Genomic DNA, 72,089 nt, shown 5'->3' on the forward strand with positions numbered 1-72,089 from the left:
TTACAATGATTTGGGGATAAGGGGAAAATAAAAGAGAAAAGGAACAAATCCAAAAATAGGTGCATTGACAAAAGGCCAATTGGGGGCAGTCCCCTTTGGCACAAGAGTGTACATTCAAAACAAAAGTATTCAACCCTCCCAAAGTTCAAAATCACCATATCTCAAAGTTCACTCTGGATCTTCTGGTACAGTGCGTGGTCTCTGCAGGTATCTTCACGGCACCTTCTAGATTCTGGGAGGTAGCCTCTTGTTCTAAATTTGGCTCAAATTCAAGTCAACATTCACAACAATAACATAGTCCCTCCTGAGAAAATAATAATACATTTCCTACCCCTGAGGAGGATACAGGGATACATGTATCAATTACACAGGGATACATGGTCGAGTCATAAGACATATGAATCAAGTATCAAAACACATCAAGGAATCAAAGAAATTAAAATTTAAAAAAATTTCTGAGATAAAAAATATAAAAAGAAAACTTAAGGAAAAAATTCTGGGAAAAAGAAAAAAAAGAAAAATAAAGGAAAAAATTTTCACAACTCACAACAGGTGCTTGTAGTGATCCATATCTCATAAGTATACAACAACAATTACTACTAACCCAATTTAGCAGTCTGGACTACAGTAAGTTGTCACATCATGAGAGAAATAGAAAAAGAGACTAGATCTTGAGACGAATGGGAAATAGAATTTCCTGGTTCAACCCTTTTCTTTGTTTTTTGGGGATAATGGATCCAGAGCAATCAATGCTATATGCTTGATATAGAGTGTGGTACAAGGAACTCCTGCATTTAACACGTTAAACAGTCACAACCTTGAGTCTCACACATAATCAAGTCATTGTGTTTTTTGTGTAGAATGTCATCAATCCCTATAGGATTAGTTTGGTTTCTTTCACCTTTTTTGTGCTTGTTTGGCACTTTGCAAATCAAGTTCTGTGCTCCTTTGTAGTCCATTTGTCCTTGGATTAGACATAGTCATTGAGCAAAAGTCTCATAATAGTTAAATAACTAGTGGCTGGTTGTCATAGTCCAAAGCTTTTTGGGTATGTTTTGGTTTTTTTTAATATGTTAGGTAAATGGGCATCTTAGGTTATGCTATTGCAAAAAGTAAAAATAGTTAAAAATTTTTTTTCAACACTAGTGATGTGTGTCAAAGGCAAAAAAAGAGAAAAGAAGGAAAAAATTAAATACTGTATGACACATGTAGGAAGAAAACAAAATGTTAAATTGTGGATATTTCACAATTACAGAGGTAAAGTATAGGGACTAGTTTTTAAAAAATAAGATTAATTTCCTCTTTGACTTATCATGATAGACAGTGTGAGTGCAAATAAGGCAGATAAAACAATGTGAGTGCAAATGAGGAAGAAAAAGCAATAAAACATTCAAGAGAATACAAAAAAATTAGTAAAGGCACAAAATGTTACAAAAGGCATATCAGGTCAATATAGGTCAGTAATACAGATTTTCTTCTTTGAGGTAGGTCATTTAAAAATATTTTTAAACATTATTTTATTTGGTCATTTTCACACATTATTCATTGGAAACAAAGATAATTTTCTTTTCCTCCCACCCTCCCACCATCCCTCCTGTAGCTGACGCATGATTCCACTGGGTATCACGTGTCCTTGATTCGACCCCATTTCCATGTTGTTGATATTTGCATTAGGGTATTTATTTAGAGTCTCTCCTCAGTCATGTCCCCTCAACCCCTGTAGTCAACCAGTTGCTTTTCCTTGGTGTTTTTATTCCCACAATTTGTCCTCTGCTTGTGGCTAGTATTTTTTCTTCTAGATCCCTGCAGAATGTTCAGGGACATTGTATTGACACTAATGGAGAAGTCCATTACGTTCTATTGTACCACAGAGTTTCAGTCTCTGTGTACAATGTTTTCCTGGTTCTGCTCCTTTTGCTCTGCATCACTTCCTGGAGGTTATTCCAGTCTCCATGGAATTCCTCCACTTTATTAATATATTATATTTAATATATTATATTTAATTCCTCCACTTCCTCCACTACAAGGCAATTTGCGCAACTACAAGGATCAATCAAATAAAGTGCAACAAAATAGTACAAATCCAGCAATAAGGAAGTTTAATCATAATCAATAGTTAAATACAATCAGTGCATGCAATTATTCACCATCAACAGAAGGTAGTGGTAGTCTCTCAGTGACCGAGAATGACAATTGTCTTTGTGCATTATCATCTATTGATGTACCCTCATGTGGCTTTGAAGTCCAAAGGCTGAGGCGCAAAGTTTGTGGCACATGGGGCATGGGACTCCAGTTGTTACAGGAGGTGCGGTTGTGGCCTGGTGTTGGCGTATACGCCCAGCAGCAAGACGTCTACTTGTTTATCTTCAAAGGTGGTGGTGGCATGGTTAATGTGGGTTCGCCAGCTGCTTCTGTCAGAGGCAGCAAGTTCTAGTTGCTTTGGTGTATTGCCAGCCCACTTCAAGTTGGACTTTAGCTGATCCTTGAATCTTTTCTTTGGTCGGCCTTGTTTCCTGAGTCCAGCTGACAGTTCACCGTAGAATACCTGTCTTGGTATTCGCTGTGGGTCCATGCGGATGACGTGTCCAGACCATCGTAGCTGGGTTTTGAGGACCATTACTTCGATGCTGGTGGAGTTGGCTCTGTCGAGGACTTCCTGATTGGTGATACAGTCCTGCCATCGGATCCTCATGATTGACCGGAGAGAGCGTTGGTGGAATTGCTCCAGCTGTTTCATGTGCTTCCGGTACAGTGTCCATGTCTCACAACCGTACAGGAGCGAGCTGAGGACCACTGCGTTATACACTTTGAGCTTCGTTGCAGTGCTTACACCTCTGTGTTGGAGGACTTTGGAGCACAGCCTCCCAAGTGCCTGGCTGGCCTTTTGGATCCTGGCATTAATCTCATGGTCTAGGGACCCGTCGTTGGCAATGGTGCTGCCCAGGTACTTGAAAGTGTTGACATTAGAAAGCTGAGTGCTGTCGATTTTAATGCACGGCTGATTAGTTGGCCTCCCTGGTGCAGGTTGGAACAGCACCTCTGTTTTGCTGAGGCTGATAGTCAGGCCAAACAGTTTTGTTGCTGTAGAGAACCTGTCCACAATGGTTTGGAGATGATTTTCTTGGTGGGCCATGAGAGCACAGTCATCTGCAAAGAGAGCTTCCAGGGTGAGTCTCTCTGTTGTCTTTGTTTTTGCAGTCAGGCGGCGAAGGTCGAATAGTGAGCCATCCAGTCGGTATTTGATATAGACGCCCAGGTCTAGATCCATCACAGCATGTTGTAATACTTGGGTGAAGAATAGATTGAATAGTACTCGTTTTACATGAGTACAATAAATCCATGAGTCCCTCTCTCCAATTTTTATGGCTGTTGGTGTAGATAATAGGATCTGGAATGGTCCGTCATAAGCAGGTTCAGTCAACCCTGTACTTTTGAAATTCTTTATGTACACACTATCACCTGGGTTTAAATCATGAAGCGAGAAATCAATGGGGCCTGCTTGAACAGAAGCTCCAGAGTCATGGAGTTCTTTCAATTTTGTTTGTAATTGTCTGATATATGTAGCAATAGTTGTATCCCCTCCTAACAGTGAGGTATAGCCAGGGGCAAATGGTTGTGCCTGAATAGGTGGATGTCCAAATAGCATCTCAAATGGGGAGATGTGTAAATCACCTCTAGGTCTGCTTCTGAGATAAAATAGGGTCAGAGGTAGAATTTCAGGCCACTTTAAATGAGTCTCCATCTATAATTTGCTAATCATGGTTTTAAGTTCTTTATTCATTTGTTCAACTTGGCCAGAGCTATGGGGTTGATATGGTGTATGAAATTTAGGAGTTATCCCCAGACATGAATAAATTTGATATAACACTAAATCAGTAAAATGAGTTCTTTTATCCAAAGCAATGTGTACTGGCAGGCCAAAACGAGTAATACTTTCTTTCAAAAGGATTTTAGCAATAAAAGCTGCTGTGGCATGAGCAGTAGGAAATGCTTCAGGCCACCTGGTCAATTGATAGACTATGATCAGACAAAATTTATACTGCCCAGATTTTGGCATAGAGATAAAGTCAATTTGTAGGTGCTCAAATTGTGTGTAAGCAAGAGGATGTTCACTAAAGGCTTTTCCTCGAAAGGTGTGTTGATTAAAGGTCTGGTAGGTAGGACAAGCTATACATACTTTGGAGGCAATTGTAGTTATTCCAGGTGCTATCCATACTCTTTTAACAGAGTCTACAATTCATTGGATGCCAAAATGACCATGTTTAAAATCTGGTTATAGAAAGCTCTAGGGAGTAAGGATTTGCAATCTGATGATACCCATACTCCATTTATCTGTTTTGCTTTAAATTTCTGCTTCCATTTTTCCACTTCCTTTTCATTATAAGACAGGGATAGATCCAAACAGGAAAAGGAAAAGGGGATTGTGGGAAATGTAGTCTTTAGGGTTCAAGAATCTAAATCAATACAATTCAAAAGGAAAGACATGACTGATTAATAACCCTGACTCTTACCTGAAATCAGTGTTTAATCCTTTCCCTGCTTTTTCCTTTCAAAGCAAATTGTTATAATCAAAGTAAAGTGAAATAATAATTGAAGCCCCAGAAATTTGAAAGTGTATAGTAATCAAATATGTTCCACTATCTACTTAGGAGAATATACCCCACCCCAAGTTTTTGTTTCAGTTGGAGTTACAATGAATCTCTTGTAAATTAATTAAATTGGATAATCCTTGAACATGAATTAGAAAAAAAAACTATCTACAAAAAAAAGGGTGGAGGAATCATTACATAACCCAAACCTATCAAATTTTTACAGAATTAAAATATAGGGGTTGAGGACTCTCCTCTAACAGAGGTTCTGGGGGGCCCCAGAGAGAAGGAGCCAGTTTTGTGGGAAATGTTGGGGAAGTCCAGAGGAGTGCCTCCTACTCTCACCCTTGTTGTCTGCTATGCCCTTAGATTGTTCTTGGACTCCTAATGAAACCCATATAAAGTCAGCCCCCATGACATGCTGCAACAGAAAAAAGCCAAAAAGTCACTCTCTCCAGCCCAAGAACCCACGTGGGCGGAAACGGAAACTCAAAATTCCATCCATGTAAGGAGATGCCCAAACAGGAAAAGGAAAAAGGGATTATGGGAAATGTAGTCTCTAGGATTCAAGATTCTAAATCAATACATTATATAGCTGTATTCAACAGCATGACATGCTGCAGATACTGATTATTCTAGGTCTCTTGGAAATAGCTATTTCCATGTTTTAGCACTCAAAAAATATAAAACATAACTCAGTATAAGAAATAAGGAAACCTGTCCTCAGCAGCCTCAATAAACAACATCCCTTTTATTTATCTGCCCGTATATTAGTTTAGCATTTCATCCATGCAAGGAACTCCTGGTGTGGAACCTCCCTCCACCCCTGCAATGGAGTAGAGACTCTCATGAACTTCTAGCACTCCAACAACAGCTGATGAGAAGAGTGAGTTGCTTCTACAGGAAGAAGACTTAGACTTAGCAACTTCCTGATTCTTTGGTCACTTTGAGCTGATTTCTGCTGCCAGAAGCATCTGAGGTGCAAATTCACTCAGCCATTCCCTCTAAACTGAGAGTTAGATTTTTTTTTCTTTTCTAAACATGCATCAGTTACATTTTTGGTGAGCTTTGAGTGTATGTGGGAAAGGTGCCTTCTGAAAGAAAGTTCCTCTGACACAAGGAGCTCAAGGGACCTTCATTTTCACCCATGCCATGGAACAAACCTGACTTTGGTAGTCCTTCATTTGAATGCCACAAAGGTTGGGCATCAGCCAGCAGCTGGTAAGCCTCTGTAAAAGATAATCTCTTGAGTATACCAGGAAATATAGTTCTCATGTCACTGACTCTTTATTCTAGGTTGACAGTTGATGGATCTTCCAGGCAATAAAAAATTAATAAGAGTTTGTTGGTGGTGGAGATGGCCAACATTGCTATTATAAATTACATTCTCAGCTGGATGACTAGATATCTTTATCAAAATTGGTCATAAGACAAAATATCATTCTAGTCAGCCTTTAGCTTTTAAAATCTTTCCATTTTGGCAGCATTTGAAATTTCCCTGAGGCTGAACATAGGACTGACTTAAATACTTTGCTTAGAAAAATAAGAGAAAAACTTGTCATATTCTGAGTCCTTTTTGCTTATTGATTCTGCTCAAAATTTCATTTTGCCTACATGACTTTACTCTTATAATCATCTCTGGATAGCCCATGGGGGAAAAAAAATCTGAAGATTTAAGACAAGTATCTGAGTTGTTGTTAACTTATTTTTTTTTACACCCTGATCTTCTTTCTTAGAATCAATACTGTATTATTAGTTCCAAAGCAGAAGAGCAGTAAGGGCTAGACAACGGGGCCTAAATGACTTGCCCAGGTCACAGAGATAGGAAGTGTCTGTGACCACATTTGAACCCAGGATCTCCCGTTTCTTGGACTGCCTCTCAAACCACTGAGTCACCAAACTGTTAATTTATTTTACTTAGTTTAGCAACCATGTTAATTTAATTTGTACTCCCTGAAAGGCAAACCAACCTTTGAAAAACTAAAACAAGAAATAAAGAATGCAGATTTAGATGGGTACTTTCTAGCTTTGTGGAACTGAGACTACTATTTGTCCGGTCCTTAAAATGAAAAATGTTCTTACATTATCTGTATATATAAATAAACAGAAATACAAGAAGAGAGAGAGAGAGAGAGAGAGAGAGAGAGAGAGAGAGAGAGAGAGAGAGAGAGAGAGAGAGAGAGAAAGAAAGAAAGAAAGAAAGAAAGAAAGAAAGAAAGAAAGAAAGAAAGAAAGAAAGAAAGAAAGAAAGAAAGAAAGAAAGAAAGAACCCTAAAAAAAAATCCAAGCTCCAAATGAACGCCAAAGAACGGACCCGTAGGAAGACCGTCCGTGGACACGGGTCTTGGCTTGAGACCTCCAGGCGGCAAAAGAGATCTTTGCCCTGCCACACCTACATACACCCCCACGCCCCGCGTAACTAGCCCCCAGAGTTTTCCGTTTCCTTTCTCCGTCCTGCGTGTTCGTCCCCTCCCCAACGTGCTCTCCCTCTCCGGATGGTCTCCCAAGTGGCAAACCTCGGCTTTCGTGTTCCTCCTCCCACTGCCTCTCTCGCTCCTGTCCCCCGCCCCACGGGCCGCCTCCCTACCTCCTTGTGCTTTCCCTCCCCGAGTCCGCGACCTCAGCTTTCTCCCACGTGACTTCTCCCCCGCGTAATGCCACTGCTGCTGCTTCCCGGCCGGCTTCCCCAGCTAGTTCACTGCGGGGAGGCGACAGCTGTCACCGCCTGCCTGTAGGGTCTCTTTGAAGAGGGGCGTAGAGCTGGAAAGAGCTGGGGGTGGTGGGTGGCCGCTTGAGCCGGGACAGGGCACCTGTCAGGGGATTCGGAATTGGAGACGAAGACTGAACAGTGGATTTCGGACCCATTTCGTTGTGCTTGTCTGCGTCGCTTGTGTCTCCCTTCAAATGCGACTGTGATCCCCGGGACATCGTCTCTACGTATTGTTGAGGCTCCACAACCTTCCCTGGCTAGCTCTGACTTCTCTTTTCCCTCCCTTGTTTGTTCATGAAAGTCTTCTCTCTGTCTCTCTGTCTGTCTCTCTCTATTTGTAGAGGAGAATGCAATGCTGAGTATCTAAAAGCAACATTCAGCCTCTCCCAACATGCTCAGGAGACTGGCTAGCCTCCTACTTTCTCCCATGAGGACACTTGGTGTCCATATAATGGTTGTCGGGTCTCAGCCAAGTTTAGCCTCAACGTTTCTCTTTGGGGCTTTCCCATAACACTACAAGTCCTTTGTGGTCCTGGAGGGCAATCTGGAAACGACTCCAACCTACCTCAAACTGAAGAGGATGAAGTGACCTCAGCTTAGATTTATGACAAAGACCTGCCTAGACCTTCTGTCATTTAGTGATCTTACTAATCTATGTAGTACAATACTAAGAGCATATTATGTGCTGCCAGGAATTTATTTCAAGATATGTAAAAGAAAGAAGAAACAATATCTTTAGTGAGAGTGGTGATGCGTAGCCTCCATTGTTGAACATCTCTGCTTGACAAAGGAGCGGTCCATGGATTGGAGAATTAAGGAAATTATATGAAAAATAAAATAAGGACATATTACTGGGTGGTTTCAAATGAAAAAAAAAACAATATGGATAATCATGTCTCCAGCCTTGTAAAGGAAAAGGAATATACAATTGCTAACTGAGGAACTTGAAAATACTCAATGGGATGAAGAAAAATGAATATAATAATAAGTAACATACTTAAATATATAAGGAAATAATGAAAATATCGTAAAACTAATTATTCTTATATAAAGAAATGCCAAAAAAAAAGTATAATATAAATGGAAGAAGAGAATCTTGGGGAATTGTGAGCAATTTTAGATTGGATTTCTGGACCTGACCTTTGCTTTGAGCTTTCAGATTCTATTTTATCAGAAGCATTTTAACAGGAAAAGGCTGTCTACAGCTAATTTTTTTTTTGTTTTCAGTTTTTCTATTGAACATCGGGCACTAAAGTATCAATAAAGTGCTTGTTTTATTCATTGGGTGTGAAGTTTTTTATCTTTGTAAAATAATTTCAAAATCATTTTTTTGAAAAGTACTTGCTAGGTGCCACATATTACACTAAGGGTTGGGAATCCAAAGAGAAGCATGGAGTCCCTATGGTCAAGCAGGTTCCATTCTCCTGGGAAGATAGCACTAAAAGGCATCTTTAGTGGAGGAGGTGGGGAAATGAAGGAGCAGTCCAGGAGACAGCAGTCTGGTGGCAAAGGGAGACATGGATGGCAATGAGTTGGGGTGAGGACTCTGCTTAAATAGAGGCTTTAGGGGACTCCAAGGGGGGGGAGCCAATTTTGTGAGGCATGGTGGGGGTGTCCAGAGGAGTGCCTCCCACTTTCACCCTTGTTGCCTCTTGTACCCTTAGATTGTCCTTGGAGTCCTGGTGAAATCCATATAAAGCCAGCCCCCATGACATCCTGCAGCCCCTGGATACTCTGGGTTCTTGGCAAGTGGCCACTTCCGCGTTTTAGCACTCACAAAATGCATAGCATAACACGGTATAAGAAATCAGCAAGCCTGTCTTGAGTAGCCTGAATAAATCTCATGCCTTTTATACATGGGCTTGAGGTTCCATCAGTGCCAGGAACTCTTTGTGTAGGACCTCCCTCCACCTCTCTGAAGTGGAGAAGAGACTCCCATGAGCCTGTAGCAGTCTAACAAGAGCTGGGGAGAAGACTGAGGTGCTTCTACAAGAAGAAGACTTAAGCTTAGCAACTCCCTAATCTCTTTGGCTACTTTGAGGTGTTTTTTGCTCTCAGAAACACTGACTCACTCAGCTGGGAGTTAGATATATTTTTTTTCTCTTTTAAACATGTGTCAGTTTTACATTTTTGGTGAGCATCGAGTGTGTGTGGGAAGAGTGCCTTCTGAAAGGAAGTTCCTCTGACACAAGGAGTTCCTAAGGGACCTTTATTTTCACCCATTTACATGGAGTAAACCTGACTTTGGCAATCCTTCATTTGAATGCCACCAAGATTCGCCATCCTCCAACAGCTGGTAAGGCTCTGTGAACAATAATCTCTCTAGTGTGCCAGGAAATGTGGTGGATGGTTGGTGGGGCAAGTTTAGGTTGTGTCTGAGGTAATACACAAATAATCAGAGGTTGGTGGTGGTGGCTGAACTAAATTAGAACAAGTTCTCAGCAGGATGCACAGATCATGTTGGCAGAGCTGTTTATCAGAAAAGACATTAACCGTCCCTTGGCTTTTTAAGGCTTTCTGTTTTGGTGTACACCAACAGTATATGGTATTGATTCTAAGATGGAAGGTAAGGGTTTTAAAAAATAAAATAAAATAAAGTCCTGCCTTGGCCTCCTGTTATATAGTCATCTTACTAATGTATGTGCTGCTACACTAAGACATATTGTGGCTGTTATGCATTATAAGAAATGAAAAAGAAAGAAGAAATAATGCCTTCTTTGATAGCAACATGCCTGCAAATACACCCATTATCTTATAAATTCTTGGTTTCCAAAGGAGTGGTCCATCAAATGGGGAACAGTTATATATTTTCATCCCAAACATCTAGGCATACTACTGTATTGTTTCAAATGAATGAGACAATATTGATATTTATGTCTCCAACCTTGTAAAAGAAATGAAACCTAAAGCTGCAAACTGAGGAACTTGGAAATGCTCATTGGAATGAATAAAAAATGACGAGCCAGGTAAACAATGTATACAAGACCACACATAGATAGAAGGGAACATTCAAACCACGACTGTGAGAAATGTCAGAGAAGAAGCTTTAGATTGGATTTCTGCACCCGACTTTTCTTTCCCGTTTTCACTTTACATTTTACCCATAGCACTTACCTTGAAAAGCCTACTGTGGTTATATTTTTCTTTTGTTTTCTACTTGGTTGTTGGACATCTGGCCCTCAATTATTAATAAAATGCTTAATTTCATTCATTGCATATAAGTTTTTTATTTCCCTAAAATAATTATTTTTTTAAAAAACTACTTGATAGATTCCAGACATTACACTGAATGTTGGGTATACAAATAGAAGCATGGAGTCGCTATTGTCAAAGATATTCCATTCTACTAGGGAAGAGAACACTGGTAGTTTTGGTGGAGAAGATAGGGAATGATTTGGAGCAGTCCAGGAGATAGCAGCCTGGTAAGAAAGGAAGACATGAATGTCGGTTTAGGGTGAAGACTCTCTTTTTTTTATTTTTTATTTTATTATGAAGATATTTTATTTTATCAGTTACATGTAATAACATATTTCACAAAAGTTTTTTCAAGTTATATGATCCAATTTGTTTCTCTTCTCCTCCCTTCTCTTGCCCAGAAATTATAAGCAATTTGATCTGGGTTATTCATGTATTATCATGCAAAACATCTTTCTATAATGTTCATTTTTGTAAGAGAATAATCCTATGAAACTAAAATCTCAAAATAAAAACCCAAATAAACTAAAATGAAAATTATATGCTTTGATTTATATTGCATCTCTAAAAGTTCTTTCTCTGGAGGTGGATTGAATTTTTTTATCATTAAGTCCTTCAGAATTGTCCTGGATCACTGTATTGCTCAGAGTAGTTAAGTCTTTCACAGTTGATCATTCCACAATATTAGTATTACTGCATAGTGTTCTGGTTCTGCTCACTTCCCTGTGAATCAGTTCACGTAGGTCACTCCAGCTCTATCTGAAATCGTCCTGTTCATCATTCCTTACAGCATAATGGTATTCCATCACCATCATATACTACATACCATTCCACCACCATCATATACCCAATTGATGGACATCCCTTCAATGTCCAATTCTTTGCCACCACAAAAAGAGCTGCTATAAATATGTTTGTGCAAGTATTGAGGACTTCCTTAAAAGAGAGGTTCTGGGAGACCAGAGGGAAGGAACTAGGTTTGTGAAGAATTGTGCACAAGTCCAGAAGAGTACCTCCCACTCTCACTTCTGTTGCCTGTTGTGCCCTTGACTCCTAGTGAAACCCATATAACCCCCATGACATCCTGGAGCTACTGGATCCTCTGGGACCCTTGGAAGTTGCTAGATCCATGTTTTAGCACTCACAAAATCTATAGCATGACTCAGTATAAGAAATCAGCAAGCCTGCCTTGAGTAGCCTGAATAAATCTCATGCCTTTTATACATGGGTTTGAGGTTTCATCAGTGCCAGGAACTCTTTGTGTAGGACCTCCCTCCACCCCTGAAGTGGAGAAGAGACTCCCATGAGCCTGTAGCAGTCTAACAAGAGTTGGGGAGAAGACTGAGGTGCTTCTACAGGAAGCAGATTTAAGCTTAGCAACTTCCTGATATCTTTGGTCACTTTGAGCTGGTTTCTGCTGCCAGAAGGATCTGAGGCTCAAACTCACTCAGCCGTTTTAGAGTGGATCCTCTATTAAGACAAAGTTGATATTTATATATTTTTTTCCTTTTTTAAACATGCATCAGTTACATTTTTGGTGAGCATCGAGTGTGTGTGGGAAGGGTGTTTTCTGGAAAAAAGTTCCTCTGACACAAGGAGCTCTAGGAACATTCATTTTCATCCATGACTTTGGTAGTCCTGCATTTTAATGCCACAAAGAATCTGAATCCTCCAGCAGCTGGTAAGCCTCTTTAAACAGTAATTTCTTGAGTGTGCCAGGAAATGTGGTTCTCATGTCACTGACTCTTTATTCCAGGATGACAGTTTTGATGGGTCAACTTGAGTTGGTCCCTGAGGCAATAGAGATTGTTGCAGGTGGAGATGGCCAACATTGCTATTATAAATTAGAAAACATTCTCAACTGGATGTGTAGATATCTTTAATATAATTGGTTTTAAGACAAAATATTACTCTAGTCAGCATTTAGCTTTTTAAATCTTTCTGTTTTGGCAGCATTTGAAATTCTCCTGAGGCTGAATATAGGACTGGCTTAAATACTTTGCTTAGAAAAATAAGAGGAAAATTTGTCATATTCTAAGTCCCTTTTGCTGTCATTTATTTATTCTGGTCAAAGTTTTTTTTTTTTTCCTAAATGACTTTACTCTTATAATTATCTCTGGATAACACATAGGAAAAAAATCTGAAGATTTAAGACAAGTATCTGAGTTACTTTTAGCTTAATTAAAAAAAAACTATTATCTACTTTCTTAGAATCAATACTCTGTATTAGTTCCAAAGCTGAAGAGCCATAAGGGCTAGACAATGGGGGCTAAATGACTTACCCAGGTCAGAGAGATAGGAAACGTCTAAGGCCACATTTAAACCCAGGATCTCCCATTTCTTGGACTGCTTCTTAATCCACTGAGCCATCTAACTTTTAGTTTAGTTTACTTACTTAGTTTAGCCACCATGTTAGTTTAATTTGTACTCCCAGAAAGGCAAACCTGCTTTTGAAAAACTAAAACAAGAAATAAAGAATGCAGATTTAGATGGGTACTTTCTAGCTTTGTGGAGTTGAGACTACTATTCATAGTGAAATTGTGAAGCTCTCACTGTCCTCTCCCTAAAATGTAAAATGTTTTTACATTATCTATCTATCTATCTATCTATCTATCTATCTATCTATCTATCTATCTATCTATCTATCTTTCTTTCTTTCTTTCTTTCTTTCTTTCTTTCTTTATCTATCTATCTATCTATCTATCTATCTATCTATCTATCTATCTATCTATCTATCTAACTATCTGAACAGAAATATGTATTGTAACTCATTATTTATGAGATGATTCTTAAAATTTTATGACACCCATATGCAGTATTTGGAGGAACTCTGGTTTATTATAAAACAGGTTTAGAAAATGGCAGATTTGGATGTTTTGAAATTAAAATTTACCCTCAAAAGAGTCAAGTCTTCAATAGAAGTTTGTTAATCTCATTTTATTAGTCATTAAATTGGTTTACTAGTTATTCACAATAATCAGATCCAGTTCTAATAAAATTCAGTTTTAAGATGTATTTCATAGTAAACTTGAAAAATGTTTTTATATTTTATAAGGTTCATTAAGATTAATTCCTGAGATTTTCAGTGCTCAATGAAAGTTAACTATTATTATAAATTTTTTAATATTTATACCACACGTTGCCACTTCCAACTCACACATTGACAAAATTTGTGGCAGGACTCCGTATAACAAATAAACAAACATATTTTCTGTACCTTGAATCAATAGGAAGCTGTTTTATATATCTGGACATACATGGGCCTAAGATTTCATCAGGGCAAGGAACTCCTGCTATGGCACCTCACTCCATCAGTGCAGAACCGCAATTTGTCTGCCATTTTGATCATCAAATGTTTCATGGGGCACTGAGAAATTCATTATAGTTAAGAGGACTGGAGCCCAGGTTTTTGTTTTTTCCTGGTCTAGATTGCTATACAATAGACTAGGATGCCTGGCATAATGTTAACTATTTTTTTCAAAGTATATAAATACTATTAATTAAAACAAAAATTCATAAGCACTGCTCAGTTCGTAGTAATTTTTACTCATCATATGTTTTCCGAGCATGTGGATACTTCTAGTGTTAATACTCTCGTTTGATATCTTTGAAATTTTTAACATTGAAAAAGACATCAAAAAAGGTTGAGAACCAGTGGTATATGCATTATTGTTCACCAGAATCAGTTGATGGATTGCCTGGAAGAATGGAATGAATCATCATCAGTGGTTCTATAGGGGTATAGGATGGGCTGGATTTAAGTATAAAGATGTACCGGGAATGAAGTTTTTGCTAAACATTTTCCCTTCCCTCACCCCCACCCCCTTTTTATTACTCCCAAAACTTGTTTCCAGGAAAGAAGTTGAAAAACTCATTAACTTTTCTGCCTCTGTAACTGGTTACTGATAGGGTTTATGTGTGTTATCCCATTCAGGGATGTTTGCATTTTAAACAAGAGACTAAGCCTCAAGATAAAGGACTGAAGAAAGTAGAATTGTAAGCATCACCTATGGAAGTCTAGGAGGTATTTGGGAGGAACTTCTAGAAGCCCATATATCTCACCACGGAGGCAGTTACTTGGACCTCTAACTTATAGGTGGTTAACAGTTTCTGTTGCTCAAACCTATCTCCACATCTGATACCCTTAGTGCTGTTTTCTGCTTGGCTTCCTTGACCAGGATCTGGTGGTTTTAGTTTAATTTTTCAGGAGGGTTTTGCAGTGTCTCTTCACTGTGCCCTTATTACTATAGAGTCATTGTGGGATTCCCAGTATGGAAAATTCTAGTTGTCCCAACCTTTATAAGATGGTGTTTTTTAGAAATTCCTGAACCATTGCCCTTTTTAAAACTGAGACCTAATAGTGTGGGGACCAAGGTGATTCCCTTAGCTGAGAGCATCAGTGACCAATATTAAAACTCTTGAAAGAGAAAGCCCTGGTGGTAAATGTGGCTAGAGAGAGGAAAAAGTAATTAATTAGAAGGAAAATGATAATGCTTCTAGGAACCTGCCTTGTTATGATGGGAGATAGTTATCATTATACTTGTTCTTTTCCCATCTGCCTTGGGTGTATTATAAAGGCTTCCTTTTGAAAGTTATTGCATTAAAATGGGACCAGGATTAGTGAAATTTCTTACTATCAAAATAGTCTCCAAGTCCAAACAGCTTTTCTGTTTTAGGACATTTTTGTACAGCATAAAGGAAGACTTTGAAAAGATAGCTTATCTTTGGGAAAACTCTTAGAAGATTAATGAGACTGATTAGCTAAGAGTTTTCACATGAATGATGTTCATTTCACCCCAAGTATGAATAATTTAAAGTTTGAAATGGAAATCAAGCGATAAGAATGCCTTCGGGAGCGTTTAGTCTATGCAAGTGCCCATAAATGAGTCCTTAGGAAACACTGACCTATGAACCTCTCTGATTATTTGTCTATCGGAGGAGATTAAAATGCAAGGAATATTTTCAGCTTCTTTTTGCTCTTCCGCTAAGTAGGAATCAGGGGGCATTTGTCTGACTGACTATGTGTTACTTCAACATTTTTTTTCTCCCAGGGAAGGCAAAAATCTAACACCAAATTAGAGTGCAAAATATAGAAACAAAGTAGAAATAGTGACTTTATATAAATCAGGTAGATTTCCTAAAACTCCGTTTCCTAATGTACAAAATAGTGGGATTGAATGAGAAAGATCTTTCTAAAATCTATGACTATAACTAGAGGAGAGGAGGCTCAGTGTTAACTAACTTTTGGGTTTTTCCTTGTCCTACTGCTTCCACCCTCGATGTGTAGGGTAAGAGCACTGGATCTTAAATCAGAAGTTCTTACCTTGAGAGAAGTTCTTATGTGAAATTGGGCAAATCAATTACGTATTGATTGATTTCTCATTTGTAAAATGAAGAAGTTAGATTGGATTTTTTTTTCCTTTTAAACCCTTACCTTCCATCTTAGAATCAGTACTTTGTATTGGTTCCAAGTAGAAGAGTGGTAAGGGTTAGACAATGGGGATTAAGCCCAGGATCACAGGGCTAGGAGTATCTGAGGCCAGATCTGAACCTAGGACCTCCCATCTCTAGGTCTGGCTCTCAATCCACTGAGCCACCCAGCTGCCTGCTGGACTGGATTTCTAAGATGTCCTTCAACTCTAAGATCTGTGGTCACCAAATGGCCAAGTCTTATAATTTTAGCCTACTTATTTTAGCATTCTAGCAATAGAATATCTCCAGTTTGCTAGACAAAGTAGTTTGACTATTCATCCAAATTTTTTACCTTAAATTTTTTTTTCATTTCTTTGTGGTGATGCTTCTGTCAACGTAGAAATCTAGAGATCCCTAGTTTATTTAGTTGGGAGGTAGGAACCCCAGGTTTTGACCTTGTCACAGGAGAGTTTCCCCCTGAGGGAAGGTCCCACTTCCCCAGATAATAGACATCCACTTCAGGTGGTAGGTAGACCCCATCTGAAGTCAAGCAGCTCTTTTGTCTCCAGAAGCCTTTCCCAGTATATCACATCCTCCTTCCGAGGATCGAACTCAGGACCTTCAGCTTGCAAGATTGACGCCTACCTACTGTGCCAAAACTGAAGTGGGTGTCTATTTGTCTGGTGAAGTGGGACCTTCCCTCAGGGGGAAACTCCTGTGACAAGGTCAAAACCTGGGGTTTCTACCTCCCAACTAATTAAACTGGGGATCTCTAGATTTCCATGTTGACACTTCCTTTCTTTCCATACTCTTGTCAACTAGATTCTCGGAACTATTATTTTCAGTATGTCTTTGTCAAATTATCCCACTCCAGATACTCTCTTTAATTTAAAGTTTTAAAAAATCATTATTTTGTTATTTGCCTTTAAACATCCCACAACTTTCCACAATGTCTATCCATCCATGAATATGGCTATGGTCCCTCCCTCTATTTATTTCTATATGCAGCTGTAATTATATGCTCTATAAATCCTGAAAATAACAACCCTTGCACCAAGATAATGTGGTGGGGTTCCTCTAGGTTGTGATTCTCACTGAAGATGAATCATATAATCTCATGATTTTCATGATTTGTTTTTTACTTTTTATTTTTATTCTGAACATAACAAATACTAAATAAAATATACCTTGTATATATATATAGTAGAACAAAAAATAAAAATTTGTTCATAAAACTGGATTTCTTATCTAGAGTTTGCTTTTCTTTTTTAGTATCTAGTAAATTCAGTCTGTAGCTTTCAAAGCTGCCGTTTGTTCTTTTTGTACTTTCCTCTGTTTTCTTCTCTGAATTAAAAAAATGTCTTAATGGCCCTCTTTTCTTTCTTTTTTCCTTTCCTATTCTATCTCTATCATCTCTCACCCTCCTCCCCTATCTCTTGAGTTTTGAGTAACATAGGGTTTTCTGTGAATTTCATGTGTATTTTGTATTTTCTGTTTCTTTGTAGACAGTTTGACAAATTAGAAAATCTGCTTTGTTCTGGTATGTCTGTTAGATTTTGTGGCATTGAACCTAAATGAGAGCTAAGACATTTTTCAAAGAAATGTTGTTGGTCCAGGAAGGAATTTTCAAGTTGCACTAAAATATTTGGTAACAAATAAGAACTGTGGAGTACCATTCACAGTAGCTGAGAAAAGGACCAGACCACAAAGTGACAGAAGTCACAGTATGTGACCTTTAGGCCTTATTGCTAGTGACAGTTCCAGCAAACTGATGGTGGGACTTAGAAAATAGAAGTTGGGACTTATGAGTATGGCTGAATCACTGAACAGAGAGTACTTAAGTGGAGAAGGTCAGGAGAATCCCTACTTCTAGTTTCAATTTCTTCCTGTTTTCTGAATAGTAGGTAGGTAGAAGGGAAAGGTAAGCAACTGGATATTTGCCAAAGGGGGAGTGTGATCCTAATTTAACATTTGAATGGATCCGTTAGTTCATCAAGGTTGGTACTGCCAATAGTTATGCACATCTAAACTGTTTGAGCCTGATGGTTAAGTCAATCAATCTTTACATTAAAATTAGAGTACAGAAAATGCCTACATGAGAAGCTTATGGTTACATAGTAAATTGAGGTTTATAGGAAGGATATATAGGGAGATATTCAGTAACCTCTCTCACCAGTGCAGTTTTCTAGACTGTCGGAATTGCCTCCTAACTGAAGTTCCATCTTTAAGACTCCCTTTTCCAGTCCTCTTCTCCAAGGGGGTTGTCTCCCGGAATGATGGCTAGAAGAAGGACTGGTGGATCAGGGATCCTTCCACTCCCAAGACTCTTGGGCTTATTGATCCATAAGTGGAAGTTGGTAAATAGTTGTTTGGGGGTGATGAGGAAAGTGGGTTCCTTCTTCACAGAGGTTGCTTTTCTTAGTGTGGATGAAGGGATATTGCTGTTCCTGTAACTAAAGGCATGGTAGACACTATAAACAACTGGGAGATATGCAGATGGCACTCAGGAACCCTGCCCCAAGTGTTAAGTGGCTTGTCCCTTGAGGAAGAGATTTTATACTCCATTGAGGACTGGGTGGAAAAAAGACCAATGCAGCTGTCATGACATTGGCAATAGTCTTGTACAAAGTACATTAAAGATACCCAAAGAGCCATCAAGAATTATCATCCTTAGTAAAGAAAAACTTGAGCTAAACGCATGAATATGTGCTTATCATTTTAGGGAGTTCATAGAGTTAGCCATCCCATATTAACCCATCCAAATCTTCTTATCCTCAATTATTCTCATCCATGTCCTGACATGAGTGTTCCAGTTCTTTAACATTTTGTACCTCCTTGTGCATTACTTGGTCTGAAAAATAAGTATTTCTTTCCTAAAAGCCTGCTAAAAGTATACATTCTTGTTATTTCAGTTTAGAAAATGTAAGACACGAAGTCACCTAGGTGGGCCTGCTAACAATTGCTATTTTCATCTAGCAAGAATAGACTTCAGTTCTTCACTTGCCACCTCCTCTATTCTTGGGCATTAGAGCGTGGATTTCATAGCTGATGGCAGATGGTAGATGCATCTCACTATCAGTCATTTGTTTGGATCCCATCTTGCTTCTGTTGCAACATCTAGCAGAAGATTTTGTGCACAGGAGGTGTGATAAGCCAAACCTGACTCAGGCTAGTGAGGTAAGATATTAATTAATAAGATATTAATTTAGATCCAATATTGAAATGATCTGGGATGCTGGTAGGTCATTCAGCAATTACAGGCAAACCTTAGAAATATTGTAGATTTCAGACCACTGCAATAAAGCAAATATCGAGGCAAAGCAAGTCAGATGAATTTTTTTTGGTTTCTGGTTGTGCATAAAAATTATGTTTACACACTACTGTAGTCTATTAAATGTGCAATAATATCATGTCTAGAAAAGTAATGTACATACTTTAATTGAAAATACTTTTTTTCTAAAAAACACTAACTCTCATCGGAGAATAGCTTCAGCTATTCATAATCTTTTTGCTGGTGGAGGGTCTTGCTTCATTGTTGATGGCTGCTGACTGGGAGTTGCTGAAGGTTGTGGCAATTTTTTAAAATAAGACAACAATGACATCTGTTGCATTGATTGACTCTTCCTTTCACGTGAACTCTTAGAGGCCACCTTGGGTCATTAATTGTCCTAATTTCAATATGGTTGTGTCTCAAGGAATAGGGAGGCCTGAAGAGAGGGAGAAAGATAGTGAAGGGCTTGTTGGTGGAACAGTCAGAGCACACACAACATTTATTGACTAAATTTAGTCTTATATGGGTTGATTCGTGATATCCTCAAATAATTATAATTATAACATCAAAGATCACTGATTAGGGCAGGAAAGTAGCAGAATGGATAGAGTGGCAGGCCTGGAGTTGTGAGGATGTGGGTTCAAATATGGCCTCAGACACTTTTTAGTTGTGAGACCCTAGGCAAGTCACTTAACTCTGATTGCCAAGCCCTTGCTACCATTTTGTGTTAGAATTCATACTAAAAGAGAAAGTAAGAGTTGAAAAAATTATAGATCACAGAACACCACAATAGATATAAAAATAATGAAAAAGTATGAAATATTGTGAGAATTACCAAAATGTGACACAGAGACATTATGTGAGTACATGCTGTTAGAAAAATGGTGCCAACAGACTTGTTTGACACAGGGCTGCCAAAAATCTTCAATTTGTAAAAATTGCAATACTTGTGAAATGCAAATAAAAAAAAGCATAACAAAGAGGTATGCCTTTATCAAAGAGAGGTTTTACTTAACCATGATATAGAAAAGGCTTCTAGAAAGATTTAGTAGGTAACATTTACTTAGTGGTAACTCATATTACCTTGTATTATTTGCCAAACTCTTTTATGCCTTTAGGTGAAGAGGAAGCCTTGAGGTCTCCAGGAAGTTGCTTCAACCACTAGGCTGGAGTCTTAGTCCTCTAGACCAATATTAACATAGTGTCAGCTTCTTTGCCTTTTAAGGGCTAGATTTAACCTATTTGGGATTGAGATGAGTGGCCAGAGAGGAGATGGTGGGGGCATGAAGGCTGGAACCTTGACCTAGCAGAGTAAATTTCAGTAGTAGTTATTAAACAATTTATTAATAGAGTATTAATTATTAAATTTAAAAATATTAAATTTATTATTAGAAATAAATATTTGCTTGAATGATACTCTCAAATGACATTAACAATAGAAAAAGATTGCTTTTAACTCAGAATTTAACTAAAAAAGTGTATTTATATAGTCTTTGTCCATGTGCATCTCTTTCCCCCTTTCTTTCCCTCCCCCTCCTCTCTCCTTCCTTCTCTTTCTTTTCCTTCTTTCCTTCTCTCATGCCTCTCCCTTGTTTCTCCTTTCTTCTTCCCCATCTATCTTCCTTCATTCTTCATTTTTATGGCATTATGATTTAAGCAAACAAATAAAATCTGCCTTTTTCTATGTGGAAGAAAGCAAATATTTGGTTGGTTTTCAAAGCAGAGACAGATGGATCATTATAAATGGGATGGAATTTCCACAGTTTGGGATCATATTTACTGGAAGTCCCTACCTAGAGAGACGAATTTAGGCTTATGCCTCTAATTTCTAACTTCATTGCTCAGCAGTAGAGAGGACATAGCAAGAAGCTTGCCAAACAGAATGGGCTACTCATCTCCAGCTTGGTGCTGGGCTTCCAGAGTGACTCACAACAATAAACAAATACTAATGGAACATTTTCTCGAAGACGTCTATTCAGTGATACCTGCCCTGCTTTATAATGGAATGTCTTGAACTCCTGACCTTGCTGTGGTGTTGAAGCAGGATTTGAAAATATATTTACAGCATTTATCATCACCAGCATGATGATGGTGAATTGGTAAACATTTATGTAGCTCTTTAAGGTTTGTGAGAGACTTTTAAAAATAATAATGATAGCTAACATTTATGAAACACTTTAAGGTTTACAAAGCCCTTTTCATAATAATAATAGCTAATAACATGAAGTAATTTAAAATTTGCAAAAGCAGTGTACATATGTTGTCTAATTTGATCCTCACAACAACTCTGGGAAGTAGATACCATTGTTATTCCCATTTTACTGATAAGTAAACTGAAGCTGAAAAGGATTGAGTTGCCATGGTTACACAGAGAGTAAGTATTTGTAGTAGGATTTTAACTCAGGTCTTACTTATTCCAAGACTAGCTGTTCTAGTTGATGTATCACCTAGCTGCCTAGATTTTTCCATATATTATCTCATTTTTAGCTACGTTGTCTTCTCAGAAAATCTTCTGAGATGGTAGAGCCACAGGATTCTGGGAAATAGAGATGGAAAGATTTTTATAGATTATGATATTTTGAGGCCATTTAGTCATATTTAAGTTCTGCCTTATTAGTTCTTTAGCAGAAGTGGGTGTCTTAAAGTTTGTCTTCTGTAGCTCCCCTAGGGCATCTACCCACATAGTGGATATTTGTCAGTAATTTCAGTCTTTTGGTCTCCCCCTAGCCAGCCACATTTTTAGGAAGGTGCATTAAAAATGATAGTCTGTTGAATTTCATTTAGTTCAGTATATTTTAAATTGGTTAGAGAATTGTTCTTAGATGGGTAGGCTCATGTTCTATATCCTTCACAGCTTTAATAATTTGCTTCAAAAACCTTAACAATTTATTTCATTTGTGTCATTGTATTCTCCAATTCAGGTTAGAACCATTCCATGTCTTGACAGTCTATGAGTTATTGTCCCCCAAGTTCATCTTTGTGTAGGTCTCCAGGTCCAAGTCTTTCTCCTTTTCTTTCGAAAAACATTCAATTTTGAATTACCTCCCATCCTGAGTTCACCCTGGGAGAAGGCAAAAAATATAATATTAATTATATATGTGAAACCATGCAAAAAGAAAACACACCCATATAAACAAGGAAAAAAAGTTAAAAACTAGTAAATTTCATTATCTCTCTGGAGGGGGATAGCTTTGCTCATCATGGATCCTTTGTAATTGTCTTGGATCATTGTCTCGATCAGAATGCTAAATCACAGCTCATCATCCTTACCATCTCATTGTTATGTACAATGTTCTGGATTGGCTTACTTCACTTTGCATCAGTTAGTGTAAGATTTTCTAGGTTGGCTAGAAATCTTTCCAAATTTAGCCAGATTAGTTTGTAAATGACAGATATAGTAAAACTTTCATGGAAGAAATATGCAATTGCCACCCCTAAATGAACTATTAAAAAAAAACTTTAGCTTCTGTGTTAGAATCAGTCTCAAGACAAAAGGGTTAAAGGGTAGGCATGGGGATTAAGTGACCAGTGCAGGGTCACACACCTAGGAAGTTTCTGAGGCCAAATTTGAATGTAGTCTTAAAAATACGTAATTGTTTGGACCCATAAGCCCTGGAAAGTGAAAATAATTAAACTAGAACTACCTTTGTCCCAGATTTCCCTCCCTTATTATAGGATCATGGATTTAGAGCTGAGTGACCTTAGATTTTTCAGATGAAGGAACTGAGGTCTAGAGAGGTTTAGTGATTTGCCCAAGAGCTCAGAGGTAATAGAAGGCAGAACTTGGATTTGTACCCAGGTCTTCTGACAAACCAGTTTTCTGGGTACTGAGAAAAGAGTAGGAACCATTGCTAGTGGGGAAGCCAGGGGACATGGAATGTAATAGAGTTAAGTGATAATGTTTTCTAACTCTTTCAACCCTATCCCCATTCAAACCCATTAGGATCTGACACCGATCATTTCACAGATTAGTCAAGCTAGAAGGAAATTCAGAGATATAATCCAACCTTTTCATTTAGATTAGTAAATTGAGGCTCCAAAGGGTGAAGTCATTTGTTCAAGGTCACCTAACTGGCAAGCAGTAGACCTAGGACTAGAACCCAAGTCTCTTTACTAGTACAGTACTTCCATTTATTACACAGCTGTGTCTCTTGAATTAATTTATATCAGGTTAAGAAATTTGGTTTTCAAGTGGTCATTGCATTTTAATAATAGTAACAGCATTTATATAGTGCCTGCTATTTATATGCCAAGCATTGTGCTAAGTACGTTACAAATATCTCATTAGTTCCTTGCAACAACCTTGTGAGGTTGGTACTATTTTTACCCCTGTTTTATAGTTGAGGAAACTGAGGAAAGCAGAGGATGAGACTTGCCCAAGTCACACAGCTACTAAATGTCTGAGGCTGGATTTGAACTCAGGTTTTCCCCGATTCCAAGTACTGTGCCACTTAGCTCTCTATTTTTAACTTTCCAAATCAAAGAAATTTCAAGCATCACAACCTATCAGGTGAGGAGGGTTAGTTGTTGTTGTTGTTGTTGCTGTTGTTGTTGCTGTTGTTGTTGTTGTTGTTGTTGTTGTGTGTGTGTGTGCGCGCATGCACTTTATTTCATTTTGGAATTGGAGCCTTTGTTTTTCTTCACTTACTTATCAAGTGAATAATGCCTACCAGTCTTGGGATCATGATGATAATGGTTGAGCTGGCACTATAATTCTCAATAGGGTGTGGGGTATTCAGAAAGAATTAACATCTTTGATATGAAGACTTGCCAAGCCCTTTTCAGAGCTGCTCATCCTCCATTGGTGTCTGCCTATTGCTCAACTCTCACCTATGACTCCAAGAAGCTGTAGCAAGTTCAGTGGCCACATCCTGGGAAAAACTCACAACAGATGGAGGGTACCTGACAGTCCTCAAATCCATGAGTGACTTAGACAATTGTCTACCCCAAGCATGTGAGGACTTTTTCTGGTGGAATAGCTAGATGAGAACAAATGGTTCCAATGGCCAAATGACTTAAGAAGGTGTAGAGTACAGAGCTTGGTCTGACATCATAGATGCCAAGGTCATCCACTGCCTCCATGGCAAAGCCATTACTCTGACTTGTCTTGCCACTGGGCTTCCGTGACTCTGGGAGAGAGAATGAGGCTGACAATTTGGTACAACTCTGCCTCTCTTAAATCCAGTTCACCTGCAAGTCAAGGCATTCCCCCATCATCCGCCATTTTATTCCAACATCATGACATTATTGGTCCTCTTTTTAAAAAAATGGATGAACAGCAATAATTCTTATTAGGGTCAAGTAGGAGTGGAGTCTCCCGATTATGAGCTTCCTGCTGACAGGATTGCAACTTGTATTCCCCCAGCACCTAACATATTGCTTTATACATAGTCGGTTTGTTGAATTGAGAACAGAGAAGTTCTCCTGTTTTCTCCTCTCTCCTATTTTTCCTTCTCCCTAAAGCTTGAATTGAAGAAATATTTTGAGAATTAAGTATAATCATATTTTGTTGGCATGGCTACCATGTTATTTCCACCCGCTCTTGCCCTTATGTTTCCTGTAGAGATCTGGAAAATGCCACAGAGACAATAGTAGCTGAGTCAAGAAAAAGCCTTTGCATCTGCTCTAATTTATATTCAGATTTATCCTTGCAGTACCCCTAAATCTCTCTATTGTTCATTGCTCTCATTCGATTTTGTCATACTGTGTGATTCAAAGTAGGCTCTGTCTAAAGCCATATTAGATGAAATATGAACATTTTACATTTATGTCAGAATTATATGCATTAGGAACGTAATGTCATTGAATGTTTATACATGTGCAAATAACTGTACATGCAATAAATTAAGCAGTTAAAAAAGATTTATGCAGTAGATTTCACTGATAAAGAATTTTAACCTAGCTGTGACATTGGACATGTACCTGAAAAATTGGGGGGTTGGTTTCCTTCTCTGTAAAATAAGAGGGTTGGGTCAGATGCTCTTATCTCTAAGGTCTCTTCCAGCCTGAAAGGTAATAGGCGAGGCATCTTGGTAAGTAATTATTTGTTCCATTTCTAGTATATAGATATAGACATTTATATTTATCTATCTCTTTATATGTATTTCTATATTTATGGATATAGAACTCTTCATTTAGGAAAAGGGTTATTAACCTAGGCTTTATGAATTTTTTTTACATTTTAATAACTGGATTTCAATATAACCAGGTTCCTTTGTAGTCCTGTGTATTGAGTTTTATATATTTAAAAACACTATTCTGAGATTTACCTGATTTTTATCAGGGGTCAGTGAACTTTTGGTCTAGTTGAAGGGACTAAGGGTCAGCATGCCCTATAGCCAGACCACTTCCTTTATAGCCTTCATAAATCTTGCACTCCTCTGCACATTATGATCCAAAGCACTGGTCTCCTTGTTGTTCCTTATGTAAGGTACTCAGTCACGCTTCCATTCACTATATCCCATGCCTGGAATTCTCTGCCTCCTCATCTCTGACTCCGAGCTCCTCTGGCTCTTTTCAAGTTCCAGCTAAAATCCTACTTTCTATAAGAAGCTTTTTTTCCCTCCCCTTTGATGCTCTTGTCTCTTTCTTTTGATTATCTTCAATTCATCTGGCATATATATTATTTCTACATTAGTATTTATGTGTTGTGTCCTCCATTAGACTGAGGTTCATGAGAGCAGGGACTTATCTTTTGATTTCCTTTGTATCCTAAGTGCTTGGCACAATACCCAGTATATAGTGAATGTTTATTGAATGTTTGTTGACTGACTGAAGAGATACACTGAAAGTTGTCATGTTAGTAGCAGATCCATGATTAGAACCTTGGGATATATGTGTGGGTGCAAATTAATTGAATGGGTAGAGTTTTATGCTCATTGTAACATCTTTATTTGTAATTAAGGCAACTTGTTAAATTGGTTAAACTCTAAGTGTAAAGAGTACCAATGATTATCCCATAAAAGATATAATTTATTTTGAGGGATAGTAATGAGATTTTGGGAAAAGGGAGCATGTGTATTTGCATCCTATTTGTGAATTCCTAGTAAAATTTTTTCATACTTTAATAGCAAAGCAGAATTTAAGTAGTTGAATGAAAAGCATGGGCACATGCAAAAACACTTTTTGAGGAAAAAATTAGTCTTTACTATCAGAATTATTTTGTATTATATAAAATCTCTATGTTTTAAGAGTAAGAGTATTGTGTATGGGCATCATGACATAGTAGAATTATAGGGCTTTGGGATCAAGCGGTTTCAAATTATATCCTATCTGTGACACTAACCATGTGATTTTTTGGAAAGTTACTTAGATTCCTTAAACCTCAGTTTTTTTCAGTTCAGTGAATATATAAATATATATATGTATATATATATATATATATATGGTTAAATGAATATGTAAAAATGAAAAAAATGACAATCTTTTTCTTTAAGGAGTTTTCTATCTAATGTAAGGATTTATAGAGTGTTATTTATAAGGCAAAGAAGGGCCAGATCAAGTATTATTAGAAATTTGAAAAGGGACAAAACAAGTTCACTGGAGTGAATCTGTCCCTCATTTCTCTCTTGCCTTCTGTGGCTAAGCTCTTTGCAAAGGCTATCTATAATGGATGCTGCTTCTCTTCTACCTCTCTTCTGCCTTTTGACCTCATCATTCAACTGAAACTGCTCTCTCCAAAGTTGCCAGTGATCTCTTATGGCCTTATATCATCCTTCTTAACTTCTCTGCAGACTTTTACATTATTGATTACCTTTTCCACCTCAATATTTTCTTCTCTGCGTTTTGGGGATATAATTCTTTCTTAATCTTTGTCCTAGCTCTCTGACTACTTCTTCTCAGACTTCTTTTCTGTATCTGAATACAGGTCCTGCCTACACTATTTACCACACCCTCTGGGATTATATTCAATTTTGCTGGGTAGGTTAGTTTTGGTTGTGAGTCTATATTCTTTGCTTTCTGGTATATTCATAGCTTAAGCTCTCCATTTCTTTCTAGTGGTAGCTGCTAAATATTGTGTGATTATGATTGTAACTTCTTGGCACTTGAATTCTTTCTTTGTGACTGCTCTGGATTTGACTGTGAGTTTTCATTTTGAAGTTTCTTTCAGCAGATGAACAGTGGATTATTTCAAGTTCTACTCTGCCTCTGATTCTAAGGTATCAATGAGATAAGGTATCAATAAAATTTCTTGAAATTTGTTATATAGGCTTTTAAAAAAGTTTTGTTGTTCATAGCTTTTAGGTAGCTCATTGATTCTTAGTTGATCTATTTTTCAGGTCAGTTGTTTTTCTTTTGAGTTATTTTTAAATTTTCTTTCATTTTTTTTCCAGTCATTTCACTTTGTTTCATTATTTCTTGATATGCCATTTTGTCATTAGCATTTATTTGACAAATTCTAATTTTCAAGAAGTTCTTTTTCTTTAGTAAAGGTCTATGCCTCTTTTTAAGCTTTAAATTCTCCTTTTTTCTCTTTCTTCCCTAGATCTTACCTCTTTCCCCATTCTTTCCTCTACTGATTTCATTTGGTTTTAAACATAATTTTTAGCACCTTTTTTAACACTAACTTTAGCTCTTCTAGGAATTCTTATTGGATTGCATCCAAGCTGCATTTTCCTTTGAGGCTTTGCTTATAGATGTTTTGTAGTCATTCTTTTCTTTTATGTTTGTATCTTCAATCTCCATGTCACTGTAAGAGCTTTTTATGGTTGCGTTCTTTTTGTTGTTGTTTGCTCATTCTTCTAATCTACTTCTTGACTTTGGACTTTCTGTTAGTGTTGGACTCTGCACACTTCTGGGATGGGGCTGTTTGGCCTGAGATTTTGTCTTCTTATAACTTTCTGTTGCTTTCACAGCTCCAACTGGGGACATGAAAAATTTCAGTGCCTTAAAGTAATATGATTCAAGGGAAGGTTTGTTCACTGCCTTCCTGATCTGATTTGTCTGCAATTTTATGATCCATGTTTGAGTCTGTTGGCTTATTTCTGATTGAGAGTTTCAGCAGATTGGCTGCTTAACTCAGCCATTTATGGTCTGCTAGGAGATTCATGAAGTTCATATCTATCAGCTTCCCATTGGTCTGGAATGCTGAACTAGTTCTGCTCAGAGCCTCACAGCTATTGTTTGCTTCCTAGAACTTATTCTATGCTCAGATACAGCTCAGTAACAACTACTCCTCTCTTACCTGGTGTGACCCATCACTGAGTGGTAGGAGATAGAGCTGTCAGATGATTCCCGTACCTACATCAAGAGCTTACTCAGAGATTCCCTAAGATCTTTTTCTTGTCCCCTGCCTTAACCCTCTCTTAGTTCCTGGGTGCTGGAATGCTTTCTGATGTAGCCACTGTACCTACATTCTTCTGACCAGATTCCTTCTCCAGTGTTAGCAGACTTCTCTTTCAGTTTTGCTAAGCCTTCTTTAGTGGAATTTGGAAAAATTATTCACTATGACTTCTTGGCTTTCCTGATAAGATTTCAGTCTTGCATATTCTCTAGATGTTTGTCTAGGAACTGTGGAAGGAGAATTGAACTCTAATGTTTCTTTTTACTGTGGTCCCAGATCTACTATTAATTGGTTGTGTATCCTTGGGCAATGATATTGACCACGGAGCCTTAATATCCTCATCTATAAGATGATGTATTTAAGCTAAAAGTCCCACCTTCTGCAAGAAGTCTTTCCCTTGGCCTCAGACACTTCCTAGCTGTGCAACCCAGGGCAAGTCATTTAACCCCCATTGCCTAGCCCCTACTGCTCTTTTGCCTTCGAAACAATATACAGTATTGATTTCAAGACAGAAGGTAAGGGTTTTTTTTTTTAAAGCCTTTCCCAATCCCACTTAATGCTAGTGCTTGAGATTATGTCCAATTTTTGTCTTGCATGTATTTTATTGTACACATTTATTTTCAAGTTGTCTTCCCCACTGGACTGTGATTTCCTTGAGGAGAAGTATTGTTTTTGCTTTTCTGTGTATCTCTACTGCTTGGCACGATGCCTGGCACATAGCAAGCACATAATAAATCCTTGTTGGTTTGATTAAATGATTTAAAGGTATGCAAGCTCTGAAATTTTGCTTAAAAAGGAAGAGTTAGCAAATTTACTCTATGCAGTTGAGTCATGGTAGGGACTTAGACTCGTTTGGAACTCAAGAATACTTGGGACAGTTATGCCCTATAGCATATATACTATATATGTGTACATATATATATATGTGTTTATATATATGTGTGTGTGTGTGTGTGTGTGTGTGTGTGTGTGTGCGTACCATAGTGTATATAGTAATGGGTTAAAGGAAAAATGGACGCTGAAGCCAACCAGGATGGAGTGACCATCTTCCGTGTGACTATATAGACAAAGAAAAAGTAATTATACCATCCCCATCGTCAGCTACTGTCTTGGAAAAGTGAGATAATCTAGGAAGATCTTGCAGAGATCTCTCTTAGGACCACTGAAAATCCCTCCTCGGCACTATGGGACAGTGGACAACATAAAGTCTGAGGAGATACTCAGAAACTGCTGGCATAGGCTTTCTACTTCGGTCCACATCCCTCTGGTGAAAGTGTACTTTAAAAGAAATGTCTTTTTTACCCTCTGAATTGCCTGGGTCTGTGACTCAAATCTCATATGTAGCTTTTTTCTTTTTGGTCTAGATTTGTGTGTGGGGAATTCTCTTTGGGGAAATTTCCTCTACTAATAAAGATTTTCAACTTGTCTGTAGCAGTCAATTTTAAAGAACAGCCTGAGGAAACGGAGATTAAGCTCAGAGTCCCAAAGCTGGTATGTGGCAAAGGTATGCCTTCATCTCAGGTCTTCCTGATTGTAAGCCCTGGCCCTCTTTCCATTATTCCACATTGCCTCTCTCTTAAAAAATATCATTTTGAGTTTTTAAAAAAGGTTTCTAAGATTTTAAGTTATAGGAAAAGTACTGGCCAGAACTCGGAGTGGAAATTTCCTCATCCCCATACTAATGAAATAAAGGTTAAAAACCTCATGGTTCTTCCCTAAAAGTTTCTGATGCTGACATTCTCCTCCTGTTTTTAAGAAGGGAGCCATCTTGTATTTCAAACTGCAGAGAAAGCCAAGAGAGATCAGAGATTTTATCACACCAGTTAGGAATTTAAGGGCTCTGGTTACCACAGCAACTTCAAATCAGCTATTTGGCAGAAGACTTTCTAAGGAACTTGGTGAATAATAAATAGAATGTTAGAACTGACAGGGACCTTGGAACTAATCTAGCTCACTCCCCCTCTTGCCTTAGCTGATTCAGTTGTGTTTGATTCTTCATGACCTCATTTTGGAGTTTTCTTGGCAAGGGTATTGGGGTGGTTTACCATTTTATAGATGGGGAAACTGAGGCAAACAAGGTTAACACTTGCCCAGGGTCACCCAGCTTGTAAATATCTGAGATCAAATTTAAACTCAAGTCTTCCTGACTCCAGATCCAGTGCTCTACTGAACCACCTTGCTGCTCCTACATTGGGAGGTAGAACATAGCTTTTAGAAAATAACAGAATGAATATTAGAAATCTCTTTCGTCATCTCTGAGTAGATATTGAAGTAGATGTGAAAGTTGGTGCTGCTAGGCATGCAAGCTAATTTGGCAAATTGCTTTATATGGATTTTGTACCCTTATTCAGGGCTGACCCAGCATTCCTGGAATTTAAGATCACACTCCTGTGATCTTTTCAGCTCCAATTTGGCAAAGTTGTCCCCAAGGCAGGATGCTGGTAGATGGCACAGTTTACTTTCCTGGATCTTTGCTCTAGACTGTTTGTGCTACCAACTCTTTCTTGCTCTGTTAATTGTCATTTGTTATTAAAGTATACTTGTATATTGTATATATAAAGTATGTTGGTAGAAAACTGAATATGTAGTTAATTATGTGTGTGAGGGGAAGAAAGAAGGAAAGGAAGAAAAAGAAGGAACAAAAGAAAGGAAAGAGAAAAGAAAGAAAGAAAAAGTTAATTTTGTAAAAAAGGCAAAAAAGCTATTTTCAAATTATCTGAAGTTCTAGGACTCCAAGCTACATAAGCAGAACACAAGGGCTGGCAGGTCCTCCCAAACTGGAAAGGGCTTTGAATGTGAACCCAGTGCTATGAGGTTCCTCCTCTCTGAGTTAGGAGAGACTCATCACCAGGATAGCCACCATCCTTTCAAAGACCACTTACTAAATAGCATTAAGTTATGGTAGCTAGGTGGATCAGTAGAAGGTCTGGGTTCAAATCCTGCCTCAGAAACTGATTTAGCAGTATGATCCTGGGCAAGTAGCTTGATATCTCTCAGCCTCAGTTCCTCATCTGTAAAATACATGGGAATAAAAGGGAATAATGATATCTACTTAGGGTTATTGCAAGGATAAAGTGAGATAACATAGGAAAAATGCTTTGCAAACCTTGAAAATGCTCTATAAATGCTAGCTGTTATAGAAGAGTTAGGATCTATATTGGTTAAAGAAGTTCAACATTACAAATCCCAAAAATATTGAAGTATATTCGAAGCAGGAAAAAGAAAAACTAAGGGGGAAAAGTACTTCAGGAAAATGTTAACAGAAGTTATGATTCATCTTTTTCACTAATAAACCAAGAAAGAGTTAGAACAAATGACATATAAAGAAGACTAGAACACAGTACTGAATAGTGTGAGATTAATTCACTGGTGGATTATAGACTAGTTAACTGATGGAAATTACAGATGCGATCCCTGTCACTGTCTGAAGTCTTTGGGGAAAAAAATGGAGAAGAGAAGGGGTGGGGCTAGAAGGCTGGACAGAGTCAAATGTCCCCATTTTTATAAGAAGGGTCGAGGAAGGGAAAGGAAGCCTATAGAAACCAGTAAATGTTGAAGTTAGTTTTGGCAAAATTTGAGAACAGATTTTTAAACAAGTGTAAACATTTAGATTTCTATTAGGGAAGAGTATAGCTTTGATGAAAATGAGTCTTCTCAAATTAACCATAGTTGTCTTTTAATAAGATGATTGTTCAATATCATCATGAACCCATGGCAAAAGCAAGGTCAGAGAATGGAAAAAAAAAAGGAGAAATGTCCAGTTCCATAATTGTATTCCTTTCAGGTCAATGGTACAATAAAATGCTTTTTATTTGCCTCTTCTATGGGGCAAGGAAATTATTCCTACCATGGTGACATTCAGATGTTTGAAGGATAGTTGTTTGGGAGAGAGATTATGTTTATTTTTATTTAGCTCTAGAATAGGAACTAATAGATGGTGGTTATAGAGAATCAGATTTCTTCTTACTATGAAGAATTTTCTAATAATTAAAGCTGTCTCAGAATAGAATTTGTTGCTTTGTTGAGGAGTGAGTTCTCTATCAATGTAAGTAACTGTTCATACACTGGCTAGATAACCATCTGTTGGTGATAATGCAGCAAGGATTTCTATATTGTATGAGTGGGATGACTTTTAAGGATCCTCCTAACTTCAAGAATTTGTACTTTTAAGTACTGCATTCCATTTAGTCAGGAATCATGGCCCTATTAAAATATACAATGCCATTCCTTAGGATTGTAGATGGGGCAGCCAGGTGGCACAGTGAATAGAGACAGAGCAGGACCTAAACTCAGGAGAACTCATTTTCAGGAATTCAAATCTGGCCTTAGAGAGTTACTCTCGGAAGTCACTCAACCATGCCTGCCTCCCTTTCCTTATCTGTAAAAAGAGCTGGAGAAGGAGATGGCAAACCACTCCAGTGTCTTTGCCAAGAAAACCCCAAATGGGGTCACAAAGAGTTGGAAATGACTGAAAATGACTGAACAACTCTGACTTTGGATAAATTGGATGTGCATAGGATTCAGAGCTACAAGGCCCCTTAGAGATCGCCACTTTCCCTTTCTGAGCCTCCAAATATTCATCTTTAAACTCAGAATAATAATACTCCTAACACATATCTACTGGCAGGGTTTTTGTGAATTGAGGTGCCTGATGAACCATAAGGCATTGTTACTGTTATTGCCCCCCCCATAATAATGATGAAAGGAAGCAAGACTTTTAGTGGACAGAGAGCCAGCTTTAGAGTCAAGAACATCTGGATTTAATTCCTACTGAAACATACATGCAGGTTAAGCCATCCTGGACAATTCACTTAACCTTTTAGTGACTCGGACAACAAAGACAGTAAATTGCAAAAGAATTACTGATCTACATCGGTGGAAGGAATTTCCTCAGAGTAGCGCTCCCCACTTCAATAAAATTCACCTGAACCAGAACGAAAACATCATGATAATTATTATTATTCCTTCATGCCTTAGAAAAGTAAAGATGATTAAAAGGAATCTTGCATCCATATTTCTGGATATCTATTTGATCTATTTGCTAACAGTTCCTTTCTCATGCTTACTGTTCTTGGAGTCTAAAGCTTGCAAGATTAATAATGGTACTGTGGAAAAAGCATTCACCCTGGAATCAGAGGAGCTGGGGTCAAGTCCTGCCTCTCATTATTACTACTCATGTGACTTTGAGTAAGTCATTGAATAAAAATAATATTTATATTATTTGTTGTTCAGTCATTTTCAGTCATGTCTGACTCTTCATGATCCTATTTGGGATTTTCTTGGAAAAGATACTAGAGTGGTTTATTTTTTCAGTTTATTTTACAGATGAGGAAACTGAGGCAAACAGGGTTGACTGATTTGTTCGGGGTCACATAGTTAGTAATTGTCTGAGAGTAATGGAAGATGAGTCTTCCTGACTCTAGGCTTGGCACGCTATCCCCTATGCCGCCTAACTGCCCAAATAATATTTATATGTGCTTAGCATGTGCTGGGCACTGTGTTAAGTGTTTTTAATTATTATCTTATAGGTGCTATTATGATCCCCATTTTATAGATAAAGAAACTGAGGAAAACAGAGGTTAAGTGACTTGCCAGTGAATGTCTGAAATTGATTTTGAACTCAATCTTCCTGGGCCTTTGTTTCTTCAGCTGTAAAATGAGGGAGTTGGACCATTCCATTGAGGACCCTCCTAGCCCTAGCTCTAGGACCCTTCGATTCTGCTCAAATTCAGAGTCTTATACTGGTGGATATTCTTTATTTTCACACTCCACCCCCCTCCCCTGCCCAAACCACTTCCTGAAAGCTCAGTATTTTACATTCTAGAAGCTTTCTCATCTTGTCCCCAACTCCTGTTTATGCCCCAAGTGGTCTCTGAGAAACCTCTCTTCTATTGACTCACACCCCTAGTGCTCTCCCTTTCCCCCAATAGAGAACAGAGAGTTTCCCTGCAGAGTGCAAGAGAGAGTAAGATTTCCATGGCAGTGGAAGCCTTTCCCTCTTCTCTTTCCCTTTCTCTCTTTCTCTCTGTCTCTCTCGCTGTCTCTCTTTGTCTCTGTCTCTCTCTGTTTCTGTCTCTGTCTCTCTGTCTTTGTCTCTGTCTCTCTTGGAAAGCTTTCTTTTACTTGGCAGATCGAGAGGATCCTTCATGTAGGACAAGATGCAGCAAGAACTCCACACAAATGTCCATACTCCATGACTCAGTAATTCCATTTCTGGAAATAACCCCCCAGAAAATAACTACAAAGGTGGGGGTGGGGATGGGGGTGGGGAGGCACTTTTCATTAAGACAAAGCAGCACTATTGATAATTGCTAATGACTGGAAACCTTCCAGCTGTCTAACAACAGATTAAGCATACTTAATATTTTTTTAAACATACTTATTTTGACACACAGGATCATAGAATGAAAAGGACCTCAGAAATCATGTCTCCCAACCTTTTATTTTTTAAAATTTAAAAACACTAACAATTATTATTATTATTTTTAAAAATCAATAACATTTTTACTTTCCAATGATCTCTGCTCCCTGCTCCCTCCCATAATCACAGAACCCTCTCTTCTAGCAATAAGATGTAATTAAGCAAAATAAAGAATCACAGGGCTACGTCCAATGACATACGCCTCATGCCCCACATAGAGTCCATCACCTTGGCCAAGAGGAGAGACATATGACACACTGTATTTATTTGGAGTCATTGTCATAGAGTTCTGATATCTTTTAGTGATGTTTTCCTTTATAATATGGTGGTCATTGTAGTCTTGGTTCCCAGATCTTTCATTTTATAGATGAAGACATTAAGTTTCAGAAAAGGGAAGTAACTGAAGTCACACAGGATGACAGTGGCCCAGCAGGGACCAGAATCCAAGTCTTCTGATCCTAATCCAAGACTATTTCCACAAAAAAAAACCCCAAAACACACACACTCACATATATATACATATATGCACATATATATATACATACATACACACACACATATATATACACACATCCCTCAATATTGATAAAGATATTTCTATATAAGTATATCTATATATGGTATTATACCTACATACACATACACTTATATATGCATATGTGCCAAACTATACATAATAATAGTTGAAATTGGCAAATATATGGAATATATTAACACATGGGAATGTTTATATGAAATAGTAACTCTAAAAAGCAGATCAAAAGATAAATCAACACATTTTTATCACAATTTTGCTAAATCACATGTCTAAGTATATGCACAAAGACTAAAATTTAAGTTGGAGAGATATGAATCCAGTGCGTCAGTAAGTTGAATTCGTGCCTTACTTCAAAACTCCTTATTTCAGGAATATAGACAAAGATATCGTCACCTTTGTGTTCTGAAATTCTGAATAACATGCAGACAGTTATAAAGGTGGGTAATAACATACACATCTGAGCAAATAATACCTATGAAAAATGAAAATAAAAGTTCATATTTATTATGGACTTCCTACACAATAAATTTAATGGTCATTAGGTTCTTTTTTCTTTATAATATTGCTAATGTTTCTAAACCAATAGTCCCCTCCTCATCTCCAACCTCCAACTGGCCTCAGAGGGTCTAGAATTATAGGCTTATTACTAAACAGTTAGAAAACAACCTGATCTGAAAATGGTGGGTACAGAGACTAGCCATGAGTGATGTGATAGTTTCCTGATAATGTAAATAGGTATGATTCCTAGGGTAGAACTAATTCCTTTTTTATTGAAAATTTTTATTTAATTGATTAATTTAGAATATTTTTCCACGGTTCTTTCCCGCACCGCACCCCACCCCTGCCCCCAGCCGATGTGCAATTCCACTGGGTTTTATTTGTGTCATGAAGAAACTGAGGCAAACAGAGGTTAAGTGACTTTACAGTGAATATCTGAAATTGGTTTTGAACTTAATCTTCCTGAGCCTTTGTTTCTTCATCTGTAAAATGAGGGAGTTGGACCATGCCATTGAGGTCCCTTCTAACCCTAGCTCTAGGACCATGCCATCGATCAAGACCTATTTCCATATTATTGATAATTGCACTGGGGTGATTGTTTAGAGTCTTCATCCCCAATCATATCCCCATCAACCCATGGGATCAAGCAGTTGTTTTTCTTCTGTGTTTCTACTCCCACAGTTCTTCCTCTGGACATGGATAGTTTTCTTTTTCGTAAGTCCTTCAGAATTATCCTGAAACATTGCATGTGTACGTTATTACCCACCTTTATAACTGTCTACATGTTATTCAGAATTTCATATTATATTTGATTGTGCCACAGTGTATCCATCTCTGTGTTCCTGGTTCTGCTCCTTTCACTAAGCATCAATTCCTGAAGGTCATTCCAGTTCAGATGGAATTCCCTCAGTAAAACTAATTCCTTTAATGAATGAATTGGCTGCTGATATTGGACCCTGTCTAAAACTCCTGGAAGTCAATAAATAGTCACTTGGAGCTGTTCTTTGTGAACTGATGAACTAACCTTGGACACACTTGCTGCAACATATTTTTATAGTTTCTTAGCAAGATTTCCAAGGATTTCATCAGGATTGTTATCCCAGGTGTACTCTATATAACAGTAAAAACTTCCCTTAACCAGAATTCAGCTAGTCAGAATCAACAATGATAATCCCAATTTTAAAAAAGAATTGAGCTAATACCTTACATTTTATAGTATTTCTGGATAGAAGGGACTCTCATACTAGTTAGTGTGAAGACCAACAATAATAATACAGTAATAATAGCTCACATTCGCAATATTGTACAATGATCAACTGTGGAAACTTGGCTTCTCTCAGCAATGCAATGATCTGGGACAATCCTGAAAGACTTGTGAAATCCTTGGAAATCTTGCTAAAAAACAGCTTGAGGGACTTGGAAAGGCTCCATTAGAAGATTTAATCTGAGCTGACTCTTCTGGGAAGTTAGGGAAACTAAGAGGAGGAAGTGAGAAGAGAGAGCATTTTAAGAATGAGGACCCCTAGAGCCACATTGTAAGGTTGATAAGGCATATCTCCAGCCCATTTTACAGATCAGATAATAAATGCAGAAAAGTTTAAGCAATCTGTCTGAACTGAGAAGGGAAGTGAGAGGAGGGAAGGATTAAGAATAGAAGTTAGTATTTCCTGCCTCCTAATTCCATGACAACATAATTTTTTTTTTCAAAATTCCATTTTTAGGACTAAGGAAGTGGTATGGTGTGGTAGAATAAGCACTGGACTTGGAATCAATCAATAAAATCAAACAATCAAACATTTATTAAGCATCTACTAAGTGCCAGGCACTGGGCTAAACAGTGAAATAGGAAGGCATTGGCTTGGATCCCAGTTCTGCTACTTTGTTGAGCCACATAACTTAGTTCCTTAATCCATAACTCACATTACATGTTGTAATACTATATGAGGTTTTTGCTTAAGCCTGGTTGTCCCTATCTCACCCAGGCTAGGAATGCTGTGGTGACTCATGAGCCTGATTCTTTTATTGATCTACCTGGGAGCTATGACTTATCCTTTGACACCCCAGTGGTCACTCATGTTTGTGTCATTTATTTGGTTGACTTTAGCCCTGCCTTTATTCAAGTGACCCACCGTTTTCAACTTTCCCAAAAGCAGGAACTACAAGCTTGCACCATCAGGCCCACCTATAAAATATAATATGAATGTGAGATATAAATTATAAGAAAACATGGATTTATAACAACAATTATTTTAAAAATAGACCCCCCACACACACAAACAAACAAACAAAATTCTACAAATCAACAAATATTTCAAGATATGTCCTAGGGAAACATCCAAACTAATCACTATACAATTTTTTATTTAGCCATTTATTTGGTTAACTATTTCCCAGTTACATGTAAAAAAATTTGAAAAATCAAATTTTTAAATCTTGAGTTCTAAATTCTCTCCCTACTTCAAACCCTGCTCCACTGCCTGAGAAAGCAAAGCAATTTGATATCGATAATATATGTGAAGTCATGCAAAACATATTTCCATATTAGTTATTCAAATTAATCACTATTACAAATCTATGGTCTAGTCAATTGCCCCACCCAAACTCCTTTCACAATAACCTTTGTTGGGACATAACTATTTGGCTCCATGGTAATGGCTTTGGCCAAGTGTATGAGATTAGTCCAACTATGCCCTCCTCCCCATTCAGTACAGTCTCTGTTCACAGAGGTCTGGACAGGTCAAACATTTCTTTTGTTTTACCAAGCATCTGCTTTTTTACAGAATTATGTTCATGACTTAAGGTGAAATATATTTGTATTTTCCACACCTATGGGTATATTTTTGTATAACGGTTATAGATGGCCAGAATTCTGGGTACTTCATGATCCAGAATGAATCAAAGATTCATTTACATTCAATTTAGGAATATATTATTACAAATTATACAAATATATTTCTAGCAAGATTTTCTTTGAAAAACAAACTTCAATTGATAGTGTTCCACACCCATAGTTTCTAACTCTGCAAAGAAGGGAGTTGCGGAGTTGCATTTTCTCAACTCTTCTACAGGGCCATGCTTATTGATTATTATAATTATAGGCTATCTGGTTTTGCATTTGTTTGTTATTCCTATTAATGCTATTGAACTCATGTATAGTTTTACTGAAATTTACTTCCTTATATAAGTTCATACAAATTATCTCATGCTTCTCTGAATTCTTCATTGTTTCTTACAATGCAGTAACGTAACATTGTATTCAAATAGCATAATTTCTTTATCCATTCCCCAATAAGAAAATTTTTCAATTGCAACAATTGAAAAAAGAAAAAAAACTTTTTCTACTTAAAAATATTTAGTTAGGGGGCAGCTGGGTAGCTCAGTGGATTGTGAGCCAGGCCCAGAGATGGGAGGTCATAGGCTCAAATCTGGCCTCAGACACTTCCCAGCTGTGTGACCCTGGGCAAGTCACTTACCCCCCATTGCCTAGCCTTTACCACTCTTCTGCCTTGGAACCAATACCCAGTATTGATTCAAGACAAAAGGTAAGGGTTTAAAAAAATATATTTGGTTAACCCTCCCAAAATGAACTAGAATATTTCATTTCCCAAGGAATATAGTTAATTTTAACTATATATGTGGTTGTTTGATTTTGTTGTGATGGAGAAAAGGACTTAGAAGTTTAGACACTCTTAATCGCCGCCGCCATTTTGTCGGCAGGGATCCTATGCATGTGCGTGTATGTGTAGATGACTTAGAGTCCCATTTATGATTAAGAATAATTGAGGAAACAGAAAGAAAATGGATCTTTTTTGAGGAACAGAAAGAAATATTATATTTCAATTGTTAAATCCTGGATAGCCAGTCCTGTAGCATAGAGACAGTTTGCTGTGGAATGGAAAGGCCTTTCATCGCTCATATAGTCATATTTTAGTTCTACAAGAAGCTTAGCATAACTGGGTCCCACTGGTAGATAACATTTTTTGAAATATCACTAATGACCTAGTTCTTGTAAGAACCCATATTAAAGAGATTATCTCCTGACTGACTTTCCCCAAGAAAACACAATCAAGAAATGTCACGATTCGGACATTCATTGTCCACTCCTACCTTACCCACACTCTGAAGCTTGGCGCTGAAGTCTTGTCTATGTACCACTCTTAGGCTGTAAGTCATTCCCGAGTTTTGTGTTGAGCACTGTGAGAGTCCTATGATCAGCAATCTGAATGTATAACTCCAGAATAATATTTAGATTCAAGTAATATTTTCTTCACTGGACTATAGATTTTTCAGCTGCTTGGATTTCACTATTTTGTTTTGTTTTTTAATAAAGATTTCCCTTATTCTTATAAAATGATTTTTACCTTGCTGTTACGGAAGTCAAGTTCATATTAGTAATAGCCATTTACATTCTTTGTTGATCAATAATAAATTAAAATGATCTCTATTGACCAATAAAAGTGAAAATTTTTATTGCTATCTTTTGTTTTTGTATCACTTTCATTTCAGAATATCTCTTTCTTTCCTTTACGCAGAGAACCTCCTTTGTGACAAAGAATAAAAAAGAAATTAAAAAGTTTAGCAACACCAGACTAAAGTCTGATGGTATATCCAATATTCACAATCATTTTCCCCTGCCTCTGCAAAGAAGGGAGAGAAATCATTTTTTTTTAGCACATCTGGGTCCCACTTTGGTCATTATAAAGAAGGTGAAGAAGACCTGACTGCAGCCAGACCTACAAAGACCCCCTATTGGCTGAAATAGCCCAAATACTTTGCTGAAGAGGGCACTAATGGCTACTTGAGTTATATGTGTGTGTGTGTGTGTGTGTGTGTGTGTGTGTGTGAGTTGTCTGAATTCTGGGGATTGGTATGAAAAGTCCTTCAGAGAATATTTTCAGACACCATTACTTCTCCAAACACTCCTCTGAAGGTTTGTTTAATGATTACAACATGCCTGATGCTCTGCCTGAAGAAGCATCTCCATAGCCTCCTTCAGATTGCTGAGCTTTTTCAACATCTAGAAGTAATGGCAAGACAGTCACTTCTGGTTCTCTTTCTGCTCCTTTCAAGAGATCATTCAAGGAACAATGGAAAGATGTGCTGTGGTTGTATAGCAAGTTACCAAAAACATATTTCTTGCAGGAAGTCAACAGATAAAAGACAAAGTTAAAGGGCTTTGTGGCTAGAAGAGAGGTCTTAAAAAATAATACAGAGAGGGCAGCTAGGTAGCATAGTGCAGAGTGCCATGCTTGGAATTGAGAGGACCTGAGACAGCTATATCATCCTGGGCAAGTCACTTAACCCTGTTTGCCTTGGTTTCCTCATCTACAAAATGAGCTGGAGAAGAAAATGGCAAACCACCTCAGAACCTTTGCCAAGAAAATCCCACATGGGGTCATGAAGAGTCAGAAATGACTGAAAAACAACTGAACAACAGGCTTAGTCACTGGAGATTCAAAGATAAGGCAGCTCTGCCCTCAAGGAGATTCCATGCAATCAGGGGTGGTAACATATACAGGATCATAAAATCGTAGATTTTATGCCTATTCAAGTGTCATCAATTTCCACCCTCTCATTTTAAAATTGAGGGAAATGAGTCTTGAAGTTGGTAAGTGACTTGGCCCAATGGCATCAGCACAAGATTGCAAACCAGGTCTTCGGGACTTCAAGTCCAGTATGTTAAGCGCTAGATTACACTCTGTCACGTAAAATATACATAAAATAAATTCAAGGTAATTTGTTGGGTTTATTAAAAGGCTTCATATAGAAGCTGATCCTTGAGCTGAGTCTTGATGGAAATAAGGAATCCTAAAGCATGAGGCTGTGGAGGAATGGGGGGACAGCGAGCGAAGAATGTGCGAAGAAATCACCCAAGTCGGAATGGAGAGCTGTGGTTAATGAATGGTAAAACCCTTAAGGAAGATTAGGAAATCGGGTTTGGAAGGGTGGGGAAAACCCCCAAACAGGACTTTGGAGTGCATCCTAAAGGCAACGGAGAACGACTGAAGTTTGAGTAAGGCATCTTTCGCAGAGTCGCTCTAGCAGTTGTGTGGAGATTGGATAGGGAGTTGGGAGAGGTTTGTGGCAAGGAGGACAATTAAGAGGTGACCGAAATAGTCCAGATGAGGAGGTCAGAGACCCAAATCTTTGAGTTCTTGTCCTGTAAACTGAGGGAAGGAAATTTTTAAAAATTATTAAAAAAAATTTTTTTTTACCAATTTCATGTAATAAATATCAGCGCTCTACCGTATTACTCTATAAACAATGTTTGAACTCATTGGCAGGGAAGTAGAAGGCTCTGGGAATGAAGCTGTTGCCAGACTAGAGATGTGGTGATTATTAGCTAATAATAACAATAATAATTGGCATTTCTAGATTACTTTAAGGTTTGCAAAACGCTTTACATCCTTTATCCTTTCAGCTTCACAACACTGCTGGGAGAGGAATAGGGAGGAGTTGAGAACCCTGATACTGTGACCATACCTGACTGGAAGGGTATTATTAGTACCCCATAAATAAATAATGTGAATTTTTAAGCCCTTATCTTTCATCTTAGAATCAATACTGTGTATTGGCTCCAAGGCAGAGGAGCGGTAAGGACTCACCATCACACAGCTAAGTGTCTGAAGTTAGATTTGAACCCAGGATCTCCTATCTCTATGCCTGGCCCTCAATCCACTGAGCCATCTAGCTGCCTCAATAATGTGAATTTATCATTCATTTGATTAACTCTTTTACTGAGACCATGGGAAAGGATTAAATACACATTTACCATGGTAGAAAATTGCAGTGAATGTTAGGATTTATGGAAATAATTTTGTTTTGTGCTTTTAAAACGCTTTCAAATTTATACCTAGTATCTGATATAATTTTTAATATTTAAATTTTGTTTATGTGCATGCCATACCCCCTGCATTAGAATGTAAATTTTCTGATCACATGTCTTGTGCTCATTTTTCATTTTTGGAATCACGATCACCTAGCACAGGGCTAGCACAAGGTAGGCCATTTAATGTTTATTGAACTGAATTTACACATTGCTTCTCTGGGACACATGGCTCTTACTGAGTGCTCCTGACCTCGCAAACCTCCCCACTTTACCTTGTATTTATTTTGTATGTATTATATATACATTTATATACTTATAAATACAAGCATACCTCATTTTATTGTGCTTCACCTTATTGCTCTTCGCAATTTTAAAATTTAATTGCATTTTTTACAGATTGAAGGCTTATGGCAACTTTGCATTGAGCAAGTTAGTCAGTGCCATTTTTCCAACAGCATGTGCTCACATCGTGTCCCTGGGCAACATTTTGATAATTCTAAGAAAATTTCAAACTTTTTCTTCATCATTATTATATATTTTATGGTGATCCATGATCAGTGGTTTTTTATGTTATTATGTAATTGGTTTTGGGGGCCACAAACTGCACCATATGATGGCAAACTTAGTAAATATTGTGTGATTCTCCTCAGGCCTCTCTATTTTCTGAAACACAGCAATATTTAAATTAGGTCAATTAATAAACTCACAACAGTCACTAAATGTTCAAATGAAAGGAATATTCAATTAATGTGGCAAACTTCATTGTCATTTTACTTTAAGAAATTGCCATAGCTGGGAGCAGCTGGGTGGCTCAGTGGATTGAGAGCCAGGCCCAGAGATGGGAGGTCCTGGGTTCAAATATGGCTTCAGACACTTCTCAGCTGTGTCACTTGACCCCCATTGCCCAGCCCTTACCACTCTTCTGCCTTGGAGCCAATACACAATATTGATTCCAAGATGGAAGGTAAGGGTCTAAAATTTTTTTTCAAAAGAAGGAAATTGCCATAGTCACCCCAACTTCAGCAACCGCCACCCTAATCAGTCATCAGCCATCAAACTGTAGCAAAAAGATTATGACTTGCTGAAGGCTCAGATAGTGGTTAGCATTTTTTTTAGCAATAAAGAATTGTTAAATTATGGTTTATAAATCATTTTTTTAGATCTGATATTATTACACACTTAATAGACTATAATGTAATTATATATATATGTGTGTATATATATATATATATAGTGCAAATGTAAATTTTATATGTACCAAGAAACCAACAAATTTATGTGATTCTTGTTTTATTATGGTTGTCTGGAATTGAATCTGTAATATCTCCAAGGGATGCCTGTATACATGCAACATGCATGCTATGTCCCTTGTTAGGATGTAAGCTCCTTGCAGGCAAAACTTATTTATTTCATGGTGCTTAGCAGTGTCTGTCATGTGGTAGGTACTTAATAAATGCTTGTTGATTTCTTAATTTATGCCTTTTTATGACAAACTGGCTTTGTCAATCAAATACTAGAGTTCTTGGTTCTGTGTCACCGATCTCTTGGGAACTTTTTTCCTTCTTTGATCCTTGTGTTAAAAACCTTCCACAACTTTCTCCAGAAGACAGATAGTTCCATTTCTTGACTAGTTCAAGGACTGGGGATGAGTTTGCTTTGTTGTTAACCATTAGAATATCATCCGCCCAACTTGGATGAAGCTTTGTTTGATCCTAGAAACATTCATCAGAAAAGCAGAAATGGTTAATTGGATCCAATTCTCTAGTTTCTCAGGATTTTTCTCCTGAAAAGGAGGTGGGTAACTGGGTAAAGAAAGGACACAACGGTTCTCCTCATCTTTCTGTTTCTTGCATTTCTCACATTTGTGACTGAGAGATCTTGCAGCCCCCTTCTTTCCCCTTCCTTCCCCCAGCTGCCTCCCACCCTACCCCCACTTCTCGAAGCTGAAGCAGACTACCAATCTGAAAAAGCTGCCTCACACACCCAGTTTCTATCAGATCTTTTTCGGTTGGTATCTGACTTGTGCCTTGGCTTTTGATCACTGGGCTGTTTTAAAGATCAAATCAGACAACCCGTGCTTCTTCATAGGTCATGTGTGAGCACACTAGTGGGAAAACTGATCAGTACTTCCACTAGTGGGTGGGAGGGGGGTGAAATTACAGCTCAGGTGTGATCTGGGACAATGGTATTGCTGCAACCTGGCTGAGGTTGAGTAAGTGACTCAAATGTAGAGCTAAGACAACCAAACCACATGCCGTCTGCCGTTCCATTGCCTTCCTCCATGTTCTATAGAAAGACTCAGTGGTAAAGGGGCTAGCATGCTGGTCAATCAGTATCAGAAAGTCTAGAATTCAAGTCCTGCCTCTCAAACATGGTGGCTGAGCAACTCTGAGCAAATCATTGGCAGTGCCTCTCACTTCCCCCAGACAATTCTCTAAGACTAACCATCAGTCACAGAACAGGTACTCATCCGCTTGGGTCAAGGGAGTTTTCTCATTGGAACTTCCCTCTATCAGTAATATTACAAGATCAGTCCAACCCCCACCCCACCCCCTCAGTGCAATATGCATTCATGCAATAACCTCAAAGTCTTGTCCAACACTGGACCAAACAGATCCGAAAAATAAAAAAGAAAGCATTGTAAAATCTTCTCTTCTGCTTCTGTTCTAGGAAGAAGACTAGGATCCACCGGACATTAAGTGGGCAGTACCCACCTTAAAAAAGGGATTTAGAATTCCACAAAGTGGTGAGATTATGAAAAGAGATCTCTCACCCTGCCTTCCCATCCATCCCCAATGAATGGCGAGTGCTCCTACAGCCTCCTGAGGCGTACGCTGCTCCAGGATTGATACCATTACCTGGGAACAAGACTCAGCAAGATGCTTAACTCCATCAAATGTGTGTTGGTTGGGGATGCAGCCGTGGGGAAAACAGCCCTCTTGGTGCGCTTCACATCAGAGACATTCCCTGACATGTACAAGCCCACGGTGTATGAGAATGCGGGGGTTGACGTCTTCATGGATGGTATCCAGATCAGTCTGGGCCTTTGGGACACAGCAGGTAATGATGCCTTCAAAAGCATCCGTCCCCTCTCCTACCAGCAGGCAGATGTGGTGCTCATGTGCTATTCGGTGGCCAACCATAACTCCTTCTTGAGCCTGAGGAACAAATGGATTGCTGAGATCCGGAGCAACTTGCCCTGCACCCCAGTTTTGGTGGTGGCCACACAGACTGACCAGAGGGAAATGGGGCCCCACAGGGCCTCCTGTATAAACGCAGTGGATGGGAAACGGTTGGCCCAGGAGGTGAAAGCCAAGGGCTATCTAGAGTGCTCAGCTCTTTGCAACCGAGGGGTACAGCAGGTATTTGAATGTGCTGTTAGGACTGCAGTTAATCACGCTAGGAAGAGAAGTAGGAGGAAACTCTTCTCCATTAATGACTGCAAGATCTTCTAAACCTTCCAGACAGACTCAATCCCATAATTCATCCCAACAGGAGACCATTGACTAGGTTGGGGGTGATGGGACTGGCCTTGTGCATTCCTGTTCCATGTGGACACTTTGTATAGATTGATTTTCACTAGAAACTTTGGCCTATGGAAGTTTTACTGAAGTACACCCTACACATGAACCATTTTTGAGGACTTCATCTGATCACCACCTATCCAGGGGCCTTAAATAGATGGGGTTTTTTTCTGTACTTTATATCTGTTTTTATTCTTTTATTTAAGTATACAAGGACTCTGGGTTTTGCTAGACTCTCTACCATGACTTTGGATACCAAACTGAGTTTTCCACAGAACTCCATATTTAAAGACTATTTTATTTAAAAACAAAACCAAAGGAAAAACATTTAGCTCTTTGTAGCTCATTTCCACATCGTACATTCCCCCCTTCTCCCACTTAATCACCAACACAAACTGCTAAAAAAAAAAACATCACCAAAATAACTAAATAGCTTCTTGGAGCTTAATCTTGTGTTAGTAGTAAAAAATTTTTATGTCACTGGAATTTTGTTGAAACCACTTACCAACTGTTTTTTTTTTAAACAAAACAGGTAATTAAACTCAAAAGAGCAATGAACTAATTATAACATCTAATTTCCCAGGCATTTATCTTGCTTTGAACTTGCATAACAAAATATAGTTTAATTATCTTGAATGCTTTCAAAATGATTTACAATTTTAGAAACCAGTTATTTGTTGATACTTCCTTTCCTTAGTACATTAAAAAAAATTGTGCATGGGGAGGCAAGGTGACTCAGTGGATTGAGAGTCAGGCCTAGATATAGGAGAGACTGGGTTCAAATATGACCTCTGACACTTCCTAGCTATGTGACCCTGGGAAAGTCATTTAACCCCAAATGTCTAGCCCTTACCACTCTTCTGCCTTGGAATCAATATTGGTTCGAGGAAGGAAAGTAAGGGTTTAAAAGAAAAACTGCACAACACAATGCCCTCTGTCATCAAAGTGCCTTACATAAAGTAGGTACTTAATAAATATTTGTTGACTGAATTTCCAGTTACTTATATATAATCCAACTGTGATTATCACAACAGTCCCAAAAGAAAATGACTTGTTTTTGCGTTGTTTTTTTTTTCCCAGAGGAAGGGACTGTAAGGGTTTGGGACCTTACAGGAAACAGAAACCTCCCTTGATACTTTAGTTACTGTTTATTTTCTCCCCTTGAGTGTTTTCAGTTCCTTATGTGCTGAAGAGCTATTGTAGTATTGAAATGAATAACATTTAGCACAAATGCATTTTCATTGCAGCTCTTTCCTTGAGCTGTCAAGATAACAAAAGCATGTCGAGATATTGAAAAAACTTTGCCTTTTCTTTTTAATGCTCCCCTAAGTATTGTTTTCCACCAGGTTTAAATGTATAGGGATTTCAGGGAGCATTCACATGGAAATGCCCCAAATCAATATGGTGGCACCAGTGAGTAGGTGCAAGAAAGCCAGGGAGCATCTGGGATAAGCTAGCTGGGCTTCAAGACAAAGTTATCTGGACAGATAGCAAATCACTAGAAAATAATAACAATAACATCCTATCGAGTGGCTATGGTGCTGAAAGAGTTAATCCTGTAAGCTGAATGTGACTATTGTGTTGTGTTGTGAGCAACAAACTATGAAGCTGAGTGCCTGTTTACCAACTTCTTGAATAAAATTTACAACCAAGTAAGTCCGTTGTGCATTTGATGATCGGGATCATTACTGTACTGTGCGGTAATTAGGTATCAATGACAAGCTGTTCACATGAATAGCTGTAATAAGTGCAGTTTTTACACAGCCAATATTTTTTGTTTTGTCACTTTCTTGGTAACTATGACCAACAAATGTCCAGTTCACTTTGATAGGACTTATCACTGCACTTAATAAATGCTTTTTTCATTCATACATTCACTCAATTCAATTCATTCATTCATTCATTCATTCATTCATTCATTCATTCATTCATTCATCACTGTGGTCCATGACATAAACAGCAAAGGTCTTGAATCCTGCTCCCTAATACCTGAGGTCCCATTGCTCATGACATTTCCCTTCCCTTCTCCCCTAGTCTTGAGACAGAGGTTTTATGATCTGTATATCATCCCTTTCCTCTCTAGTTCTCCTGTTCCCCATTTGATGTAGCCTTGAGCATCTCTCCCATTGGCTGTTTTAGGTCCTTGGAATCTGGAGGCAGAAGAAAATTGTGTCCTTTGAGGCTGTGAGTGATAGCATGAGAGATATGGTACATGCCTGAATCAGGCTAGGTTGATGGCAGCAGCATAGTTGGAGAGGAAAGAAAAATAGACTCATCTTCAAAAGACTTTGTGTCTTTTTGGCTACAAAAATAGTTAGGGAAGGGGGAGGGGAGAGAAGTGAACCAGTTCTGGCATCCTACTGTCCCTTCTTTGCCAGCTACCCAAAGTCCTTGAAGATGAGGAAAGGGCTTTATAAACTTTAAAGGGTAATGTTAAGCATGAACATAATTTCTAACTGAAAATTCTACAATTTATGCTTTTTCAGCCATAAAATGTTCACTGAAGTCTTATATGTCAATCACTTGCCCTTATTTTCTGTACTCCCTGATTGTAACTGACTGCTGACTATCATCTTACAAAAGGCAAATGAGAAAAAATGCAGGAAGAGAGTTTTCATGCCCAGATTACTTATCCTTAGTGATCGCTTATTAGAGAGGCAATACAGCAGAATGGAAAGAGGAGTAATTCTAGAATCAGAACAATGGGTTCAAATCCTGCCTCTGGTATGTGCTTTGTAGACTTAGTCAAGTCATTTTTTTTTAACCCATACCTTCCATTTGGGAATCAATACTATGTATTGGTTCTAAGGCAGAAGAGTGGTAAGGGATAGGCAATGGGGGTCACACAGGTGGGAAGTGTCTGAGGCCAGATTTGAACCCAGGACCTCCTGTCTCTAGGCCTGGCTCTCAATCCACTGAGCTACCCAGCTGCCCCCCTTAATCAAGTCTTAATCTCTCCGGACTTCAGTTCCTATATCTGAAAATGAAAGAGTTGAACTAGATGACCTTTAAAGTCCCTTCTAGCTTGAGATCTATGACTTAAAAGTTTCTCTCTACTTGTCACTTGTGGGAGAGAGATATACAAAGGAAGTTCATCCAGCTCTTAGGAGTGATAATAATTGATTTAGCCAATGGAGCTTGCTACAAGGAATCTGGTAAACAAGTGTATTTTCACATGTCATAGACACATGCTGAGGCATTACAAAGCAAAAGATATCACCATAAAGTATATAGCTCTGAATAAAGAAGAGAGCACCGTATTTGGAGTCAGAGGACCTGCATTTAAATCTTGTCTTTGTCACATTGCTTTTTGTGTGACCTTGTGCAAGTCATTTAACCTAAATCCCAGGTGCCCCATGAGAGGGTTAGGATTGCCTGATGTCAGTCTCTTTTAGCTCTAATTTCTAATATCCTGTCATATATGATCTTATGGGGCTAGTCAAGGAAGACTTCATGGAGCAGAGGCATCTGGGAATTAATCTTACATCTATTCTTCAAGGACTAGGAAGCTTGGATGACTGTTCATATACTGGGACAAAAGAGCCAAAAAATTCAAAGAGAATAAGAATGACCTAGTTTTTACATAAGTCATCTAAAAGCTCTAATAGCCTGAGTACCAGTGAATACTTTTTGTGCTAGAACAGGTGGCTCATGCCCTTTTAAGAATGATGTCACTCCGGGGCAGCTGGGTGGCTCAGTGGGTTGAGAGCCAGGCCCAGAGATGGGAGGTCCTGGGTTCAAATCTGACCTCAGACACTTCCTAGCTGTATGACCCTGGGCAAGTCACTTGACCCCTATTACCTATCCCTTACCACTCTTCTGCCTTAGAACCAATACACAGTATTGATTCTAAGACAAAGGTAAGGGTTTAAAAAAAATGATGTAACTAGTGATCCTCAAGGAGCCAGCTGATTGTACTGAAGAACCAAAGCAAAAATCTAGGCCAGCTTCTTTTGGTGGGTGCCTGGCTTCAAATGTTTTAGTAAACAAAATGAATTAAAAAATCACCAAGTAATGAATAAGAATGGGATGTTGTTAGGGGCTGATCTATCGCAAGTGGTTTTTTACTCTGTACAAAAGGAAGGAAATGACTAGAAATAAGTGTCTCTGCATAGACTGTGCTTGCCTGTAGTGCCATTCAGAGCATTTCCAGGAACTCTGCCAGGTCTACCTTGAATCAACTGTACAGCCTAGAAAATAACTGGGTTTCTGGCATTTGAGAGCCAAACTCTTGGGTATATGTAAACTAATTTGCACTTTTATAAATGTGCTGTTTAAATAGAATTTGGTCCTGAGATCCAATATATCCACAGAGTATGTTGACAGTAAAAAGAGTGGGAGGAATGGCCATAGTTTTCAAGAACATCTCTGCTGTTAACAGATGAGTTATTGTTGATGTTTGGTCCTGTGTTTCCTAATGAGTTTTCCTTTGAAAGCATTCAGTGAATTATTTCAAGGCTCTCTAAATTCAGTCTTGTACTCTTGGCAAGATATTCAATCAGAACTCTTCCACTAGTTCCTTCCTTCCTCCTTCCCTCCCTTCTTCCCTCCTTTCCTTCTTCCCTCCCTCCTCCCTTCCCCCCTCTCTCTTCCTTCCTTCCTTCCTTCCTTCCTTCCTTCCTTCCTTCCTTCCTTCCTTCCTTCTTCCTTCCTTCCTTCCTTCCTTCCTTCCTTCCTTCCTTCCTTTCTCTCTTTCTTTCCTTTTTTCTTTCTTTCTCTTGCTTTCTTTTCCCTTCATCTTCTTCTGATTATGATCCTCAATTTGTCTATCATTTTAGACCTTATTAAGTGATATTACACCTGAGGCATGAAAGAAGGATAGTTGAATTACTTTGCTTATTGGAATACAGTTATTAAGCAAGGATACATGTTGATAGTTCTGATTCTAGTTTAGGTAAATCACTAAGACCTTCCTTTGTCAACTTTTTTTTTTTCATGGAGATGGTGCTTGGTGGTATGTAATGATCCAGGAGTCCATCATGTTGAAGAAGCCATTGATATGCTCTGTGTTGAATGGGTGTATATATAGTTATCAGTTATCACCAGTTCAAACCATCTGTTATTTATAGTGGGCTATGTTTTAGCTGCTTAGGTGGCTATTATTCATCAGTATCCCTAAACCCTCAATGGCTGTGATCCTCTCTATTCTAAAGCCCAAGAACTTCCCCCCTTGAAAATCTAGTTTGTACACCCAGAAACTCTTCTTCCTTTATAATGTGTATTGGCTTGTCCTGTATCTTACCACCGAAGTATTTCCAATCACAGAAAGGAAAATCAAGGTGTAGGGGGTTAAAGAATTCAATTTCCCCCAGGATTACATAACTTCTTAGAATAGAACCCAGATCTCCTGACTCCTAGCTCTGGGTTCTTTCCACTACACTAGGTTCTTTCCCCTGTACCAGCATTGGTGAAGTATTGGCACACATGCTAAGCTGATACTGGGGGAGCTGCACCGTTCTCCCTTTTCCCAGCTCCCCAGGACATTTTTGGCATGCCCCGCCCCTCTTTCTAGCCACCCAAAGTGAACACTTCTTCCCTCTACTCTCTGGGGTAATGTAGGGGCTCACAGGCAGCTTGAAGTTACAGTTTGGGCACACAAACTTGAAAACCTTTGCCAGTGCTACTCTATACCACCAGTGCTATGGAAAAGCAATAGCTTGATTGACTCTGTTCTAGGCACTTCATAGGATGAGTTAAGTAGACAAAGATGGCACCTCTGTGTGACAAATAATAGATAAATTGATACAGTTATCTGGATAATTCAGGTCTTGTGTGTTTATATATATGTGTGTGATTCTGTGCATGCATGTGTGTGTGTATGTGTGTATCTTTTAAATTTGTTTCATTTCTCCCTTGAGTTGAAGCTAAACTATAAGGCTTCTGGTAGAACAGGCATGGCAACTCTAAAGACAAAGAAAATTCCCTGGCATCCTCTATTATTTATTAGACTATACAATGTTAGAGTTGGAAAGATCCTTAGAGATTATCCAATCCAACTATCTCATTTTCCAGAAGAGGAAACAAAATACCAGGAAAACGAAATCATTTCCATAAGATCACATAGTTAACAGATCAAAGAGTAGACTATACACCTGATTTCTAGGACACTACAAGGGGTCCCCTTCTCTTTCATGAATTCTATATTCCAACTAAATAGATCTATTAATTGTATTTGAAACAAAGCATGCCTTCTCCTACCTCTGTGGCTCCACACATCCGCAATACCTGAAATACACTCCAGACTATCCTGCTCCCAACATTTGAATTAGAAAACTCACTTTATTTTTTGTTTTTTTATTTTATGATTACAAGTTTAAATGGTTGCACTTTGTTTGATAAGCCTGGGGTGAGAGTCTGTGGGAAGTGCACTTCAAAATATAATTAAAATAGTCAAGAAACAAATAGAAACCTCCCTAAAATGGCATCCTAAGAACAACAGGAAAATAGAACATAGAACATCTGGTGAGTAACCACTACTGCAACCTGCTATCTAATCACCTTAAAAAAGCAAATTGTATAGAGCCTGGAAAATCAGGGAGTTGGGATTTTAAGGGACTAATGTATGAGTTGGGGTATCCTCTCCATTCTACCCCTCACATTCTTCAACATTAAAATCTAGAAACCGGCCATGGCTTTACTCTATTGGTCTTTCAGGAGAGCTCATAAGATTAGAAGAGGGAATTGCTAGAGAAAGAGTGTTCTTTATGTAGTAGGGTTTTAATAAATGCTTATGGAACTGAATTTATATTGAATCCTTGTAAAGAGATCCCATAGCCATAACTAGTTAATGGTAACTTTGGGCTTTTTAACTGTTTATATTGATAAGTACTTTATATATATTTTCTGCCTAAATGGAGAACCTTAGTATTAAGATGGAGAAGCCCAATGATGTAATGGGAAGTAAACTCAATTCAGCCAAGAGACTTAGACAGTGGAATCTAAGTCACTTCCCTCTCTGGCCCTCAGTTCCTTTACCTATAAAGGGAAGTAGTTTGGCATCCTAGTGGTGTCCAACTCAAACAGAAATGAGAAAACCATACAGAAGGATCCCTGCAAGCCACATTTTGAGTCAGAAAGTCACATCTTAGGGGTCAGCTGGGTGGCTCAGTATATTGAGAGCCATGCCTAGAGGTGGGAGGTCCTAGGTTCAAATCTGACCTCAGATACTTCCTAGCTGTGTGACCCTGGGCAAGTCATTTAACCTCCATTCCCTAGCCTTTACCACTCTTCTGCCTCAGAACCAATATACAGTATTGACTCCAAGACGGAAGGTAAGAGTTATTTTTTTAAAAATCACATATTAACATTATCTGTGTTCCATTGGATTTTTATTTATTTTCTTAAGGATTTCCCAATTACATTCTAATCTGTGCTGGCAATATTGTGGGCCACCATGGGCCCAAAAGGTTTTCTATTTGCATCTCTTTTCACTAGGCCAACTCTCTTCTAACTCTAATATCTCTGTTGCCTTGATTTCCTTTCTATCATCTAATGAGCTCAAGTCTCTTCTCTTTTAAAAAGAATATAATTTTAGCTCTATAAAGTTACTTGAGATTAAGTGCTGTAGGAAAAATGCAGAAAAAGAAATACTAAGTCTAGAATCAAAAGACCTGGATTCAAATCTTGTCCCTCACTCCGGTTCTTTTCACCTTTGAGATCTTAGGCAAATCAATTCAACTCCCTCCATCTCAGTTTCTTCATCTGTAAAATAAAGGCATTAGAGTAAATAGCCTCTCTTTGGTCCTTTCCAGTTCTAAATCCAGATATTTTTCTGTGGCATAATTCTAGGGTTAGAACTTTGAATTAGTGGCTCAAAAGGAGAGAAATAAAACTAATTAGTTTTGAGAGATAGCCAGTGGAACAAAAGGATGATGTCACTTGACAAAGGAAGATGGAAGGTCATTTAGCCTCTAGGGGAAAAATAGTGCTTTTAAGTTTGGCTCATTTTTTATTCCTCAAAGAGAAATTCAAAAAGGTAGGGTTTTTTTTTTATCCCATCCCCCTCTGTCAAAAAGTCAAAACTAAAAAACTCCCCACAACCCCCTCCCCCCTCCGTGTAATTAGAATGTTGTACCCTAAAGACTCCATTTCCCAGAATTCTTTTTCTCTTCCCAAAATTCCTTTTTCTTTCATTCCCACGTTGTACCCTCACATGGTGTAAGTACGTTTCTGTGAACACCACCCACCCTCTCTGTCTGTCTGTCTCTGTCTCTGTCTCTGTCTCTGTCTCTGTCTCTGTCTCTGTCTCTGTCTCTCTCTCTCTCTCTTCCGGCTTTTGGCAGTCCCCACAACTCTCTCTTTGCTTAGGCTATCTTTTTCCTTTTTCTTCACATTATTATTAATACATTCTTACAAAAATAGAATACTTGAAGTATTTGGATATTAATTTTTAATCTTACACCCCAAACCAAGGGATCAACTTTAGTTTATTCCTGATAACAAAACTAAAGGCTCTTGTTGGGAGTATTTCCAAATCTACCTCAAATTTCTTATACAAAGGTAATGATAGGTCACATTTCTATAGTACTTACTCTATGCTAGACACTATACTAAGGGCTTTACAAATATGATCTCATTCCAGCCTCACAATAACCTTGGGAAGAAGATGCTAATATTGGGCCCATTTTGCAGGTGAGGAAATTAAGATATGCAGAGGTTAAGTGATTTGCCCAAGATCACAGAGCTGGCAAATATCTGAGAATGAATATAAACTCGGGCTTTCCTGATTCCAGGTCCACTGCTCCGTCTACTAGGACACTTAGCAGCTTTTATACAACCCGAATGAAAGATCACTTTTCAACATTCTAGCTATTGCCTAACAATCTGGACGTAGAGAAGAGACCGAAGGGAAAAGTACAGACACCATCACTGCCTCTTCAGTGAACCGCCCCTCTGATCCCCTACTTCCTCCCCAGGATCTGATAGCCCGCCGTATTCTTTCATTTTACTCGCCCGGGTTCTTTCTCTATGCAGATAGACGTACAACTGCCCAGAACTTCCCTTATTACAAAGAAACTGCCTGACTTCACAATCACAGCCACCAGCCCTCCTTACCACTTGAGAGATAAGAAGGATTTCTGTCTCTCCGATCCCTCCGATGTGATAATCATTGTGCAGAGCTTAGCGCAGTGTTTGGCACTGTGTAAGTGCTAGCTAGTTATGATTATCATAGTCATGTCCTTCACAGTGACTTCTTCACCCCCAAATCTTCTGGTGAGGACGGGGCTCCTTTCTGTTTGCCTAAAGCCTTGAGGCCCCGAAGGATTCAGGGTCCGGACTCCAGACAGTGGTTAGATCCCTGAGGGTTATGGGGGGCCAGGAGAAGGAGAGGAGCACTGTGGAGGAGAGCTGGCAAAAAGGGAGAGGAGAAGGGAGGAATGGCATCTAGCCTGCTTATAAAACTAAATATGGTTCTTCACGTTAATAGCTGAACAGAGAAAGGAATTAAAATGCTGTATTAAAAAAAAAATCACGAGTGGACCATAAAGTTGGGCAGAAACTGAAAATCTGCAAACTATTTAAAACCTGACTAATGCTGGCAGCAGATCCCAGGATAATAACCTGCCTAAAGCAGATCCTTGTAGCGGACTGGCAATTTTTAATCTGATCTCTGATGAATCTCATTGATTTTGGTGCCCTTGGGGCCCAGTTATGCAGCCAATTAAGTCATTTGGAATAGGGAGTTCATAAGAAGTCTCCTAAGATAGTCTAGAGACTTGTGAAGCAGCATGGGACAGTAGAAAGAAAAGGAGACTGGAGTCAGGGGTTCTAAGAACATCTCCTAACTGTTTTCTTATTTCTTGTGAGACTTTGGGTAAGTCATTTCTTTATGTGTCTCAATTGCTTCAGGGGGTTAAACTAAAATAGATGAGGGGTTCTTATCTTGTGGAGAAAGTCTTGGGAGGAGAGAGATCCATGGATAGATTTCAGGGGATCATGAATTCATATGGAAAAATACATCTTTATTTTTTGCTAACCTTTAGTTTTATTAATATTATATATTTTATTATTTAAAAACATTATTTTGAGAAGGGGTTTATAAAGCTTTCCGAGAAGATCAAAGGGGATTGGCAACACACAAAAATAGTTTAAGAACCCTTGAAGATGATCTCTAAGGCCTCTTTTAGGTCTGGACCTATGATCCTCAGTGATAGAAACAGTCATTTGGGGTTGGGAGCACTCTAAGAATAGCAGACTGGAAACAAGATTAGGAAAGTTTCATTTATTAAGGTCTTACATGTTTCCCACCATTTCAAAGTTAATACAAAAGAGCCCAGTGCATTGAAGTGTGGTGTCAAACCATAATGCAAGACTAAGAAAAGCACAGTAAAAATGGTTTAGAGCTAAATAAAGTTTGAGACGTGCCCAAGCAGGAAAGAATGTAGTACAAAGAGACCCACATACATGGGAGGAAAGTTATCAGGAAGACAGATAGTAATAACAGGTGTTGTGATACTGGGAACCAACCAAGCTATTGCAACGCACCATCTGTGGATGGAATCAAATAGCTCCTGTGGTTTTGATTTTGTAGATGCTACTGCTGTATGGGCTAGTGGCTGACCTTTCATATCTCATGTCTGCCCAGTATGCAGCCCTCCCTTCGCTGTGCTTGAAGAAGAATGGTGGAGAGTTGGATGGTTTTAGTTCCTTTTAGTGATTTAGTAGAAATATCTATGGAGTCCGCCAAGTCCTGGGTCCTCATCTCCTTCTGTCCTGTTTCACAGTTTGAACACATCAGTTCCCATGGATTCAGTTATCATGTCCGTGCAGGTGACTGTCAGATCTACTTATTTAACCCTAACTTCTTTCCTGATCTCAAGTCTTATATGAGGAAGGAAGTTAAGGTTACATAAGAAGATCTATCTCTTAGTTTCCCTGGCTTCCTCCAAATAGTAGGTAAAAGCTCATGTTCCACAGGAAGCCTTTACCAATTTCTTTTAATGCTAGTGCCTTCTCTCTTTTGATTAATGACAGTTTATCCCACATATATCTTGTTTATACATAGTTGTAATGTTTCACCATTACACATGATCTTGAGAGCAAATGCTTTTTATTTGCCTTTCTTGGTTTCACCATTGCTTAACATAGTACCTGAAATATATGGGCACTTAAATGCTTGTTGAATGACTGGTCTCTCTGAATTTAGCTTTTTTTTTTCTAGTATTGAATTGATATTCATAAACCACATTTGACCATGTCACTTCTCCCTTCAAGAAGTTTCAGTGGTTAACAAACTTCAGGACATATTGGATTTTATTACTGGGTTCTCTCCCCTGTTCTATTAATCTATTTTTCTCCCTATTATCAAACAATTTTTATTGCTTTATAGTATTTTTAATCAAATATAGAATATTTGAATCCTGTAAATTTTCTTTTTCTTTCTTCTTTCTTTCTTTCTTTCTCTCTTTCTTTTTCCTCTCTTTCTTTCTTTCTTTCTTTCTTTCTTTCTTTCTTTCTTTCTTTCTTTCTTTCTTTCTTTCTTTCTTTCTTTCTTTCTTTCTTTCTTTCTTTCTTTCTTTCTTTCTTTCTTTCTTTCTTTCTTTCTTTCTTTCTTTCTTTCTTTCTTTCTTTCTTTCTTTCTTTCTTTCTTTCTTTCTTTCTTTCTTTCTTTCTTCCTTCCTTCCTTTCTTCCTTTCTTCCTTCCTTCCTTCCTTTCTTTCCTACAGAAAAAATCATGGAGGAATAAAGTGAAGAATATTATGCTTCAATCTGTATTTGTCCTCTGTCAGTTCTTTCCATGGATATCCTTTTTTGTCCAGTGGAGTTGTCCCAGATCTTTGCACTGCTGATAATAGTTCATTCATTCACAGTTGATCATTATGCATTATTGCTGTTATTGGGTATAGTGGACAATAGTTTTCTGGTCCTGCTTACTGCACTTTGCATCACTTCATATAAGACTTTCCAGGTTGTTTTTTGTGATCTCCTTCTTTCTTTTTTTTTTTTTAAATGGCATAATATACTATATCTTTTTCAGCCATTCCCCATTTGATGGGCAGTCCTTCACTTCCAGTTTTTTGCCACTACAAAAAGAGCTGCTATAAATATTTTTGCACAGATAGGTCCTTTTTCTCCATCTCTGATCCCTTTGGGCCATAAATTGCTCTCTGGAATGGTTGGATCAGTCCACAGCTCCACTAATAGTTTATTAGTGTCCCTTTTTCCCCAAATCTCCTCCAATATTTATCATTTTCCTTTTTTGTCATATTAGGCAGTTTGATAGGTATGAAGTGGTACCTCAGGGTTGTTTTAATTTGCATCTCTCTAATTAATAGTAACTTGGAGTATTTTTTTCCATGTGACTAAAGATAGTCTTAATTTCTTCATCTAAGAATTGCCTAGTTACATCTTTTGACCATTTGTCATTTAGAGGGTGCTTTGTATTCTTTTAAATTTGACTCCATTTTCTATATATTTGAGAAATGGGGCCTTTGTCAGAGATACTTGCTCTCTATATATTTCCTTCCAGTTTGTTGTTTATCTTCTAATCTTGTTTGAACAAAATCTTTTAAATTTAATGCAGTCAAAGTTACCTATTTTACCTATTGTAATGCTCCATCTGTCTCCATAGATCTGACAGGTAAACTATTTTTCACTCCCCTAATTTGTTTGTGGTATCTCCCTTTATTTATAAATCATGTAACCATTTTGACTTTACCCTAGTATGGGATGAGCATCCACTTATGTTGAATAGTTTTTTTATATTCTTATCTAGCTATCTATCACTCCATATGAACTTCATTATAATCTTAGATAATTCTGTAGGCCAACCTATAGCTAGTTTGATAGTTTTCACAATAAATCTATAAATTAATTTTGGAAGTATTGATATTCTAGTTATATTTGTTTGATCTAATCATGAGCAAGAATTATCCCTCTATTTTTCCAGTTCTTCCTAGACATATGTAAAAACAAATTTGAAACTGCCTTAATGTAGATCTCTTTTACATAATTCATATAGTTCAATTGGCCATTGCCTAAATATATACATTTTTTCTATTATTATTGCAATTATTGTTTTCACTTGGCTTTTATTAATGGTGCATAGAAGTGCAGACCAGATAATAATTGAGAAATTTCTTCATTAAATATGAATGCCTTTGACCAGAGACATTACTCCTAGGTTTACAGCCCAAAGAGATCAAAGGAGGAGGAAAAGGTCCTACATGTAGACAAATATTTATGGCAGCTTTTTGTGTGGAAGCAAAGAATTGGAAACTTAAGGGGTATCCATTAATTAGGAAATGATTAAACAAATTATGACATGTAAACATAATGGAATGTTATCATGCTGTAAATAATGAAGAGAAATAGTTTTAGAGAAATATGAGAAGACATATAAGCAGAACCAGGAGAATATTTATATTACCAAATCAGTATTATAAACGTTAAAACTCTGATGAATCTAATGATCAGTCACTATTCCAAAATAGCATTGAATAAAAATTAATCAACCTCTGGCAGAAGCACAGTATACAAATATACAGAATGAAGCACACATTTAAAATTTTTTTTATTTAATCAATTTAGATCATTATTCCTTGGTTACAAGAATCATATTCTTTCCCTCCTTCCCCCAACTCTTCCTGTAGCCTGCATGCAATTCCACTGGGTTTTACTTGGGTCCTTGATCAGAGCCTATTTCCATGTTGTTGATATTTGCACTAGGATGTTCATTTAGAGTCCAGATCCACAACCGTATCCCCTCAACCCATGTAATCAAGCAGTTGTTTTTTTTCTGTGTTTCTGCTTCCACAGTTTTTCCTCTGAATGTGGATGGTGTTCTTTCTCATAGATCCCTCCAACCTGGAGGGTTGTTCAGGATCACTGCATTGGCACTAATGGAGAAGTCCATTACATTCGATTGTGTCACAGTGTATCAGTCTCTGTGTACAATGTTTTCCTGGTTCTGCTCCTCTCGCTCTGCATCAATTGCTGGAGGTTGTTCCAGTTACCATGGAATTCCTCCAGTTAATATTATTCCTTTGACCACAATAGTATTCCATCACCAACATATACCACAATTTGTTCAGCCATTTCCCCAATTGAAGGGCATCCCCTCATTTTCCATTTTTTGGCTACCACAAAGAGTGCAGCTATGAATATTCTTGTACAAGTCTTTTTCCTTATTATCTCTTTGGGGTACAAACCCAGCAGTGCTATGGCTGGATCAAAGGGCAGAGAGTCTTTTATCACCCTTTGGGCATAGTTCCAAATTGCCCTCCAGAATGGTTGGATCAGTTCACAACTCCACCAGCAATGAATTAATGTCCCTACTTTGCCACATCCCCTCCAGCATTCATTACTTTCCTTTGCTGATTGTCATGTTAGCCAATCTGAAGCATACATTTTTTAACATTGCCAATATGGGAATTTGAGTATCCTTATTTGTTTTTCTTTAAAGGCTTTGTTTTTTGTTTTTCAATGGGGATAAAGAGAGATAGGAGGGAGCAAAAGTAAATACTTATTCACTGAGAGAGAAAAAAGATGAAGGACTCAAGCTTACTTAAGTAAGCACCTGCAGGTGCCACTACTTTTAGGGGATGAGAGGGGATTTCTACCTGCCCTCCACCTTGCTAGAAGTTCAAGGGAGAGTAAGTTTTGGGAGAGCCCCTAAAAGAAAAAGTAAATTGTTTCTTCTCAGTTCCTCTTCTAGCTTACTGATTCTGTGACCAATCATATTAGATACAACTTCCATCATTGGTGACCAATCAGCAGCTACTATATTATTTCAACAAGATGCATTTAGTTCAGAAAAGAGCCATGTCCCATGCCAAGGATCAACTTCATTACAAATACAATTATGAATTTTTTTATAGAACTAACAAGACAGGAGGCAGCTTGGCCCTCAGCCAGACCAAGGCCTGGAGAATGGAGGTCCTGGGTTCAAATCTGACCTCAGATACTGCCTAGCTGTGTGACCCTGGGCAAGTCACTTAACCCATTGCCTAGCCATGACCACTCTTCTACCTTGGAACCAATACTAACTATTGATTCTAAGACATAAGATAAACATAGTTAATAAAAAGAACCAAGTAGACAAATAATTGAAAGGATATTAATTGCTAGTAGTTGGGGCATGCCAGTATAGCAAAACTGATGATATGATTTAAGTGAATTTAAAGATTTATGCTGATCAAACTTCCAAGTACACTCTTTATAGAACTAGAGAAAAATAATAAGAAAATTCACTTGAAAGAGTACAACATATAGAATATCAAAGGAAATAATAATTTAAAAAGCCCTAAGCTATATTTGTATTGATTTAAAAATAGAAAAGTATGGGGACAGCTGGGTAGCCCAGTGGATTGAGAGTCAGGCCTAGAGATGGGAGGTCCTAGGTTCAAATATGGCCTCTGACACTTCCCAGCTGTGTGACCCTGGGCAAGTCACTTGACCCCCATTACCTAGCCCTTACCACTCTTCTGCCTTGGAGCCAATACACAGTATTGACTCCAAGATGGAAGGTAAGGGTTTTAAAAAAAATAAAAATAAAAATAGAAAAGTAGATTAGTGAATGAATTAAAAGAGCAATAATAAAAAATCAAATTCAGTAGCCTAATATTTAATAAAACTAATAACATAAACTACTTTGGGGAAGATCATTCATTTGCTGATAAGACTGGAAACAGTTTGATTTTAAAAAATAGGTTTACATGAGTATCCTACTAGATGGCCATAAAAATTCCAAATAAGTAGCAATTCTAAATATAAAAAGCCCATAGAAAAAGTGCTTTTCACAGCTATGAAGAGAGGATAAATTCCTCATCTAATAAAGGGAAGCGGTGATCATATAAGAAAAAAATGGACAATTTTGGTGATATGAAATTGAAAAGTATTTGCATGAACAAAATCAGTACAACCAGGATAAAATTAGGGAATTGGGGAAAAAACCCTTGGCAACAAATATCTTTGGGATCAATATCCAAGATATATAGGTAATTAACTCAAATATAGGACCAAGAGACATTCCTCAAAATATGGGGAACTTTTTTTTTAAACCCTTTATGATTTGGGACCAAGGCCAAAGAGTGGCAAGAGCTAGGCAATGGGAGTTAAGTGACTTGCCCAGGATCACACAGCTAGGAAATGTCTGAGGCCAGATTTGACCCCAGAACCTCCCATCTCTGGGCCTGACTCTCAATCTACTGAGTCACCTGTCTGCCTCCAGAATCACTGTTTTTTAAATCAATAACAAATATTTTTATTACTCAAGACCATCCAAGAGATGGTTAAAGGATATGAAAACAGATCAAAACATAATTAAACACCTACTGTGTTAAACTTCTATACAAATACAACTAAAATTGTCTCTGCCCTGTAAGAAGTTGAGTCTAATGGGGAGGGGGCGGGGTATGACACATAATTAGAAACTAGAAAGGTTGGGGAGGAAAAAAAGCACCATTTCATGATGAGTCAATGTCAGGGAAGTGTTGGGGAAGGCTTTGCTCTGGCAAGAGAAGGTCAAAGCTGGCCCATCAGAGCATCCTTTGCTGAGGAGAAGAATCCAAATTTCTAAGGGGAGGGAGATAAGGAAAGCTTTCACAAAAACAATTTGGAAAGAAGAATTACAAACTATTAAGCACCATATGAAAGTCCCTCAAAATAACTAATCAGGGAAATGCAATTTAAAGCAACTCTGGAGTTGTTAGCACAATGTTTGGCACATAGGCACTTAATAAATGTTTATAGATTGAATGATTTGCCTCCTACCATGCAAATAGACAAAGATGACAATAGCCTGGCTGTGAACAAAGTACATTCCAGGGGACTAAACATGTGAAAGTAATTGTTTGACCTTGCTGAGCTCTGCTTGTCTTGGCTCTGCTCCAATACACAGACTCACTATCACAGAAATGGCTATAGGACAGACGAAGTAGGTCTTTTGTGTTCCATTTCTACCTTTGTCTTTCTTTATTTGCTGCTTCTTCTTCCAAAGTCCATCTTCTGCCCCAGGTTCTTGCCATTTCTTTTCTTTCTTAGTTTCTTAGATTCTTTCTTTCTTTCTGTTTTATTGATATCTTGTTTCTTAAATCATCAGTCATCCAAGTGTCTTTCTCCTTCTCCTTTCAGAGAGCCAGCCTATATAACAAATGTTATTTTTTATAGAGGAAAAAGATCAGCACAACTGATCATTACATAGGAAAAGTCCAAAAATATGTGAAAAGTGTAACTTCTGTGGACTTCCCACCTCCATGAAGGGGAATGTCCTTTCACATCTCTTCATTTGAGTCCTTGATCTTTATCATTCTACTTCTGATATTTTGGTGTGTAGTTCTTTCCATTGACATTGTTGTAGCTCTTGTGGATATGATTTTCTTAGCTCTACTTACTTCTCTCTTCATCAATTTGGTCTTTCCATGCTTCTCTATATTTATCACACATATAATTTCTTCTAGCACAGTAACATTCCATTCCATTCATGTACCATAATTTGCTTATCAATTCTCTGGTTGATGGGCATCTATTTTGTTTCCAATTCTTAGCTATCAAAAAAAGTGCTGCTAAAAATATTTTGGAGTATATGGAGTATATAATTCCAGTAAGTGGGAGTTTCTAGTTCAGAGTATGAATATTTCAACAGCTTTATTTACATAATTTCAAGATGTTCCCACATCATTTTTTTCATTATTCCCTCCTCAATCTTCCCACTTCCCCACCCCAACCCTTGATGCTACATTATCCTGACCCTCCAATCTTTAGGCTCTTAACAGTTAAAATTCTATGGAGGCACAAGTTTGGGCACAACAGCTAGTAAATTGAGAGAAGGAGAGTTAACTTCAATTACACATATTGCTATTGTCACTTCTTTAATGCCTGCTACCATCTCCTTTCTTTCTTTCTTTCTTTCTTTCTTTTTTTTAAACCCTTACCTTCCATCTTGGAGTCAATACTGTGTATTGGCTCCAAGGCAGAAGAGTGGTAAGGGCTGGGCAATGGGGGTCAAGTGACTTGCCCAGTGTCACACAGCTGGGAAGTGTCTGAGGCCAGATTTGAACCTAGGACCTCCCATCTTTAGGCCTGGCTCTCAATCCACTGAGCCACCCAACTGCCCCCATCTCCTTATTTCTAATGGAAGTCTAGGACACACTGAAAAATGATTTTAATTCAAAGAATTCTAATCTATGCCTTAAAAGTTCTAGCATGCTCATAACTCAGCCTTGGATAGAAATATTATTCTCAGTGTTAAATAGTTAATGAACAAATACATATACATTTATAAAAATCTATACCTATATTTTCAGAAGGACACCAAGATCAATCATGTCTTCATTCCTCTCCACATCAGGACTTCACACATTTTATGAACTCTTTACCTCTGTAGTCTAGCTTTCCGATTGGCTGTTTCCTCCTAGAACCTCAATTTTAAGGAGGACAACATATCTTCCTTCCTCTCCATCCTTCTCCTGACTTTCCTGAAGTTCCTCTATAATGCCCTTCTTCCTTCCTTTTCAGCTTCCTTTTATCTAATAGTCTTCTCCCATTAGAATTTCAACTTCTTCAGGGCAAGGACTATCTTTCTGCTTGTATTAGCATGGTATGTGGTATATTGCAAAAGCACAATAGATGCTCATTGACTTTATATAAATATAGATACATGTGTATGTGTGTGTACATATATACATACCTATGTATATATGTATATGTAGAATAAACACAATTCTCAAATTTCAACCAATTCAGCTCTGCTTTTAATGTTTTTATTGATTGACTGATTTCCTAAGAATTTCACTCAGTGTTTAGTATTTTGTGTCAGCATCAAAAGGGGAACTAAAATAACCTTTTGCATATTTTCTATTTGTCAAAAATCAATGGAATATTTGTGTTTCCTGATTTTATAAACCCATATCCCTCCACAAATAGAATCTGACAAGTCACCCAGGCTTGCTGTTTTCCCCCTTTCACTATCCCCCCACCCCTGCCCCATGTACTATAGTCCCAACAAGTAGGGATATAGTTTAATGGAAGAGATTTTATTTGCCTATAGCTCATTGGTCAAGATAAGTTTGAGAGCAAATAAAGCCATATCAAAAGAGGAAGTTGAAGCATTAACAGTGGTTTGCAGAGCCTGTGAGTCATGGAGTGCCTGGGTTTCCACATAGCATCTTTCATAAATTATGGGGCAGTCAATACTTTCCATTCACTAAGGTGACTACTGCCCCTTTCTGGGTTATGTTTTAGATCAAATCTCCATGACACAATATTACTTTCACCACTGACATCACTATCTCAGCAGAAATAAAGCTTATTTCAAATTTCTTTCATTTAAATCTTTTAAAAACTGTATCTGACACTCCTTTATAGAGTAAACCTTAACTCATGACAGATATTCTGTTCAAAACTTTTTATCTGAATTCACTTAATCTAGATTCAGTGAAACCTGGGATTTAATGAAGGCAGCCAAGTGAAGATTTAGCAAGAAATTGCCCCAAAAGGAGAGGTAGATTAAAAATGGATGCCATTACAAAGCTCAGACCATGTCAGGGCAAGCCATTCATTGATAGGATTAAGGGCTGAAAAAGGACATTGGAGATTATTTTAGGAGAAATTTTTTGTTTTACAATTAAAAAACTAAGACTCTGAGGAGTTAGTTGATTGATTTGCCCATTTCGTTGTAACACAAGTAGTAAAATAATATAAATGGATATGAATACAGGTTCTCTGACTCCCAAAGGCAAATAAGGGGCACAGTGGATAGAGCACTAGGTTTGCAGTCAGGAAGTTCTGAGTCCAAGTCTCTACTCAGATAATTACTATGGACCCCGGGCAAGTCACTTAACCTTGTTTACCTTAGTTTCTTCATCTGTAAAATGAACTAGAAAAGGAAATGGCTAACTATTCCAGTATCTTTACCTAAAAACCCCAGTCATGAAGGGTCAGATACAATCAAAAACAACTAAACCATTCATTACAATGTGTAAAAGATAGCATGGCATACCAAAATTAATACAGCACATTCATTTCCTTCAAACCTACATACATTCTTGTAGGAAAGAAAGGGTATGTACATAATTAAGTATAACATAGAACGTGTTATAAATGCCACAAGAAAGGGATAAACAAAATCCTGTGGGAATTTAAAGGAAGAAGAGATTGTTTTTGACTACAGGAGGGGTGAAGAATAAGAGACGATTTCGTAGAAGAGGTATATGAATTGGGCTTGAAAGGATAAGCAAAATGTCAATAAAATAGCATGATCTCAATCAGTTGATCTATAAATATTTATTAAGTGTCTACAAAGTGTCAGGCACCATGTTAAGTAGTGATGATACAAAGAGGTGAAAGAGTCTCTGCCCTCAAGGATCTTGGAGGAATCTAATAGTGGAAATTCATTGAATTAGAGGATTTGGGTTGAGATCTTAGCCCAGATGTTTGCTATCTGTGTAACCTTAGCAAAGTGAATTCATTTGGCTGACATTTATCTCTTTATCTATAAAATGAAGAGACCAGAGTGGCTAGCCTCTGAAATCTAGCTCTAGATTTCTAATCTATGTTCTTTTCACTTCCAAATGAAGGCAAGAAGGGCATTGTGGGCAGAGGGAATGAAATGAGCAAAGGCATAGAGGTGGGAAAATGTTATGTGTTTGAGGAATAGAGAATATATCAGTTCAGCTGAAGTATGGTGTATACTTCATATATGACTATATATATATATATATATATATATATATATATATATACGGAGAAGGAGAAGGTGAAGTAAGATTGTGAGGCGTCTCTTTGTACAGTCAGTGAGGAAGCTTCATGCAGACCCATGATTAGTCTTAAGTTCCCTTCTAACCATCCCTCATCTACATAGCACTTCTTTTTAACAATAAGCAATTGCTCAGAATGTACCAAAAATCAACTTCTTTACCTGGAGACAAAATCCTTTATAAAAAGAATGACAGAAAATAGGATTTAAGTAGAACAGGATGATGCCTAGGACAGCCTAAGCAATTTACCAGGTAACAACAAAGAAAGGGAGAGATACTATGACTTTATTGCACCCCATAATCTGGAAAACAAATACATTCATAAAAATAGCAAATTCTGTCCTGGCAGTTCACTCCTCAAGGGGGTCTAATGAGATATTTCACTAGATGTAGCTAAAGCTATCTCACTCTATCTCATCATAATGATTATCATTTGGGGATAGTAATACACTTCTATCCTTTCTTACCAAAAGCTCATCCATGAAGAGTATCAATCTCTGGGCCTCTCTCCTTTGAGCAACAGGCCAAATTCCCCATGGGAAAAATTTCAGTTTCCATTATCTCCCCAGATAATGATGTACTGCAGCTGCAAAGGGGCAGAAAAAGTTCTAAACTCATAGAAACCTGATTTAGGCAGGGTTAAATATCCTGAAAGCACAATTGCAAATGATTAGTGTTTGTCTCGGTCTCTTTTAGTAGCCTGAAGAGAGAAACATGCTCTCTCTCAGATGGCAGAACTGAGGTGGAAACTATCTAAAGAACTTATGTTCCTTTCCAAAATATCATTTGTTTATTTTTAATGTTAATTAAAAATGTTTCTTTCAACTTCCAAATTCTATCTTCAGTCTACTTCCCAATGAGAAGGCAAACAATATGCCAATTATACATGTGAAATTATGCAGAACATGTTTCCATATTAACCATATTATAAAAAATAAAAAGCAATAAATATAAAGAAAGTAAAAGAAGTGTGCTTCAATCTGTATTCTGAGTCCATCAATTCCCTCCCTGGAAGTGGATAGCATTTTTCATCATTAGTCCTTTGGAATTGACTTGGATCACTGTCTTGATCAAAGTACCTAAATTTTTCACAGTTGCTCATCATTGCAACATTATTGTTTCTGTGTTAAACGTCCTCTTGGTTTTGCTCATTTCATTTTGCATCAGTCTATAATTCTTCTCAGGTTTTTCTAAAACCATTTTGCTCTTCATTTCTTATAGCACAACAGCATTCCAATAGCTTATGTTCTGATGGTTTTATTCTAAAATAATAGGAGGAAGGTGTCTGAGACAGTTGCCTATAGGGGAAGGAACAGAACAATCTGAAACCCCTTGATAAAGACAGGGGGAAGTGGTCAAGAAGGAAAGAACATACTTGATAAAGATTAAGAGAGAAAATAACAAGGGTTGAGAAAGCTACAGTCAATGGACTTTCCAAGTTTCCAGCATTCCATTCTCTTGGTATTCTCTCAAAAAAACCAGAGGAAAAATCTTCATTAGATTAGGCTTGTTCTAATGAAGAAATCATTATCTCTCACTGCCAGACTGCATCAGTCTGTTTGGATCCTTTCTCACTTATCAAATAAAATAAAATTTATTTTATTTAGATTTAGAAATCATACTAGCCCAGTTTTCTCATTTTATAGATTAGGTAACCAGAACCCAGCAAGAAGAAGTGACTCTCACCTTTTGAGGAGTTTAACCCTCTCCTTGCCAAGAGAAGTTTGTTTACATGCATTATTGATCCCATCCCTTCCAGTCTTTTCCAACAGATTGCCTCCTCTGCCATCCCTATTCTTTCACAAATATTTCTATATGTACCAGTTCCTTCCCTGTTGCCTACAAACACATCCATGGATTCTCCATTCTTAAGAAAAACAACCTTCATGTGATATGACCTGACCACTCTTGTTTGCTATTACCTTATGTCTTCCCTACTCTTTTTGACTAAACTCTTTGAGTAAGATATTACTAACCAGTTATTCTCCTCTTCCTTGTTCTCCTCTCATTTTCCTCTGAAATCTGGCATCTGATCATGTATTTTAACTGAAGCGGCTCTTCTAAAATCACCAGTGATCTCTTACTTGTCAAGTTGAAAGGCCTTTTCTCAATCTTCATCCTTCTTGATCCCTCTGCAACTTCTGAAACTGTTGATCTGGCAGATCTATTCTCTCTAGGTTCTTCTAAGACCATCTTGTCCTGTCTCTCCTACTTGTCTGCCAGACTCCTTCACTGGCCCTTCATCTAGATTATACCTACTATCCATGAGCATTCCTCAAGGTTCCATCCTGGGCCCTTTCCTCTCTTGCTCCTCTACTATCTTGGTGATCCCATCAGTTCCCTTGCGTTCAATCATCATCTCTACTTGACTGGGATCTATAGATCCAGCCCTAATCTCACTCCCAAGTTCCAGTCTCTTCTCACCAACTGTGTATTGGACATCTCAAACTGAATGTTCCATAGGTATCTTAACGTCAGCATATCTTAAGACAGGACTCTAGTTTTCCCATCAAGACCTTACCTTGGGGGAGCTGAGTGGCTCAGCAGCTACAGGGCCAGGCTTGGAGATGGGAGGTCCTGGGCTCAAATCTAGCCTCAGACACTGTCTAGCTATGTGAGCCTGGGCAAGTAATTTAACTCTAATTGCTTTGCTCTTACCAGTCTTCTCCCTTGGAATCAATACTTATTATTGATTTTAAGACAGAAGGTAAGGATTTAAAACAAAACAAAACCTCTTCCCAGTTTCTCTGTTGCTTCTTGAGGATACCTCCATAGTGTTGAGACAAAAAAAAATTGTATTTATTTATATATACATTATATATGTATATTATGTAAAATGCTACTAAGGAAATTAGGTAAAAAGGGATGAGAAGGGGTCAGCTCTGGATAGAGATAGCTAGCTCTGGAGACAGGAGGTTTTGGTTCAAATATAGCCTCAGACACTTCTTAGCTTTGTGATCCTAGGCAAGTCACTTAACCCCTATTGCCCAGTCTTTACTATTTTTTCTGCTTTGTTACTAAACCGTAGTCTCAATTCTAAGATATAAGGTAAGGGTTACAGAAAAAAATGGTGAGAGTTTGAGAATCTCTCAAGGGCCAAATTATGAAGATAGAGACAAGCAATAATTCTGATGAGGAAGAAAAGGGGAAATATCCAAAGGAATTGATGACTATACACAGGGAGCTAATTGAACAATTTAGTTTTTAAAGTGATGAATGGAGGATGGAAACAAAAATAGGCATCTAAGGATGAAAACAGAATAATGGTGTTTTATAAGAATAACATGAAGAATGAAAAATCTCAGAATGAACTAGGATGTGAAGTGAACACTGTGGACAATAAAAAGTGCTTTTAAAGCAATATTGGGGGCAGAATAAAGATCAAATTAAGGACTAGAAAACTAATCAGAGGAGATAGGGCTATAGGAAACCTAGGGAAGGTATGATTTTCTTCACATTGTTTTTTTGCTTCTGATTTCACTGTCAAGAAGAATGAGTTTCAGATAGGGAAAAAATGGCTTATCAAAATTAAAACAAGATAAATGAGAAGGTTCAATTTAAATCAGTCCAATTCTATAAGGAATTACTCTATGTTAGATACTTTGCTGGCTACTGGAAACACAAAGAGAGAGACAAAACAACCCCTCAATATATTTTGCTATTTTCTACTGAGGGAAATACCATATACACCGAGAAGTAAACAATATTCCTATATTCTTCTGGGAGAAACAATGTATACCCAGATAAATAAAAGCCAAGTATATACAAAGTAACTTGAGAATGGAGGGAAAGTCCCAGCAACTAGGGGATCAGCAAAGACACAGGATGTTGTATTGTAAGACATAGGAGTATTGAAGGGATCTAGACAGATTCCAAGAGGTAGAGAAAATTCCAAGCATGAAGAACCACCCATGCCAAGATGAAGAAAAGTGACGTGAATATAGGGACAACAGCAGCCAAGACTGGCTGACCTGTTGGTGTGAGAAATGTGAAAAAAGTTGGACTGGAGCCAGACAGTGGAGGATTTTGAGTACAGAGAAGTTTGCATTTTGTCCTTGAAGTTACAGAAGCCATCGAAGCTTTCTAAGATAGCTCGAGAATCTCTTCCCAGCTGCTCTTGCAAAATTAAAGCCTGTACACCAAGAGAAACCATATCTTTGGCCACTGAACTCATGGGTGAGATCACTTATTTGCACTGACCCCACAGTAGCTGAGAACTCAGACTGTTTTGTAGTTGGAAGTTGAACCAAGGAGAGTGACCTGCATGCTCAGTTTGCTTTCTGCTGGTTGCCCATCTACGCGTACTGTAGAAGGGGACTTGGCTCCTTTCTGCTTTCTCCTACCATGGGGGAAAAACCATAATCCAAAGCTCTTGGACCTCCAGGGACTCAGAGGACCCTCAAGTTCGTCAGAGGCAGGAATCTAAAGGCAGAAAAACACCGCTGCAAATCTAATTTCTGAGAATCAGCTGCAGGATGTAGCTTTCTTTCAGCCTGAACATGTTAACCTTGTCCATCTCTTTACTCAGACAAAGACGGTAAAGTGGTGGGTTTGGACAGAGCAGCCTCATCTCTTCAGCCTAGACCTGCTCTGGTGGTTAGCCTCTATCTCCCTAACCCTTTATAAGGGGAAGTGGGGAAGATCCCGGATGCATGAGGAACTGATGAGTGGGGCCTAAATAGAGAAGCCCAAAGAGTTTTGGAGCAGGGTGTGCCCCAAGGCCAGGGCAGCTGTCATGTTGGCAGGAGGTTGCAGTCTAGGATAGAGATAGTGCCATTTGATAGATACAGGTTCTGTAATAGCCTTAAAGAGGCCAACTTGGCATCTGAAGGGGGTCTGGCTCCTTTAGGGGACTGGCTTCATTTCTGACCCCAAAACTAGGAAAGCTGTTCATTCCCCTAATGAACACTATTAGTATCGGATAGGATGACCATACTTCTTTTATCCTTTTCTAAAAAAAAAGTTATTTTCTGTCTTAGCCTTGATACTAAGTATCAGTTCCAAGGCTGAAGAGCTGTACGGGCTAGACAATTGGGTTGCCCAGGATCACACAGCTAGGAAATGTCTGAAGAATTCTCCAGACTCCAGATGGGACACTCCATCCACGGAGCCACCTAGGTACT

At 38.1% G+C, this 72,089-nt stretch overlaps 1 protein-coding gene across 1 annotated transcript; it reads left to right on the top strand.

Annotated features, from left to right (window-relative positions):
• Nucleotides 1-11,740: 11,740 nt before the first annotated feature.
• On the top strand, nucleotides 11,741-47,918 carry RHOH (ras homolog family member H). Its single transcript, XM_007496541.2, has 2 exons — nucleotides 11,741-12,175; nucleotides 45,417-47,918. The coding sequence occupies exon 2, from the start codon at nucleotides 45,626-45,628 to the stop codon at nucleotides 46,199-46,201; it is 576 nt and encodes a 191-aa protein (XP_007496603.1). The 5' UTR covers nucleotides 11,741-12,175; nucleotides 45,417-45,625; the 3' UTR covers nucleotides 46,202-47,918.
• Nucleotides 47,919-72,089: the final 24,171 nt, after the last annotated feature.

This window comes from Monodelphis domestica, chromosome 6 (assembly GCF_027887165.1).
Source record: "Monodelphis domestica isolate mMonDom1 chromosome 6, mMonDom1.pri, whole genome shotgun sequence".
NCBI lineage: Eukaryota > Metazoa > Chordata > Mammalia > Didelphimorphia > Didelphidae > Monodelphis > Monodelphis domestica.

Excerpts from the sequence above, each read along its gene's own strand:
- RHOH (XM_007496541.2), top strand. The coding sequence starts at position 45,626 with ATGCTTAACTCCATCAAATGTGTGTTGGTTGGGGATGCAGCCGTGGGG.